Here is a 60,948-nt window from a genome sequence, read left to right as displayed (position 1 = left end):
CTTTAAAAGCTGAAAATAAAGCTTGTGCTCCTCTGGTGATTTTAATACAGGAAATGTCCATATATAGATCACATATGCAGCAGGAAATGATATAACATTGTTTCTATGAGGAATTTGTTATGTAGAAAAGAAGGATGTTACCAAAACAACACAATGAACATGACCTTGAAGTTCTTCAAAATACACACTGCTGCAGTATGGATTTTCTGACACCATGCCTACCAGTAAAATGTTCAGTTTTTATTACTTTAGTTCCTGAGCTTTTGTAAAATGTGACCTGTGTCTTTAATCTTCAAAAAATAATCAGAGTAAAACTGTAGGAACAATCAGATAATGGGTGAAAACCAAAAGGTTACACTTTCACAAAGCACTGGCCAAAATATAATCAAAGATACTCATAGTTTAACAAAAAAAATTCATAGTTTAACAAAGTGGACAGTGTAGAAAGACAAATGCATCCAGTGCATTATTCACTACAGTGCAAACACAAACAAAAGACTTTACAACAAACAACACGTCTCCTTCATTGCAAGGCATTGCACAGTTCAAATTGGCTTCAGAGGTGCAAAAACAACAACATAGATAAAATATGACATATTGAAAAAGTTAATTTTAAGGTTGCCAAAACAAGGTGAAATCAAAACAGACAGTTTTGCCTTCAGCAGTAAAAGAAAAATAAAAGAGTGCCACCTACTGGTATTAAAGCACACAGGTTTTTAGAAGGCACATTGTATTTTATAACAGCATTTATTTGTACACTGCCATTCTAAAGGCTAAATTAATTACTCTTTTGTCAAAAATGTCTGTAATAATACCTATACAGCATCCAACATATTACCTGAGCTAAAAATATAATCATCAGTGTGTCATATACAGTAGTAAGAAAGGAGAAAAAAAAACAACTGAGCAATGTAAAAGTATGCAATCATAAGAAAGTATCCAAGACTGAAGTTTACATATAATCCAAACATTTTTGGTCATTGTTTATGTTCATTATCGTATCTCCATATACAGTTTTCTTTAATATAAAATATTCTTCATTTTTAACAAATAAATACCAGAAAAAAGAGATTTAAATCAAGAAAGCTACAAGGTCTTAAACAAGAGCATGACAGGTATTAAAAAAATAAATACAGCACAATGTGTTAAGGCGTTCCCTTTACAAATGTCTGCTCAGGTTCTTGCTGAGAGTGAAGAGAGAGAAGCAGAAGACCTGATGAGTTTCTCTGGCCTACGCATTGTGGTACCCGTTTTTGCGAAAACCTTTTTTGGGTTCTATGTTCTCATAAATAGAGAGCGCAGCTGTGTTTTGGTAGATTAGATCCACATTAGTTCCAGTTCTTGATCTGATGATGTCCATAGCACACTGGTTTAGGAACACATACTGATCCTGCAGGGACACCAAATACAAACATTTGCTTTGATCATTTCCAACAACATGTACAATGAGACAAAACCACAGTGCATGTGACTGTGTCCTACCTCTGTCTGCACCATAAGTGGCCGATGCATGCGCAGGTCATGGACGATGCCATACACGTCCACAGTATTCTCCCTTTCAATCTGGAAGATCAGACGATCAATGGCTATAAAGGTGCCAGTGCGCCCCACGCCAGCACTGAATGTGGACAAGGTAGACACACAGACAAGGATATCAGATGCAGTTTTTTTTATCATTTCTGCAACAGTTACAATGGATTTAAGGCAGAAGTGTGTGTGTGTGTGTGTGTCTGCCTGTGTGCGTTCAATTGGACCTGCAGTGGACCACAGTAGGAGAGTTTCTGGAGTATTGGTCCATGTGCTCTCTGACCAGATGTCTAAAGCTGATGAGGAGCTCGGTGGTTTCTGGTACCCCGTGATCCGGCCAGGCTGTGAAGTGGAAGTGACGCACTGAACGGGTCTCTGCTGTTTTCACCTGGACAACAAAGGACACGCAAACTCAAAACAGATAATTTAAGTTAAATAGGCACTGATAGGTGATGACTTTTACCAACGCACCATGTGGGTTTTTGACCCTCTGGAAAGGGTGTTTTTCTTGGCACATGCAACGTGACGGCACTTACATTTTTAATGTCGAAGTCCCTGATGGTCCAGTCTTCAAGTGGTATTTCAGAGGCTGTTGTCACAGTGATGTTTTCAAAGTGCTTGGTGCCAGAACTCCAGTACTGCTCACATTTTACCTGAGGGAAGACAGTTAGTCGTCGTTGAGGTCCATGTGAATTAACATGCATGTTGCTCCTATCTGCAGGTTGTGGCATGTGCTTGTGTACTCACTCGTCCCTGCTCATTACAACGTGTCAGCATGACCAGGGTCTGTACATTCTTCTCCCATATCATCCTCCAGAACTCGTTGACTGTGGTGGGCAAAGGACCCTGAGCTGCGATAAACTCCTTCCTGGAGTTGTAACCCTGCAGAATGACACATCAGACAAGCCACGGAAAACAAACATGCATCCTGTTCAGTTTTCTCTGAGACTCTCAGTTGTTCATAACAATATGGATGATTGTGGAATAGTTTAAATATCTTGGCATTAAACAAGAGAATGGGCAGTTATGTTGCTCAGTAGCTGGTTTACTGATAGTGAAGCAATGACTGAAGCAGAGAGCTGCCTCATCGAGTGTCAGTACGCACCGGCATGTAGTTAGCATTGATGTAGTCATCATATGGACTTCCATGGATAATAGAGAGTTTCACCCTAGAAGAGTCATCTAGGAGGCGAGAACAGAGGGTAAATGGAAAGGAAAACTGATATGTGTAAACTGTTATGGCTGCACTGATGCTCACACATCCTGCAATGTGAAAGAACTGAAATTAACAGAATTATTGTGTGTTTTGTGCGGACAAACAGTGTGTTTGTCCGCACTGTTATTGCACTGTAAAAAGTATGATGACTTTGATTTAATGTCCAAAGGAAAATGGGATAATGGTAGTAGATGCACTCTGATAGGCGATGATATGGTTTGGTGTGAAGAATGAGGAGTGTTACTGTTGAAAGCAGCAGAGGTGGATCTGTTAAGGTGACTCACAGGGAAGTACGTTGTTGTAGCGGTTCTTGGGCTTGTTCTCCAAAGTCAGAGCACTTGTTTTCGACTGGCCTGTGCCAACAACCTTCAGGTCCTTTAAAAGAAAGGGGAAATCATGTCCAAAATCAGGTGGATGCACAATCCCTCAGAAAGCAACAGTATCAGCAAGGATGCACAGATGAAAATTAAATTTTCATCTCCAGTTATTAATATCTTTTGTGGTTATTTTGGCCAATGTCTGTAATGATAATGATTCTCCATTTTTCCATTTTGAAAATGTCTCTGAAAAACTGCTTCATTTGTACCAGTCCTGATTTATTTCTAAACATCAAACCAATAAAGTGTATGACATATGAAGATCGCTTATTTATTTTAGCATCACACTGTCAAATATACTTGTTGTTGCATTTTCATTTCTATCACAACTGAATCACAAAAGTTATTTAAAATGCACGTGTAGTTAGATTTTAACACTGAACTTTAAGTAGTGATGAGTAGTTGTCACATTTATCATACTGTCAAAATGATTAAATGGCATGATTAAAGCTATCTCAAATAAACTGCGTAGTACATTTCCCAATGGCGACTAAATGTTTTTGAATGGACAAATGTATATATCAGGAGCCCCTGAAAATTTTGTTTATGTTTCACCTCAAACTCTTCAGCGAAGCCACAGTTGGAGTCTGCTTTCTGCTTCTTGTAATAAGCCTCGTAGTCCTCTATCCTCACAGGCACACTTCTGCTCAAATAGATACCAGAGTTACAACGAGAAATAAGTTTTGTTAAGAAAACCACTCCAGTACAGTTCAGTCTAAAATATTTGATAATCTGACCATACTTTATAATTAATAGGATTTACACTTACACTTTGGCTCTGGAAAAAGAAAGAGGAAAAAGAAACATTGACTAAGAGCTATAATCATTGTTGTCCATTTACTTTAAATTTAGAATCACATGGTAAAAATGAAAACCTTACCTCATGGAATGAATCTGGATGTCTGATGTTTCTTTCTTGGATAACCTACAGTATATAAATAGTGAATTTAGAGTCTTGTCACACCAGACACACTGACTTAATAGCAATTCGTATCAACAATGACAGTGACAAACCTTTTCCAGTAGATAATGAAGCCAATGAGGATGATGAAGAGAACGCAGAAAATTCCCAGTGTTGCTCCGATGGCAATGGAAATGACAGCTGAGATGTTGCCAAATATTACAACAGAAAGAACACGAAAGAGGCCCATGAGCTTTTTACTCAAACACACACACACACACACACACATATGGCTCTGAATAACGGTACCTGGGTTTTGTGGAAGTTCAATCACAGCGTAGAATTTTGTTATTGTGACCAGTGAAAGTTGACCATTCACAAGGCCTTCCTGCACAGTCATACTGGTGAACAACACAATGGCACATCTGCAAGAGAAGAGATTTAAAATGATTTTATTCATATACACATATCTTACACTTACTGTTGTAATCACTATTATTTATTTATTTTTATTTGTTTATTTATTTTCTTACTTTTTTGCTTAAAAAGATAGTTATTCAATACTCGAAAAGTTACTAAATTGTAAACAGTGTCATTTGTGTTCTTACTGGTATTTTCCAGTGGCTTCCAGAGGACCATTAAGGTAGCCCCCCCATGTAGATCCACTGCCTACGTCTATGCTGAGATAGATGATTGTATTGCGTGACTGCAGGCTGGTCTGAGTGACTGTTGCCAAGTATACAGGAGTAGCCTTTGCCTTCCACTGATCATAAGTTTTATTCAAGTACTGTGCCAAAGTAGAAGAGTCACCTGAAAGGGATGGAATTGACGAAAACAGTAAGCGGCTTTTGACAAGAAAGCTCTTGTCGTGAGTCTTAATCGTATGAAACAAACGGAGGAAACAGTAAGAAATACTTAGACTAGTCATGAGGACCTGCTGGTTACAGGTCATGCACAACAAATGGTCACTTCAGCATGAAGTGTTATGTCAAATGTGACGTGAGTATAAATCCCCCTGACATTTGGAGAAGAAAAAGTAACCCACCAGGGGCGTTGTTTGTCACCAGCACCCCAACATGTGTAACTGGCCCATTGGTGCCATTCAGCAGCTCTCTGTCAACCTGAATGGAGAACTTGTTGTATTCCTTACTAGTCACCACCAACAGTGACTCATAGTTGGGTGGAATGGGTGGAGCTATTGGGGTTAGAGAAAAGATCACATAAAAGTCATTTTAAAAAGCTGCAAAGAAAATACAGCAAATTTTGAGCTTGCTACCTTAACCAGCCTATCCTGATTCTACTTGTAGAGGAGATACTGTCAACTACAGATCAGTCAAGGAAAGTCCAACACATCCGTGAATGAAATGGTATGTGTCTGAAATTATTAGATGTAAAACATCTAATATATATACACACACACACACACACACACACATATATATATATAAGGGTTCTCATTAGCAACATACATATAAAAGTTTTCTGCATGTATCTCAAACAAACAATAAGGAAAACAGAAAATGCTACTAGCATTTGCCTTCTACTGTTATCCTGTCCTGTGTCCTACCTGTAATGCCTGTCCAACAGTCAAGAGATACAGGAGTGCTGGGCTGGCCACAGCTCCGTGTCTGCACAGTCAGCCTGTATGCAGTAAAATGATGAAGGTTGGACACAGTACGATTGCAGCAGGTGTTGTTTTCGATCTTGCTGTTGTTTACAGCGATCAGGAAGTCAGAGTGTTGGCCACTGGGTTTGGTCCAGGATAGGATGATTTTTGCATCTGGTGTGTTTGGGCCTTCACATTTTAAGTTATTCACCGGACTTGCATCTGCAGCATCAAATAGAAACAAATGTCAGGAGAAATGCACTCTGATAGGTAATAACCGATAATTCATGAATAAAACAGTCTATGACATTAAAGTATATGATTTTATTTTTATATTGACCAAAAATATATATACTGCATCATTCATGTTGTGCAATTTCCTTTCCATTACTTGAAAAAACTGTGCAACTGTCAGCAACATAGGCTCTAAGTGTACAAAGAATTCATTTTAATGAATCAGTCCTTATTTGACAACATCTTAAAACTAGCATGCAACACTCTTTTAAACTGCAGTCGCACCTAAAATAAGCTTGCTTTTCACCACTTTCATACATGCACAGTCGAAAGACAAAATCATTTGAAACCATCTGAAGGAAATAAGAAATGCATCGAGCAGTCGTGATCATACTTGTGCAGCTGGAATTCGATGTTGTAGCACCCTGTGTTCCATCAGAGGTTACTGTGGTGACATTGAAGCTATAGCGGCTCCCAGGATCCAGGTTATAGATTATGTCCTCGGTTCCCTTTGTTAGAATACTGAGGGGCCCGTTTTTACTTTGCCAGGTCAAATTGTAATAATAGCTTTCCTTGTAGTCAGCAGGGTTTTCCCATGTGACTGTGATGTTGTCCTCTCTTGCTGCATGTGCCACAACAGACGGCACACTCAATGGTCCTGATTTGTTAGGAAGATAGTTGAGAAATTGAATGTTACTCAGGATTTTACAGATGATAGAGGAGACTGCTTGTACTCGCACATTGTTGGGGTACAAAAATAAAACCCTTACTTGTAGTAACCAACCACTTGTAAACCTTCTCACTCTCAAAATCCATGACTCCAATTGTTGAAACGGAGATATTGTAGGACGTCCCAGAGAGCAGCGAGTCAAAAGTGTGACTGGTGTCAGTGGTAGAGTTATATCCAAGTCCCTGGGATGGCGTGTTAGTCAATCTGTAGTGGAACGATGCTCCGGTCATCAGAGGAGCTTCGTCCCACCTAATTTTAATAGAACTTGTTGTCCTTGTCAGAACTTCAATAACCCCGGGAGGGTTAGGGACTGTGGAGGGGTGGAAATGAAGCATGTTAACTTCAGTAAGCAGAGTTATTCTTTCATTCATCAACCCAAAACATTTTTTATGATATTATTGTCCTTTCACACATGAGTGCTGTCATGCAAGGACCTGTGTAACGCTAGAGTGCATTGTGCATCAAGTCCTTGAAAGCACCATCAAGATTTTGAGCATCAGCTGTGCTCACAACAGCAGGACTACATGATGACACACTGACTTCAAAAAATAGAGTCCAAGTAAATGTCGCTGTTTTTCCCAATGTCAAGTAAATTTTTTTATGTATATTTTAAAACTTGGCTGTATTCTCCAACAATACAAAACAAAAACTTCAACAATAATGTACAGAATTTTTTATAAAGTTTAACAAATTTATCATACTTACAAGTTGCATTGGTGATTAATTTAGATGATGCACTGAAGGGTCCACTGTATGTGGTTACCGTGACAGTGTAAAGCATCCCTGCAGATAGGCTTTCAAACAGGAAGTAGGTACTGGTAGAGTTCAGCTCTTGCTCAAGCGAGGAAGAGTTGTTATTAAGAACAACCTTATAGTTTTCCACTTTCCCAGGAGGTTTGGTCCATGAGACCAGCATTGAGCTATTGGAACCCTGGCTGGAGAGACTGGGTTGCACTGTCTCAGGCTCTGATAATAAGCAGAGAAAGAAAGATTAAAGCTGATCAACAACCGTTACAATGTCAAGTAAAAACAGAGAAATGACGGGTGGCAATCTTACTTGTGTATTGCGAGGTACAGTTTGCTTCCCCTTCGATACCATTCGCTGCCCTGACAAAAACACAGAAGCTGCAGCTGGTCCCAGGGCTGAGCTCTGAGATCTGTGCGACTTCGTTTGACACCGACGTGTTTTGGAAGCCACAGCTTGTAGTCTGAACCCGATATGTATATCCATCCTTATATTCCAGTGGTTTTGTCCAAGTTAGATTTACAGTGGTTGTGTTACGGGTTTCAGCATGTAAACTGGTAACACTATAAGGTCCTAGAAGAAGAAGGTGTTACTTTTGAAAAGAGCAACATCTTCTTTCATATTCTGTTCAATAAGCTGCTTTTCCCTTAGTACAAAGGTTGCAAAGATGGATTAAAAAAGTAAAAGAAAAAGGTGCAGAGACAGTAATTTTGATAGGACATATACATACGTGTAAAGAAGGAGACTGTCACAGGGGCTGCCTGAGTGCCATCTGCTGTCTCTGTCGTGACAGTGAAGCTGTAGTTGCTCCCAGATAAAAGTCCAGTGATTGTGCCGTTTAAAACTTTTTCACGAAGAACAAGGGAGCCATTGACAAACTGCACCACATATGAGTAGAAAGGTTTGCTCTCCGGCTGTTGCCACACCAAGGTCACAGCATTTGTGGTGATTTCTGCCTCCCTCAGCTCAGTTACAGAATATGGTCCTGAGAAAATAAATCAGATGAGAGACAGTGGATATACAAAATAAGTATGTTTTCATGTGTCCGATTCTGAGCAAAATAATATAAATAGCATCTGTGGTTCATCACACAGCAATGAGGGGTTAACGGTTCAAATAAGCAAATAAGTATTTGGGAGCCAATATGCTGTCCTAATCATTTGCTGAATATGTCACTTGGTGCTTCTGAATGACCTAGATATGATAAAACTCACCCATCTAGCTCATAAAACAGTTGAGTAATATCACTGCAAATGTCAGGATCTGTCTGATTTGATGATGATTAATATAACAAACTATTCTAATATGATAAAATAGTTCAAAAATATAACTAAACTAAGTACCTGTTATACTACTAAATGGCAAAAAAAAAGGATACTAGAAAAAGAAAGAAAACCAAACTCAAACATCACATTTGTAAAAAGGTGAAACTCACACTGACTGAACTGACTAAAAACTGGAAAAAGTCAGACATTAGTACAACAAAAACTATTAAAAAAAAAAACCCTAATGTGCAGCTGTAATAACCCTGATGTGGTCAGGTGTGTGGTCTTAATCACACTCACTGGTATAGCTTTGTGCTGTCACTGCTGTGCTTGTATAGTTCCTCACGCCTACAGTAACAACAGAGATGTTGTAGAGGCTTCCAGACTGGAGATTGTCAAACAAGGACCAGTTGTTTTTAATCAGAAAGGAGCAACTGATGTTGGACAAGCTGAAGCTGTAAAGATTTTGATCCATGTCCTCTGGACGCGGCCAGGTAAAGTTGATGGACTTCACAGTCTGTGACATCACTGTGATGGGACCAGGAGGGTTGGGAACTGCAGGGGGAGAAGGATTACGGTTTTCTTTAGCGCTTGATTGAAATAAGAATTTATAAAATAAATTACTCAAAATACTGTGCAGGTTTATAAGTCACAATGTCAACTGAAACTCACAAGTTGCATTGCAAATCATTGAACTGTTGCTCTCAAAAGGCCCACTTTTGGTGACCACCTCAACACAGTAAAGCACTCCTGGTTTCAGGTGCTGAAATACTGTATTTACAGTAGTGTTACTCAGATTCTTGTTTGCCACCAACTGTCCGTCTCTGTACAGCCAGACAGTGTAGGCGGCCACCCGCCCAATTGCGGGGTCCCAGCTCACTGACATGTTAGTTGTGTCTCCTATGGCTGTGATGTTAGACACTACTTCAGGCCCTGGAGGAAAAAAAAAAGATTTAAATTTAATGTAATATACATTTAGAAAATCTTTAGTCTTAGATCTGTATAATGAACACATATTAAGTTAACACGTTTGTTGTGTTCTAAAAGGTTTTATGATGAACTTGAGACTTTTATTTGACACTTGCAATTTAACCTGTGTTAGAAACTGGAGGTGTGGAGTTTGAAGTATGTGGATATTTAACAAGCAGGGCAGTTGAGGTTCAACACATTTCAAAAACTTTGAAGACATACTTGTGTGAGTTTTTTTGGTTTCCTCTGTGGATTTGACTCCTTCTACAACTGTAAACACATACAAAGTGTACAGTTCTCCAGGGTTCAGACCAAAGAAGGTATAAGACTCTGTTGCTGTTTGATTTCTCTGAACCTCTATGGTGTCCTGGAATGCCTGCACCAGGTAGGAGTAGGAAGTCTTATAATCACTCTGTTGGCTCCACGTCAATTGGATGGCTGTTGTGTTCGAAGTCGTTGTGAGGTTGGTGACTGCTTTAGGCACTGCAGCAAATGGAGAAGAGGGTTATTTAAAACCAAAACAAGAAAACTCCAGAGAAAACAGTATTTTACATTTTTGTGGTTTACTTAATCATTTTGAGTATTTAGGAAATTAAAGATTTGAAGCAGTATAGAAACCATTAAGGCTCCTGCAGTTCAGCTGCGTTTACATCTAAGGTCTTACTTGTGTAACTGAATGTATGTTTGTCCTCGGATTCAGCTCCTGGTGCTGCTATTGTCCTGACACTGATGTTATATCTAGTTCCTGGCTCCAGGTCAGGTACATTAGCGCTGTTGGCTGTTGTGTTAACAGTTATTTCTGAAGCGTTGTAGGTAGTTGCCTTAACCAAGTAGGAATAATTCTGCTGGACTCCCAGTGGGTCTGACCAATTCACTTGGACTGAGGTGGTGGAGAAAGGGCTGGCTACAAGGTTCAACACAGGATTGGGCACTAGAGATATGACAGACAACGTGGAATTAAAAAGTAATTAATTAAAAAGTCACATACTGTTTGATGGATTTATAACATATGTAATATGCATTATTCTTAGGTGCTGGAAAGATGAAACAATGGGTTGTTTTACAAATATTCCAAGTGCAAAATGAATTTAGAGACATTTATCTGTTCTTTGGTGTCTCTCTCCCATACTCACAGGTGAAAGCAGACGTTTGGACGGCCGTGCTCCTTAAATTTTGTGGTCCAACCGTTTCTATGGTTATTTTGTAGGAAGTTCCAGAGGAGAGTTGGGACAGCTCGGTGTTATTGACTGTGGAGCTTTTATTTTGCAATGAGCCATCCACAGGCTGGTAGTTGATGTGGTAGCTGAAGTCTGTAGCACCTTCCATCAAGACTGGAATTGCCCACCCCAGGGGGAGTGAAGAGTTTGTCTTATCGCCGATGATTATGGAACCAGGAGGTGTGGGTTCTGAGAGGCGTGAATAACAGTTAGAGGTACTTAATATTTTTCTACAATTGCGTTGCTTAAAAAAACAAAACAAAATAAAGACTGAGGCTTAAATATACTATGTTTATTTGCAAAACATTATCTATATAAGGAAAACTCAAATATAAACAAAGCATTATGAAAACAACAGTAAAAGCCACTGAACTTACTAGTTGCAAATGAAAATGGCTCAGACTTGTCACTGAGGGGTCCAGCTTTAGCGGTCACAGTGATGACATAAATTCTCCCCGGATATAAATTCGGAAAGAGGGCTGTGGTGGCGACTGTTTCAGTGATATTAAAATACATCAGAGGTGAGTTTGAGATGTTCACCTCATACCTATCAGCCTTCCCTTGAGACAAAGTCCAGCTGATGTTTAGGTTATCAGTTCCTCGACTGATAATCACAATGTTCACAGGCTTTTCAGGCCCTGTACAAAAAGAAATAAGAAAAAAGAAGTACAAGGTGGATGTAAAGCTTTCAAGCATTGTGTAGCAGAATGTGTATGAATAGTAAGGTATCCACCAGGTGTCCTCCACAGACTTCCTGATGATATGAACCAAATTTTAAATGCTCACTTACTTGTGTATTGCTGTACAGTGGAGCTCTGTCCTTCAGTAATGTCGTCATCTGCCACAGCAGTAACATTTATTGTGTACTGGACACCAGCAGTCAGGTTACTGATGGTCACAGATGGTTGAAACACACTGTTAGTCCCACTGACACTTCCACCTGTCCACTGTACTCTATAGAAGGAGCTGTGTCCATCTGGTGCAGTCCAGTTCACAGAGACCGAGGATGTGCTGACGTTAGTGACAGTGAGATTTCTGACAACTTCAGGCTCTGTGAGTGCCGAAAAAATGCATGAGGACAAAATAAGGATTTATCATGAAACATTAAAATTGAGAGTTTTTCATGAAAAGAGGGAAATGTTGGAAATCCACACAAACAAGCTTAAAAAGCCTGCACAAAAATAAGCAGATGTTGAATAAAGACAGTGTAACTTACTTGTGGTTGAGGTGAATGTGAAAGGGCGTCCTTCTGTCTGATTGTCTCCAGCAACCGCAGTGACTGTGACTGTGTACTTAGTACCAGAGATCAGCTGTGACAGCTCAGCAAAGGTTTGCTCTGTGTATCTACTCATCAGAGCTCCACCATTGTGCCACTCCAACCTGTACATGAACACCTGACCAGGAGGTGAGGTCCAGTCCAGAGAGATGGAGGAGGTGGTTTGGGACACAGTAGGTTCCCCAATTATACCTGGTTCTAAAGAGAGGAGAGGAGAGGAGAGGAGAGGAGAGGAGAGGAGAGGAGAGGAGAGGAGAGGAGAGGAGAGGAGAGGACCAAGTAGGGTGTGAGAGGACATGGGAGTTAAATCTGAAATATTAAATCTGGTTCTCACTTTCATAATCCTCATAAAAAAAAAAACAAAGCTCTTCCATCATTGTCTTTTGTGCTGTTCTTATTTCCCCCTCAGCTATGGGTGAGATTAAAAAAAGCAACTACAGCAAGAAAATTGAAAAAGGAAACTAGACACTGCAAGATAAATACACTTTAAACACCTAAATATTTTAAGAATGAAGCAGTAAAACACAAAAGAGGGTAGAAGCACCACGATCATCAAATCTCATATTCATCATCTTACTTGTATAATGAAAAGTCTCTGCTGTGTCACTTTCTGTTTTGTTATCTCCAGCTACTGCTATGACAGTAACAGTGTACTTGACTCCAGCAGTCAGCTCAGTGACATTTATTTTTCTTTCACTGACATTGACCATCCAATTAGTTGTTCCATTAGTCCACTGTACTCTATAAAATGAGCGCTCTCCATTTGGTTCGGTCCACATCACATATATAGAGGATGTTGTGAATTCAGAGACAGTGAGGTTCCAGACTACTTCAGGCTCTGTAAAGGAGAATGTGTTAAATCCACAGGTGACCAAACCACTTCATCGGACTTCTGTTATAACAGAGAATCAGCAGCTTGACATAGACATTGACTTTCCAGTGTACAGTGAACACTGAGCCAAGCCACCATGTGTACACAACTCATTTCAGCTGCTGTATCCATGACGTCATTCTCTCAAAACTGGACTGACAAAAACCCAAACCTTTGCTTCACTGCTCAACTGCTCACTTCAACAGCATCACTGTAGCTGATCCTCAAAACTGCAGTCACACCAACCAACAACTGTCTGACCTGTGAGGACACAACCCTCAGATACCTGAACTTCTCCTGTCAGAGGACTTGTTAATCTACACCTGGACTTTTCTCATATTAGCCTTTGAATTTCATCCTGCTTGTGATCACTGCAGAGTCGTCTCCACCAGGTGTCCTCTACAGACTTCCTGATGATATGAACCAAATTTTATATGCTCGCTTACTTGTGTATCGCTGCACAGTGGAGCTCTGTCCATCAGTAACGCCGTCATATGCCACAGCAGTAACAGTTATTGTGTACTGGACACCAGCAGTCAGGTTACTGATGGTCACAGGTGTTTGAGACACAGTGTTAGTCCCACTGACATTTCCACCTGTCCACTGTACTCTATAGAAGGAGCTGTTTCCTTCTGGTGCAGTCCAGTTCACAGAGACCGAGGATGTGTTGACGTCAGTGACAGTGAGATTTCTGACTAGTTTAGGCTCTGTGAGTGCAGGATAAATACACCATGAGGGAGAGGAAGGAAAAAAAATTTAGAGCCAATGAAAAAAATACAAACTGTAACAAATACAAAACCTACAACTGACTGTGTTTCATGACAGGAGATCACAGATTGTCCGTCCAAAAAAGCTATCAACAACAACAAGGTGTAATTCAAATTTTAAAAACTTTCATAATCCTCATAAAAAAAAAAAAAAAAAAAACTCTTCCATCATTGTTTTTTGTGATGTTCTAGTTTCCCCCTCAGCTATGGGTGAGATAAAAAAAAAAGCAACTACAGCAAGAAAATTAAAAAAGGAAACTAGACACTGCAAGATAAATACACTTTAAACACCTAAATATTTTAACCCTGTGAGCCCGTACGTATCATATATGATACCCACATTTCTGGGACTCATTGCATCACCATCAAGCATAAACTTTGCATTTAACCCTTTTAGATGAACTCTTATGCTCGTATACTGACTCCTGGTAGACACTCCTCACTTTTCTAAATGTTTTGACATGTGTGATACAAACAAAAAATATACTTAGAATTTTTTTTTTTAATTTTTTTTTTTTACATTTTGTCAAAGGGACAAATAAAGAGTTCATATTTGAAAAATTAGAATTTTCTGACCATTCTTTCATAGTTCAGGTCTCACAGGGTTAAAAATGAAGCAGTAAAACACAAAAGAGGGTAGAAGCACCACGATCATCAAATCTCATATTCATCATCTTACTTGTATAATGAAAAGTCTCTGCTGTGTCACTTTCTGTTTTGTTATCTCCAGCTACTGCTATGACAGTAACAGTGTACTTGACTCCAGCAGTCAGCTCAGTGACATTTATTTTTCTTTCACTGACATTGACCATCCAATTAGTTGTTCCATTAGTCCACTGTACTCTATAAAAGGAGCGCTCTCCATTTGGTTCGGTCCACATCACATATATAGAGGATGTTGTGAATTCAGAGACAGTGAGGTTCCAGACTACTTCAGGCTCTGTAAGGGAAAATGTGTTAAATCCACAGGTGACCAAACCACTTCATCTGACTTCTGTTATAACAGAGAATCAGCAGCTTGACATAGACACTGACTTTCCAGTGTACAGTGAACACTGAGCCAAGCCACCATGTGTACACAACTCATCTCAGCTGCTGTATCCATTACGTCGTTCTCTCAAAACTGGACTGACAAAAACCCAAACCTTTGCTTCACTGCTCAACTGCTCACTTCAAAAGCATCACTGTAGCTGATCCTCAAAACTGCAGTCACACCAACCAACAACTGTCTGACCTGTGAGGACACAACCCTCAGATACCTGAACGTCTCCTGTCAGAGGACTTGTTAATCTACATCTGGACTTTTCTCATATTAGCCTTTGAATTTCATCTTGCTTGTGATCACTGCAGAGTCGTCTCCACCAGGTGTCCTCCACAGACTTCCTGATGATATGAACCAAATTTTATATGCTCGCTTACTTGTGTATCGCTGCACAGTGGAGCTCTGTCCATCAGTAACGCCGTCATATGCCACAGCAGTAACAGTTATTGTGTACTGGACACCAGCAGTCAGGTTACTGATGGTCACAGGTGTTTGAGACACAGTGTTAGTCCCACTGACATTACCACCTGTCCACTGTACTCTATAGAAGGAGCTGTTTCCTTCTGGTGCAGTCCAGTTCACAGAGACCGAGGATGTGTTGACGTCAGTGACAGTGAGATTTCTGACTAGTTTAGGCTCTGTGAGTGCAGGATAAATACACCATGAGGGAGAGGAATGAAAAAAAATTTAGAGCCAATGAAAAAAATACAAACTGTAAAAAGTCCAAAACCTACAACTGACTGTGTTTCATGACAGCAGATCACAGATTGTCCGTCCAAAAAATCTATCAACAACAACAAGGTGTAATTGAAATTTTAAAAAAAAAATCTTTACTTGTGACTGAGGTGAATGTGTAAGGACGTCCTTCTGTCTGATTGTCTCCAGCAACCGCAGTGACTGTGACTGTGTAATTAGTACCAGAGATGAGCTCTGACAGCTCAGCAAAGGTTTGCTCTGTGTATCTACTCATCAGAGCTCCACCATTGTGCCACTCCAACCTGTACATGAACACCTGACCAGGAGGTGAGGTCCAGTTCAGAGAGATGGAGGAGGTGGTTTGGGACACAGTAGGTTCCCCAATTATACCTGGTTCTAAAGAGAGGAGAGGAGAGGATATGAGAGGACAGGACAGGAGAGGACAGGAGAGGAGAGGAGAGGAGAGGAGAGGACAGGACCAAGTAGGGTGTGAGAGGACATGGGAGTTAAATCTAATATATTAAATCTGGTTCTCACTTTCATAATCCTCATTAAAAAAAACCCAAAACTCTTCCATCATTGTCTTTTGTATTGTTCTTGTTTCCCCCTCAGCTATGGGTGAGATTAAAAAAAGCAACTACAGAAAGATAATTAAAAAAGGAAACTAGACACTGCAAGATAAATACACTTTAAACACCTAAATATTTTTAAAATGAAGCAGTAAAACACAAAAGAGGGTAGAAGCACCACGATCATCAAATCTCATATTCATCATCTTACTTGTATAATGAAAAGTCTCTGCTGTGTCACTTTCTGTTTTGTTATCTCCAGCTACTGCTATGACAGTAACAGTGTACTTGACTCCAGCAGTCAGCTCAGTGACATTTATTTTTGTGTCACTGACATTGACCATCCAATTAGTTGTTCCATTAGTCCACTGTACTCTATAAAAGGAGCGCTCGCCATTTGGTTTGGTCCAGATTACATATATAGAGGATGTTGTGAATTCAGAGACAGTGAGGTTCCAGACTACTTCAGGCTCTGTAAGGGAAAATGTGTTAAATCCACAGGTGACCAAACCACTTCATCGGACTTCTGTTATAACAGAGAATCAGCAGCTTGACATAGACACTGACTTTCCAGTGTACAGTGAACACTGAGCCAAGCCACCATGTGTATACAACTCATCTCAGCTGCTGTATCCATGACGTCATTCTCTCAAAACTGGACTGACAAAAACCCAAACCTTTGCTTCACTGCTCAACTGCTCACTTCAACAGCATCACTGTAGCTGATGCTCAAAACTGCAGTCACACCAACCACCAACTGTCTGACCTCCTGTGAGGACACAACCCTCAGATACCTGAACTTCTCCTGTCAGAGGACTTGTTAATCTACATCTGGACTTTTCTCATATTAGCCTTTGAATTTCATCTTGCTTGTGATCACTGCAGAGTCGTCTCCACCAGGTGTCCTCCACAGACTTCCTGATGATATGAACCAAATTTTATATGCTCGCTTACTTGTGTATCGCTGCACAGTGGAGCTCTGTCCATCAGTAACGCCGTCATATGCCACAGCAGTAACAGTTATTGTGTACTGGACACCAGCAGTCAGGTTACTGATGGTCACAGGTGTTTGAGACACAGTGTTAGTCCCACTGACATTACCACTCGTCCACTGTACTCTATAGAAGGAGCTGTTTCCTTCTGGTGCAGTCCAGTTCACAGAGACCGAGGATGTGTTGACGTCAGTGACAGTGAGATTTCTGACTAGTTTAGGCTCTGTGAGTGCAGGATAAATACACCATGAGGGAGAGGAATGAAAAAAAATTTAGAGCCAATGAAAAAAATACAAACTGTAAAAAGTCCAAAACCTACAACTGACTGTGTTTCATGACAGCAGATCACAGATTGTCCGTCCAAAAAAATCTATCAACAACAACAAGGTGTAATTGAAATTTAAAAAAAAAAATCTTTACTTGTGACTGAGGTGAATGTGTAAGGACGTCCTTCTGTCTGATTGTCTCCAGCAACCGCAGTGACTGTGACTGTGTAATTAGTACCAGAGATGAGCTCTGACAGCTCAGCAAAGGTTTGCTCTGTGTATCTACTCATCAGAGCTCCACCATTGTGCCACTCCAACCTGTACATGAACACCTGACCAGGAGGTGAGGTCCAGCTCAGAGAGATGGAGGAGGTGGTTTGGTACATAGTAGGTTCCCTAATTATACCTGGTTCTAAAGAGAGGAGAGGAGAGGAGAGGAGAGGACAGGACAGGAGAGGACAGGAGAGGAGAGGAGAGGACAGGAGAGGACCAAGTAGGGTGTGAGAGGACATGGGAGTTAAAACTAATATATTAAATCTGGTTCTCACTTTCATAATCCTCATAAAAAAAAAAACTCTTGCATCATTGTCTTTTGTGATGTTCTAGTTTCCCCCTCAGCTATGGGTGAGATTAAAAAAAGCAACTACAGCAAGAAAATTGAAAAAGGAAACTAGACACTGCAAGATAAATACACTTTAAACACCTAAATATTTTAAGAATGAAGCAGTAAAACACAAAAGAGGGTAGAAGCACCACGATCATCAAATCTCATATTCATCATCTTACTTGTATAATGAAAAGTCTCTGCTGTGTCACTTTCTGTTTTGTTATCTCCAGCTACTGCTATGACAGTAACAGTGTACTTGACTCCAGCAGTCAGCTCAGTGACATTTATTTTTCTTTCACTGACATTGACCATCCAATTAGTTGTTCCATTAGTCCACTGTACTCTATAAAATGAGCGCTCTCCATTTGGTTCGGTCCACATCACATATATAGAGGATGTTGTGAATTCAGAGACAGTGAGGTTCCAGACTACTTCAGGCTCTGTAAAGGAAAATGTGTTAAATCCACAGGTGACCAAACCACTTCATCTGAACCTTCTGTTATAACAGAGAATCAGCAGCTTGACATAGACACTGACTTTCCAGTGTACAGTGAACACTGACCCAAGCCACCATGTGTACACAACTCATCTCAGCTGCTGTATCCATGATGTCATTCTCTCAAAACTGGACTGACAAAAACCCAAACCTTTGCTTCACTGTTCAACTGCTCACTTCAACAGCATCACTGTGGCTGATCCTCAAAACTGCAGTCACACCAACCAACAACTGTCTGACCTCCTGTGAGGACACAACCCTCAGATACCTGAACTTCTCCTATCAAAGGACTTGTTAATCTACACCTGGACTTTTCTCATATTAGCCTCTGAATTTCATCCTGCTTGTGATCATTGCAGAGTCGTCTCCACCAGGTGTCCTCCACAGACTTCCTGATGATATGAACCAAATTAAATATGCTCGCTTACTTGTGTATCGCTGCACAGTGGAGCTCTGTCCATCAGTAACGCCGTCATATGCCACAGCAGTAACAGTTATTGTGTACTGGACACCAGCAGTCAGGTTACTGATGGTCACAGGTGTTTGAGACACAGTGTTAGTCCCACTGACATTACCACCTGTCCACTGTACTCTATAGAAGGAGCTGTTTCCTTCTGGTGCAGTCCAGTTCACAGAGACAGAGGATGTGTTGACGTCAGTGACAGTGAGATTTCTGACTAGTTTAGGCTCTGTGAGTGCAGGATAGGTACACCATGAGGGAGAGGAAGGAAAAAAAATTTAGAGCCAATGAAAAAAATACAAACTGTAAAAAGTCCAAAACCTACAACTGACTGTGTTTCATGACAGGAGATCACAGATTGTCCGTCCAAAAAAGCTATCAACAACAACAAGGTGTAATTCAAATTTTAAAAACTTTCATAATCCTCATAAAAAAAAAATAAAAAAAAAACTCTTCCATCATTGTTTTTTGTGATGTTCTAGTTTCCCCCTCAGCTATGGGTGAGATAAAAAAAAAGCAACTACAGCAAGAAAATTAAAAAAAGGAAACTAGACACTGCAAGATAAATACACTTTAAACACCTAAATATTTTAAAAATGAAGCAGTAAAACACAAAAGAGGGTAGAAGCACCACGATCATCAAATCTCATATTCATCATCTTACTTGTATAATGAAAAGTCTCTGCTGTGTCACTTTCTGTTTTGTTATCTCCAGCTACTGCTATGACAGTAACAGTGTACTTGACTCCAGCAGTCAGCTCAGTGACATTTATTTTTGTGTCACTGACATTGACCATCCAATTAGTTGTTCCATTAGTCCACTGTACTCTATAAAAGGAGCGCTCTCCATTTGGTTCGGTCCACATCACATATATAGAGGATGTTGTGAATTCAGAGACAGTGAGGTTCCAGACTACTTCAGGCTCTGTAAGGGAAAATGTGTTAAATCCACAGGTGACCAAACCACTTCATCTGACTTCTGTTATAACAGAGAATCAGCAGCTTGACATAGACACTGACTTTCCAGTGTACAGTGAACACTGACCCAAGCCACCATGTGTACACAACTCATCTCAGCTGCTGTATCCATGACGTCGTTCTCTCAAAACTGGACTGACAAAAACCCAAACCTTTGCTTCACTGCTCAACTGCTCACTTCAAAAGCATCACTGTAGCTGATCCTCAAAACTGCAGTCACACCAACCAACAACTGTCTGACCTGTGAGGACACAACCCTCAGATACCTGAACGTCTCCTGTCAGAGGACTTGTTAATCTACATCTGGACTTGAATTTCATCCTGTTTGTCATCATTGCAGAGTCGTCTCCACCAGGTGTCCTCCACAGACTTCCTGATGATATGAACCAAATTTTATATGCTCACTTACTTGTGTATCGCTGCACAGTGGAGCTCTGTCCATCAGTAACGCCGTCATATGCCACAGCAGTAACATTTATTGTGTACTGGACACCAGCAGTCAGGTTACTGATGGTCACAGGTGTTTGAGACACAGTGTTAGTCCCACTGACATTTCCACCTGTCCACTGTACTCTATAGAAGGAGCTGTTTCCTTCTGGTGCAGTCCAGTTCACAGAGACCGAGGATGTGTTGACGTCAGTGACAGTGAGATTTCTGACTAGTTTAGGCTCTGTGAGTGCAGGATAAATACACCATGAGGGAGAGGAAGGAAAAAAAATTTAGAGCCAATGAAAAAAATACAAACTGTAAAAAGTCCAAAACCTACAACTGACTATGTTTCATGACAGGAGATCACAGATTGTCCGTCCAAAAAATCTATCAACAACAACAAGGTGTAATTCAAATTTTAAAAACTTTCATAATCCTCATAAAAAAAAAAACAAAAAAAAAACTCTTCCATCATTGTTTTTTGTGATGTTCTAGTTTCCCCCTCAGCTATGGGTGAGATAAAAAAAAAGCAACTACAGCAAGAAAATTAAAAAAGGAAACTAGACACTGCAAGATAAATACACTTTAAACACCTAAATATTTTAAAAATGAAGCAGTAAAACACAAAAGAGGGTAGAAGCACCACGATCATCAAATCTCATATTCATCATCTTACTTGTATAATGAAAAGTCTCTGCTGTGTCACTTTCTGTTTTGTTATCTCCAGCTACTGCTATGACAGTAACAGTGTACTTGACTCCAGCAGTCAGCTCAGTGACATTTATTTTTCTTTCACTGACATTGACCATCCAATTAGTTGTTCCATTAGTCCACTGTACTCTATAAAAGGAGCGCTCTCCATTTGGTTCGGTCCACATCACATATATAGAGGATGTTGTGAATTCAGAGACAGTGAGGTTCCAGACTACTTCAGGCTCTGTAAGGGAAAATGTGTTAACTCCACATGTGACCAAACCACTTCATCTGACTTCTGTTATAACAGAGAATCAGCAGCTTGACATAGACACTGACTTTCCAGTGTACAGTGAACACTGAGCCAAGCCACCATGTGCACACAACTCATCTCAGCTGCTGTATCCATGACGTCGTTCTCTCAAAACTGGACTGACAAAAACCCAAACCTTTGCTTCACTGCTCAACTGCTCACTTCAAAAGCATCACTGTAGCTGATCCTCAAAACTGCAGTCACACCAACCATCAACTGTCTGACCTCCTGTGAGGACACAACCCTCAGATACCTGAACTTCTCCTGTCAGAGGACTTGTTAATCTACATCTGGACTTGAATTTCATCCTGTTTGTCATCATTGCAGAGTCGTCTCCACCAGGTGTCCTCCACAGACTTCCTGATGATATGAACCAAATTTTATATGCTCACTTACTTGTGTATCGATGCACAGTGGAGCTCTGTCCATCAGTAACGCCGTCATATGCCACAGCAGTAACAGTTATTGTGTACTGGACACCAGCAGTCAGGTTACTGATGGTCACAGATGTTTCAGACACAGTGTTAGTCCCACTGACATTTCCACTCGTCCACTGTACTCTATAGAAGGAGCTGTTTCCTTCTGGTGCAGTCCAGTTCAAAGCGACAGAGGATGTGCTGACATCAATGACAGAGAGATTTCTGACTAGTTTAGGCTCTGTGAGTGCAGGATAAATACACGATGAGGGAGAGGAGGGAAAAAAAAAAGAAATTTAGAGCCAATGAAATAAAATACAAACTGTAACAAGTCCAAAACCTACAACTGACTGTGTTTCATGACAGGAGATCACAGCTGCCCATCCAAAAAAGCTATCAACAACAACAAAATTAAAAAAAGAAATCTTTACTTGTGACTGAGGTGAATGTGTAAGGGTGTCCTTCTGTCTTTCTTGTCCTTCAGAGGATCAAGTAGGGTGTGAGAGGACATGGGAGTTAAATCTAATATATTAAATCTAGTTCTCAGTTTTATAGTCCTCATTAAAAAAAAAACTCTTCCATCATTGTCTTTTGTATTGTTCTTGTTACCCCCTCAGCTATGGGTGAGATTAAAAAAAGCAACTACAGAAAGATAATTAAAAAAGGAAACTAGACACTGCAAGATAAATACACTTTAAACACCTAAATATTTTAAAAATGAAGCAGTAAAACACAAAAGAGGGTAGAAGCACCACGATCATCAAATCTCATATTCATCATCTTACTTGTATAATGAAAAGTCTCTGCTGTGTCACTTTCTGTTTTGTTATCTCCAGCTACTGCTATGACAGTAACAGTGTACTTGACTCCAGCAGTCAGCTCAGTGACATTTATTTTTCTTTCACTGACATTGACCATCCAATTAGTTGTTCCATTAGTCCACTGTACTCTATAAAAGGAGCGCTCTCCATTTGGTTCGGTCCACATCACATATATAGAGGATGTTGTGAATTCAGACACAGTGAGGTTCCAGACTACTTCAGGCTCTGTAAAGGAGAATGTGTTAAATCCACAGGTGACCAAACCACTTCATCTGACTTCTGTTATAACAGAGAATCAGCAGCTTGACATAGACACTGACTTTCCAGTGTACAGTGAACACTGAGCCAAGCCACCACGTGCACAAAACTCATCTCAGCTGCTGTATCCATGACGTCATTCTCTCAAAACTGGACTGACAAAAACCCAAACCTTTGCTTCACTGCTCAACTGCTCACTTCAACATCGTCACTGTAGCTGATGCTCAAAACTGCAGTCACACCAACCAACAACTGTCTGACCTCCTGTGAGGACACAACCCTCAGATACCTGAACTTCTCCTGTCAGAGGACTTGTTAATCTACATCTGGACTTGAATTTCATCCTGTTTGTCATCATTGCAGAGTCGTCTCCACCAGGTGTCCTCCACAGACTTCCTGATGATATGAACCAAATTTTATATGCTCACTTACTTGTGTATCGATGCACAGTGGAGCTCTGTCCATCAGTAATGCCGTCATATGCCACAGCAGTAACAGTTATTGTGTACTGGACACCAGCAGTCAGGTTACTGATGGTCACAGATGTTTCAGACACAGTGTTAGTCCCACTGGCACTTCCACTCGTCCACTGTACTCTATAGAAGGAGCTGTTTCCTTCTGGTGCAGTCCAGTTCAAAGCGACAGAGGATGTGCTGACATCAATGACAGAGAGATTTCTGACTAGTTTAGGCTCTGTGAGTGCAGGATAAATACACGATGAGGGAGAGGAGGGGAAAAAAAAAGAAATTTAGAGCCAATGAAATAAAATACAAACTGTAACAAGTCCAAAACCTACAACTGACTATGTTTCATGACAGGAGATCACAGCTGCCCATCCAAAAAAGCTATCAACAACAACAAAATTAAAAAAAGAAATCTTTACTTGTGACTGAGGTGAATGTGTAAGGGTGTCCTTCTGTCTTTCTTGTCCTTCAGAGGATCAAGTAGGGTGTGAGAGGACATGGGAGTTAAATCTAATATATTAAATCTAGTTCTCAGTTTTATAGTCCTCATTTAAAAAAAACTCTTCCATCATTGTCTTTTGTATTGTTCTTGTTACCCCCTCAGCTATGGGTGAGATTAAAAAAAGCAACTACAGCAAGATAATTAAAAAAGGAAACTAGACACTGCAAGATAAATACACTTTAGACACCTAAATATTTTAAGAATGAAGCAGTAAAACACAAAAGAGGGTAGAAGCACCACGATCATCAAATCTCATATTCATCATCTTACTTGTATAATGAAAAGTCTCTGCTGTGTCACTTTCTGTTTTGTTATCTCCAGCTACTGCTATGACAGTAACAGTGTACTTGACTCCAGCAGTCAGCTCAGTGACATTTATTTTTCTTTCACTGACATTGACCATCCAATTAGTTGTTCCATTAGTCCACTGTACTCTATAAAAGGAGCGCTCTCCATTTGGTTCGGTCCACATCACATATATAGAGGATGTTGTGAATTCAGAGACAGTGAGGTTCCAGACTACTTCAGGCTCTGTAAAGGAGAATGTGTTAAATCCACAGGTGACCAAACCACTTCATCTGACTTCTGTTATAACAGAGAATCAGCAGCTTGACATAGACACTGACTTTCCAGTGTACAGTGAACACTGAGCCAAGCCACCACGTGCACAAAACTCATCTCAGCTGCTGTATCCATGACGTCATTCTCTCAAAACTGGACTGACAAAAACCCAAACCTTTGCTTCACTGCTCAACTGCTCACTTCAACAGCATCACTGTAGCTGATCCTCAAAACTGCAGTCACACCAACCAACAACTGTCTGACCTGTGAGGACACAACCCTCAGATACCTGAACTTCTCCTGTCAGAGGACTTGTTAATCTACATCTGGACTTGAATTTCATCCTGTTTGTCATCATTGCAGAGTCGTCTCCACCAGGTGTCCTCCACAGACTTCCTGATGATATGAACCAAATTTTATATGCTCACTTACTTGTGTATCGCTGCACAGTGGAGCTCTGTCCATCAGTAACGCCGTCATATGCCACAGCAGTAACAGTTATTGTGTACTGGACACCAGCAGTCAGGTTACTGATGGTCACAGATGTTTCAGACACAGTGTTAGTCCCACTGACATTTCCACTCGTCCACTGTACTCTATAGGAGGAGCTGTTTCCTTCTGGTGCAGTCCAGTTCAAAGCGACAGAGGATGTGCTGACATCAGTGACAGAGAGATTTCTGACTTTTTTAGGCTCTGTGAGTGCAGGATAAATACACCATGAGGGAGAGGAGGGAAAAAAAAAGAAATTTAGAACCAATGAAATAAAATACAAACTGTAACAAGTCCAAAACCTACAACTGACTGTGTTTCATGAGAGGAGATCACAGCTGCCCATCCAAAAAAGCTATCAACAACAACAAAATTAAAAAAAGAAATCTTTACTTGTGACTGAGGTGAATGTGTAAGGGTGTCCTTCTGTCTTTCTTGTCCTTCAGAGGATCAAGTTGGGTGTGAGAGGACATGGGAGTTAAATCTAATATATTAAATCTAGTTCTCAGTTTTATAGTCCTCATTAAAAAAATTAAAAAAAACAAAACTCTTCCATCACTGTCTTTTGTATTGTTCTTGTTTCCCCCTCAGCTATGGGTGAGATTAAAAAAAAAGCAACTACAGAAAGATAATTAAAAAAGGAAACTAGACACTGCAAGATAAATACACTTTAAACACCTAAATATTTTAAAAATGAAGCAGTAAAACACAAAAGAGGGTAAAAGCACCACGATCATCAAATCTCATATTCATCATCTTACTTGTATAATGAAAAGTCTCTGCTGTGTCACTTTCTGTTTTGTTATCTCCAGCTACTGCTATGACAGTAACAGTGTACTTGACTCCAGCAGTCAGCTCAGTGACATTTATTTTTCTTTCACTGACATTGACCATCCAATTAGTTGTTCCATTAGTCCACTGTACTCTATAAAAGGAGCGCTCTCCATTTGGTTCGGTCCACATTACATATATAGAGGATGTTGTGAATTCAGAGACAGTGAGGTTCCAGACTACTTCAGGCTCTGTAAAGGAAAATGTGTTAAATCCACAGGTGACCAAACCACTTCATCTGACTTCTGTTATAACAGAGAATCAGCAGCTTGACATAGACACTGACTTTCCAGTGTAAAGTGAACACTGAGCCAAGCCACCATGTGTACACAACTCATGTCAGCTGCTGTATCCATGATGTCATTCTCTCAAAACTGGACTGACAAAAACCCAAACCTTTGCTTCACTGCTCAACTGCTCACTTCAACAGCATCACTGTAGCTGATCCTCAAAACTGCAGTCACACCAACCACCAACTGTCTGACCTCCTGTGAGGACACAACCCTCAGATACCTGAACTTCTCCTATAAGAGGACTTGTTAATCTACACCTGGACTTTTCTCATATTAGCCTTTGAATTTCATCCTGCTTGTGATCATTGCAGAGTCGCCTCCACCAGGTGTCCTCCACAGACTTCCTGATGATATGAACCAAATTTTATATGCTCACTTACTTGTGTATCGCTGCACAGTGGAGCTCTGTCCATCAGTAACGCCGTCATCTGCCACAGCAGTAACAGTTATTGTGTACTGGACACCAGCAGTCAGGTTACTGATGGTCACAGATTTTTGAGTCACAGTGTTAGTCCCACTGACATTTCCACCTGTCCACTGTACTCTATAGGAGGAGCTGTTTCCTTCTGGTGCAGTCCAGTTCAAAGTGACAGAGGACGTGCTGGCATCAGTGACAGTGAGATTTCTGACTACTTCAGGCTCTGTGAGTGAGAAAGAGGTTTGTGGGTTAAGGATTTCAATCATGTTTTAGGTTCTCATCACTCTTCATCAGTATAAGACATCATCTGTGTATTGGATATTTGGTTTATGCTTACCAAGTACACTCTGATTACAGTCATTAAAATAAACATGTTGAATCTGTAGCTAAGCTGTCAGTACTATGCTGTCTAAAGTCATTGTCTTATAAATTGTTTTGCTGACAGATTAAGGTCTGGAATTTGAGGGATTCAACAAAGTAAACAGACTTACTCATTGTGACAATTGTACAGCAGTTCGAACAATTAATGAAGATTTCATATATAGCTCCAGGAGTCAGACCAGTTAGCAAAGTTTCTCCTGCGACATCAACTGTCGTGGATAAGGTGCAGTTTTGTTCAGAATCAAGGCTGATGTTTGTTGTTGTTATTCTCAGTTTTGACAACAATGTTTCATTGCTGTAACATTTCCTTTCTAAGAGACAGAAGAACAACAAGAAAAAAGAACAAGAAGAAGAAGAAAAACAAAACCGAGAAATTTTTTAATGAAGTAATTTTACAAAGCAGGCTTATATCACAAACAAAATACAGTGTTGTATGAGAACTTACATATCAAGTGTAACTCTTTAAACAAAATAAAGAGACGTTTAGTATGTACTTACCACCGCATGCTGCATGGCAGTTCTGTGGAGAGTAGCACAGAGAAAAGATAATTGAACCATTTTGGACCAGCAGAGGTCAGCATTGAGTTTTGAACAGCTCAAAGCATCAACCAGAAACTCAAGCACCTGTTCAATGTCAATTGAATAGGTAGTGTTTCCTCAGTGTCTTAAGCACCAGTCTTTTGTTACCCTGAGTCACACATGCTGGGAACTGTTGTCCTTCCAGTGAAACAAAACACAATGCATCCGACTGGAGGAGAAACCCCAAACTCTGAGTTCCACATCAGCTCTGGACATAGATTGTGACCAAGCCTGGTCTTTGATCTTATTTTCTTTATGGCTGCCACACAAAAAAAGAGTCCAGTGCAAGCTATTTGTATTTTTTATTCTTAATTTTATACTTATTTAGTTTTTCTGTAAATTTAATTTCTTAATAAGACATTCTAAATGATGTTTCAAAGCCTTTCCACACTCCCAGGAATTAAATTCTGGTGGACAAAATAAATACTGAGCTCTTTCTGCAGTTGGGTATTAATCTTTAATGTAAGAGTGACAAAGTAAAAGTATCAAACGCTTGGTTAGATGCCTTTTTAATTTTACACTGGTCAAATATTTACAAATTTAAATCAGAAAACTTTTCTAACTTTTTCATTTTAGAAATCTATTTTGTCTATTTTTGGCACAGATATTAATATCCAACCTTTGTTCCTTCTTTTTTTTCTGGTCCAAACACATTTAGACATACAGGCTGTAAAACAATCCCAGGGCCCACATTTTTAATAGGAAAATATGAACTCCCACCCAGTTTTTAAAACCCACAAATTCACGTAATTCATGTGGCTCCACCATAGAGAGGAAAAAAAAACTGGAACGGTTTTTGGTTTATTCATCAAAAAAACTTCCTTTTCAATTGTGCAAACAAACACAAAAGCCCAGGATTATGGGGTAAGGTCCTATTTCAGCTGATGAAAAGATCCCGTTTGTGTGTCAGTTAGTACAAACAAGGAAGTAGACCATGGTAATACCCATCTATTGGTAAACATTGTGTGGCCTCAGGTCATTTTACAAGAGGGAAAGTACTGTTGAGTGTAAACAACAATATCACACACTTATCTATTCGAACATTTGACCTCATGTTCATACAACTCAAACTCTGTATTTCTGCACTGGACATCATCTGTATCCTGGTATCAGGACTGAACACGCAGCTTTGAGTCCACATTACTTATTAGCCAAAACTTAAACAGCACAGAGTCACTCACTGACATTGGCTTTCTTTCTGTTTACCACACAGCTAAACATTAAACACATGGCATCATCGCTCAAACCTGCATCATTCTCTGCCCCACAGATAGGGTCAATCATTAACTCCCACCAATGAGAGAACAGACTATTCATTATAGTTTATTATGTATTAATATGCAAACAATCTGGTGTATTTTTTTTTTCCAAATGTTCAGAACCATACTTGCTATGTAAATCTTGTTCCACATGCTTTTGGAAAGGCTGTTGTTAATCATGGTAATGCTAATGAAGCAAGTTTGAATTGGAAATTTTGTATGAAATTGAGCCAACTACATAATGGGACAGATCTAACAACTAAAACATTGTCAGACCAGGAAACTGAGAAAGACAAGTAGCATTCTGTATTGACTACATTGCCGCTTCCACCAACCCGTCCCTGGAGACCAGCGTCGTCTCCTTTATCTTTCCTTTTCTGTTCACAGCAGAAACCTTCTCCTTCCTCCCACTCTTCTGAGACTCTGTTCTTCTACAAGGGTAGAACTGGTGTAGGGTTTTGCATAGTGTATGAGAAGGTCAGTACAATAGCTGTGTAATGACAAACATTTTCACCACCGCCATTATGATACATAGTTGAATGAAACATAATTTTTATGTGTGTTTTATCTTTTTACAGGAATCAGTATTTGATCCTTGAGAGATGTGAAGGTTTCCTTGAAGCTTCAACATTAACCAACCAACCATTACATCAAATTATCATGTGGGTACATTAACAAGAGGAACAGTCTGTATGGGGAAGTGTACATCTGTATGTCCATACTTCTGCTGTTTGTGCGACGTGTTGGCACGACTAAGCTTTACACTAACGCCCTATCAGAGACAGTGTAAACGGGCGTTCGATAATTTCTCACTATCTATAATTTTTTTCACACATTTTAATTTTACACCATCATACATGTTTTTTAAGTGATGAAAGAGCATTCACCACAGTGGTACTGATCCCCACTCTCTGGGGCTGGGTCTGAGACAGCAGGTTAAAAAATTATTAAGCACAATAGTTAAGCTAGTCTAAGAAATCACTCAAAACCAAAACCCTTATTTCTACTCTCTTTTTGTACATAAAAATTAGTTCTCAAAATATATTTCTATCTATAACTTTTGTTTGATTCTTGAAAGCTAAACATGTAATGCATTGAATACATTCAGTACAAAAAATGAAATCATTTGTTTTCATTGTGTAAATTCAAAGATTGAATAAAATGCTATCAAACCCCACCCTTGTCACTGTCCAACTTTTAAATGAAACAGTTTTGCCGAACAAATAATATTAATGATGGCTGCATTTGATTTAGGTGTAACAGAAAGCCAGGTTAATGACTTTGTATGCACAATACCAGAGGAACTAAAAAACTGAAATGGACTGCATGACTACACTAGTGATATTTGTTACTTCAGTGCTTTTCTTGCCATGACGTGTAGAGATATCATGGAAACGTGGTCTACATTTATGGCTCTGTCAGCTTGTTTTGGATTCTTCTGTCGCCAAATCACAGAAAAGTTTTGATCCACTTTAGATTAAATTTGACGGGGAGGATATTTTTACAATACTACCACTGGGAGTCACCAAAGACTCTCACATAGGGACTGTATTCTCCTTTTTTGACATGTCCAGATTAATCAGATTAAGTTAAAGAAAAAAAATTTTTGTTATAAATATTAAGATTAGCATCATGGTGCTGACAATGAGTATAACTTGCTGACTATCACTGACTTATTGTATTTGGCACCATACTGGATCAGACAGTTTTTCCTCTTGGAAGCCAATTTACTGCACAACACCTTTACCTTTGAATCTCAGCTTTTAAACCAACATGGATGAGAAATCATTTAAGTGCTCAGTGAATTGAGCATCTACAAGTTCATGATGCTGATGAAGATCATGTGATCTCATCAGAAGCTACTAAATGGACCTTGAGGTAAGACTGCTCTCTCAACTGCCGTTTCAAAAGTCAAGAACTGCAACAATAGATATGTTTAGAAGTTGGTAGGTGTATATATCCTGACTTCTGTTTAAAATATTGACGAAATATGTTTTAATTTATTGGTACAGTACATAAACTCAGTAAACACAGCAAAATTGCTCAATGTCTGTGTCTGGAGAGAATTCTAGTGAATTAAACCTCTTCCAGCTCGACAAGAATATGATAAAGGTCACATACCAGTATGTGAAAGCTGCATCTTAACACCATGACAATCTCATGTTTTCATACAAATATTCATGTTAAACTGACCTCTAGGGATGTGACTTCTCTGAGCCATGACTCCCAAATGTTTTATTTTCCTTGGCCCTCTTCCTAAGAATCACTTATTTTCTCCTGACTAAATAAACAAAACAATGTCTAAAGCCATTACGCCTTGGCACTGGCTCGGAGAGCAGTAACCAAGTCCCAGAGTCCCTTTTTGGAAATACTGCCTTAGAAATACTGAAGTTCAAATAACGGACATAATTTTTCTTGTGAATCCTCTTCTCCATCCGTCTGTACCTCTCCCTCCCAGCTTTCAACCCTCAGTTCTAATCTCAGGCTCATGATGGTTGTTATTCTTTGTTCTCTCTCCCTCGAATCTGTTAAATATGTTGTGTTTGTGTAAATTCATAAATGGCCTATTGAAAGCACTAAAAGAAGCTGGTTGCTAGTACACACAGCTCAAAAACTTAAGATTCACAGTTCTTAGAAGTTCTCTGGTGTTTCTTCTTGAAGCCATTAGACTTTCACTTAAGAAGCAATATGAAATATGCGTTGTGAAACATATGTGCCTGGGGACTCAGCCAACGACCCTCTTGCCCTGTATATCGTATCTGTGCCCTTTGACTGGGCCTGTCTGCAGGAGGAGGAGGAAATGGCTGTACTGGCCACTATATAAACATTACATCAACCCTAAAGTCAGCCAGCCTGCCACTCTCTGATTCCCTCTCATTCCTGACAGTCTGCCTTTGCTGCGCACCTCCTGATAACGCCCCAGTTCCTTCCTCCATAATAACACTCAGACCCAAAAACAATCAAAAAATCACCTTAAAAGCTGTTTGCTCAGGGATCAGCCTACTTAACCTTACCTTCTCATAATCTGATAACTTCTGAACAAAAGCAGGCGGAAAATAAATGGCACAATACTTCATTTCGGCTTCTTGAATTACACAAAGTTGCATAAGGTTGAGGGGTTTGGTAGTGGTGCCCTTGTTGACTTGCTGATCGGAGAAAATTGATTCCTCTACAGCTATAAATTCTGCAAAATCATGTTATCTGACTCAAACCAAAATGTGTGTGTGTGTGTGTGTCTTGATGATTAGCAACACAAAACACCCAATGTTTGTGAGGAAGAAACTGAGAAAGGCATAATGTTGTTGATGGAAGTCTCGTTTCCTTTATTGATTTTTCCTTTACTTCTCCCATTTGACCTTTATGCTCTTTTGTTGTAGCTTTTTCCAGTCATCTTAAATGTCAGTGTCAATGACTCTTCACTTTAGTCTTCTATGGTTATTTTCTTCCCCTGAAGCATTTGTGTGTTGACATCTCCTGCCCTTGACTTGATTTTCTTGTTGTAGATAGGGCATGAGAGACGATTTTTGTCATTTAGACAGGGTCAAGTGCAAGTCCATGGTTGCAAATATCAGTGAGGGAGGATATGAGTGTAGATTTGTGATACTGGTATTTGGGAGCCTTGGACATTTTCACAAATGGGGTGCCAGTATCAACTGCAACTGGCAGGCTTACTTTAAAAAGAACAAATTACTACACACACATTTATGGCTGTATTATTGTTACTAGTTCGTCGTGTTTGGTGTCAGTTCCCAGTGTAGTTCACCAGACTTCAACCTGACTGGAGGTCTAATTAGCCAGAATATTTGAAAACATCTTATGTGGGTGTGACCATTTGGATATGTATATGTTTTGTATTTTTCTTTGTGTTTAATAGATCATAGCTAAATATGCTAAATACATCACAAAAAATATGAAATAACATCAAAACACCACCAGTATCATGGGTGGTGAGATTTGTTAAAGTTCTCACTTTCTTCTGTCTCTATTACACTAGCAGCTTGTTCTCTATTTAAAGTACATTGTCTCAGTAGTTTCTCATGGGTGACCTTCTCATTGTGTCTGTTCTAACGTAAGTTCATGGCACTTCCTGAACCCACCTAGAGACCCCTGATAACACATCTGGAACAACACAAAGGGCTTTAAAGTTAAGCACTATGCTGTACTTCATACTTCCAGTTCATTAAGGTTAAATAAAGGAAGACAAGAGCCACACGACATTGGCTACAAAACCAACCCTTGCCTCACTTAAACTGTTGTAGGGCAATTAAAACCATCTGTGACCATGAGTATTGATGTTGCCAAAACCCCACCTGACAGACTGTACTGGTCCTGCCTTTGTAGTGGGCCATACACAATACTCTCACATCACTCTGCACTTTTTTTTTCATTATTAAGGAACATGTTTTTCTAACTTTCTCTTTAAAACACCTGCAATAAGCCTGAATCAGGTGCATCTCTTATTTAAGTCAGTCAGAGGGTTTACTATCATAGTCTGCACTTTATATTAACTAAAAACTAAACATTACCAGAATTGGTAACGTATTAAAGTTGATTAAAGCTTATTCTGCCAAAGAAGACAGACAAGAGGCTGTTCACCTAAATTACAAAAAAGAAAAAAAAATCTGCCTCTAAAGCATCAGTGCTTCTTTTCCATTAGATTTCCTATATTTGTTAATACTGTGATACATGAGTCAAACTGCATTTCCTTAATGATCTGGAAGAATATTTAGAATCAACAAGCATAATGATGTTTTAATAAACCTACACTGGAGTTTTGTTTTTTTTTTATTGCTGATACTAATATATTTTATCAAGCCTATTGATCAATTGAATATATAATCTGAAATTAATGTACATTTTAACCCACTTCATGGGATCCTCTGGAAAAGTTTAGTTAGTATAGTTATATAGGTCTTTTCATTTTTTGTCATTTACGTCACCTTGCCACTGAAGGGGTGGTAAGGAGCTATATTTTAATAAAAAAATTTACTTCTTTCTTGGTGTTCATATTATGTATTAACTGCAAGCACTGATAGATTGAGTGCAACAACATAACTACATAATTTAGTATGATAACAAAATACAGTAGGTGCAGAAAATTTTAATTCTTTTGTTTTTTTACTATGGTTCCTGTAAGTTGGACCATATGAATTGCTGATTTCTTTTTCTACAATTTCTACACGCCAATGATCCCTTTTAGGTGGTTTGTGATTATAAATTGTCTATTCCATATAGTGCAGCATTGAGTGCAATAAGCATTTCTGTGAGAATACAAATGGCGCAATGCTCCGCGAGAGAAATTCAATATAGGTGTCCTTCTGTGGAATGCTATAGGAACATGAATCATAAAACAATGCCGAAAGCCGTGTCTAAAAATATCCACTGCCTCCAAAAACTCCCTGCGCATGACAGCTTAAGCTGTGAGTCTGTTTGTCTCCAGGTATCAGCCTCCCACACCACAGTCCTGCTGCTATCATGGGCCACATCAGAAGCTATGGAAATGAGTGACGTAGTATTTACAGTCCCCAGCACTGTACTGTGCTGTTCAGAGTGCTGAACAGCTGGCTGCAGATACCCATCTGAGTACAATGCACTTGCCATTAGAGCTTCCTCCTAATGCTGCTGGCCATCCAACAGGAGGAAGATGTGCATGAATGCATGAATACTCTCACCCACAGGTTTTGGACACAGAGGGCTGGGCCATTACACTGATCATAGAGGTGTGATCAGTGTGATGTTTAAAACGTGTTAATGTGGAGCGTGGGGTGTAACGTGTGAATGTGTGGTCATCTGTGGAGAAGTAAGAACAGAGAAAGTGTAGTGTAGATTTTGTATAATCAAAGAAAATGTCTCTCTCTCTCTCTCTCTCTCTCTCTCTCTCTCTCTCTCTCTCTCTCTCCTTAGGTAACCACAATATAATAAATTTAAGTAAATTAAACAAGGGTTTAGTTAGAATTACTAAGGAAATCAGAGTAACAAATACTCAGAATTTTTGTGCTGAAAGTGCTTATATAATTCATTTGAAATTACTAAAAAATATTAAGTACAGTCAACTTAAAAATATGTCTAGATTTAGATGAATGTATTGCTTGCAACCACTGCAACCATGAATTATATAATGAATTTAAGTAAATTAAACATGGGTTTAGTTAGAATTGAGTAAATTCAACGAAACATTTTTTTCAGTGTAGCCATCTGTAAATTACACTCATTTTGTACCAATGGGGCATTTAAAATCCTGCTTGAAGCTCTGTAGCTCAATTTGGAAAGGCAGTATGACTGAGTGATAGAGAGACGAGCAAAAAAAGAGAAAAATAATATTTTTTTCATCGCCTCTAAAACCTTGCCTGGCCATGATTCAGCCAGAGGCCACTGATAAAATGATAGCTATCTCCTGACAATAAGGCCTTTGAGGCTGAAAGAGGAGCCTGTGTCTCATTTACATGGACTGGGGAACTGTGACTCTTTGTAATTCATTTTGTACATGCTGAACTTCCAGCCACAGCCCTGGTCGAAGGCAGCGTGTTTGGGGATGTTAATTTGAAACCGGACTGTCTTGATATAGTTGAAGGGGTGGAGGGTATGTGAGGGGAGGATTCCACAAAGGAGTACTTGATTTGTGACTTTTGCACTTTAGACCAATGATGGGATGCAAGACAAGGAGGCTTATGCTTTCCGATTTAGATACAGTGAGGAGAACACATTTTTGGAGAGAGATACTTGTCTTCAGACGGGCATCAGACGTCATCGAGCAACCACACGTCATACACATTTAATAGTGGCACAAGACACAAGAACGGCAGCTAGCCGTACAGTGTTCATCACACAGAGGCCATAGCCACAGACGGGGCCCAGTTCTTTTAAGTGTTAGAAAACGTCACATTTCCTTGTTCCAAGATGTGTCCCACTGATAGCCACGTCACCATGCTCTCATTTCTACAGGCTGTGAGGAGGCCGCAGACAGAGAAAGAGACAGAAACAGACACAGTGGATGGGAACAGAGAAAGGCTCCATACCATGATAAACTCATGCAAAGTGTTGTACTTTTCCTGGGTCATTAATGGGTGAGTGTTAAGTTGAGACTTTGCACGCACTTTCTCTGGACAAGCCATGCTTTATTTCTAAGCCTATTTTTAATCCCATTTCAAACTCATTTGCAGTGTTGAGTTCGACGGCCTGACAAAACAGCATAAAAAGCTCCTTGATAAAAGAAAAAGATACGCAGTATAGCAGCTACTCAGTGTTTTTATAGACTTTATAGTTTGGTTCAATTTAGTGTTCTACATTAATTTAAAAAGAAACCTTTATATGTCAAACTTTAATGGTCCCCACAGGGACATTAGGCTGTCAGAAATAAAAAATATATATACAATATTGAGAAATACTCAAAACGTAATCAATTAATTTCTAGACAAATGAATTGAACCAGTGAATCTGTTAAACATAATGTAAATAATTGCGTGGTTCCCTGATGCACTGAAGACCACATCAGATGGTTTTGTCTTAAAGTCCCTACACACCCTTTCGCCCGTCCATACAGGTTTTTTCAATTACTTTGCCAAACTAGACCTCTTCAGAGACACTGTTGGTTCATGGGGTTTGATGATCTCACATTATTCATATCACAGCTCCAGCCAATTACAGCCTGAGCAGAGGTGTAAGTATCACGAATAAGTGAAAACATCAGCGTGAGGGTGTGTAGGGCCTTTAAGTTTTATCCTATCCTCAGTACTCTCTATCGTTCAGTCCGCCTGTCATAGCATCATCAGGTGTAGAACTGAGGATGATGAACAGACGACTGACAAACGTCACGGTGTAGATAAGCACATCAGTCTCTGACGATTAAGCATATAAGGTAAAAAATCTTTTAAAGAGAAACTGAAATGTGAACAAAGACACAAACTAAAGGAAACCAAAACCAAACACCTCACCAGATATAGTCAGATTAGTCAGGTAGTGAGCTTTTAGACTTAAATGCGTAGTGATGTGGACTGTTAATGTTTTTAACTGTAGAAATGCTACAGTGGATAGATGGGAAATGTCAGTATGCAAAAAAATGTAATTTCAGGGAAGCATTACATTTCCCCTTTTTATACTTCAACTTCCTTTGCTCTTTCAGCCAAGCTCTGTTTCCAGATTTAAATGTGTTTAACCTCACTGAAACTAAACATCTGATGCATCCTGAAGACTCCTGAGAATAATCCATCCATAGTCCATATCATGTATAGATGGATACTCTGATATTCAGTGTCAATTATTATGAAATTATAATCTACAACTCATCCTCTCTGACTTGTTTCAGTGACTTAAGAGGGAAGAAAGGCGTAACATTCCACCACAAGTGTTGAAAGCTCAACAACTTCTCATCAATGTGTGACAGATGCTCAGATATAGTGATCTATGTGAACATGAGAGACGCGAGGTGAAGCTGCTAGAAAAGAGACAACATGGGTGATAGGAACGAGGAATCAACAGAAGAATTTGAAAAAAAAAAACCAATTATGTCTTGTCCCTCTTGACCTTGGATGTTTTGTGTTCTTCTGTATGTCCATCATCAACACCAACATCTTCCTACAAAAAGATCCTATCTGAAAATGCGAGAGGCATTTTCAGATAGGAATTTATTTGAATTTCTATTCTAATAAACTCTTTCAAAATTGAGTATGCATGCAGTTTTGAAGTTTCCTCATTCTAAACGCGTTTTTCTGTGAAGAAGAAAAAACAGTTTGGTCTAGGACAAAAAACCTGTATGTGGTAAATTATTCTTTGACACAAGGTACATTTAAAATAACTTCCAAAAACAGATAAACAAAATTTATATTTTTATATATATATACACACAATATCCTGTAGTGCTAATTTCAGGCATCCAAAAACTGCAAATGAGACAACCAGTTCTCTAATCTCTTATTTCATCAGAGGGCAAGGTGTTTAAAGTATAGCAGGTTTAGCAGCAGAATGCAGAAAGTCCTGACTGCCGTGCGTCTGACTTTGAGACCATAGAGACCACAACTCTCTATGATCTAAAATCTAAAGGGAAAGAACACTGGAACACTGGATACTTTTTCTTGCCTTAACAAATGTAGTTTGTTATATCAGCCATCATCAGCCTGTAGACAGTATTAAAACCAACTGTGATGGTTAACAAACTCAAACAATTTGCATGTGTGGCCTGTGTTCTGCTCAACATCCATATACTTCATCAAAGTCCACTAAAATAATGGACCGTTTTATGTTTAAGAACTAATCAGACAAAATAATCAAGGTCTGTGTCTTCGAGGTCAAGAATGAACTTTTCAGCCCAATAAATAAAGGGATTGTAGTTTACAACTATTGCTTGTGCATTTTGTAGTTTCCTTTTACCCACAGCAGAACAAACCAATACAGTGGAAAAACAAAGAGGGAGGTTGATGTCTTCAATCAAGAAAACGCTTCTAAACAACTGTAGGAACAGAGACACCTGACAACTTGAATTTTCTCCAGTTTTTACATTTTAGTTCAACTAAACTCAACTATGAGCGTTTTCTAAACTGATGCAACTACGGTCACATTCTGGTTAAGGTGTGTTAAATATAGTGGTTGTCATTTTTGGAAGCCATTGTTGGCTGCTGGTATGAGAGGTTATAGGAATGAGGCGTCTGGTGTAAAAGTCACACATTTCACATTTTGAACACATAAATATATCCACCCAAACACCCTCATCACACCACTTTTACCACTTCTGTCTTTGCTTTACAGTCATGACAGTGAGTGGTCCCCCTGAATTTGTCCCACAGAGGGGTTTAGTCTTTTTTTCTTTTTTTTTTTACAGCAAGTGGTGACAGTCTCCTCAATATTGATGCCACCATTCACTAAAGAGGTTGCACATAATGAACTGACCAGTTTATTAGGTACAACTAAGTCAGTGCGTGTGATTCCCTGGTGTGAAGAGTCGGGGCTGCAGGACTGACACTGAGCTGCTCCTCATTCCATTCCTGACCCCTTTGTGTTGGCCACACACATCCTCACATGCCATTCTCAACCTCTCTCAACCTTTCTCTCTGTCTCTCTCTCTCCAGAAAGACAAGTGGGACCAGGACAGGTGGGTCTGTGGCTGCTGGGTGCCTCAGTCTATCAGTTATGTAAGCTTTGCTCAGTGGATGTATTTTCACACACTGGATATACTGACCTGTGGAATCCTGAAATATAATTAACCCAGAGATTCCAGATGTAAAGCATCTCATTAGAATATTTTCCTAATAATTACAAAGGAATGAAGTTCTGAAAAATGTGCAAAATGTATGCATTTTTTTCCCCACGTTGCTAGAGTCGATATATTCTCTCCACGTCTTCCAATAAATAGCCCACTATTGTTAAACCAACTGAAGGTCGGCGTATTAATTACTTGCTGACATAAATTTGAATCCAATTAAAACTCTCAAAGGACCATTATTCATCTTGCAGTAAGTCACGCCATTCTCTATCTGTCACCAGGGTGAAACTGCATTGAAATTGATGATATATATATATGTGTGTCCTGTCCTCACAAGTCTGAGCGGTGCTGACAGAGCACAGAGAGGTGAATTATCTCTGAGCCGAGCAGCTACCTGCGCAACAGGTGCAGTCACACCCGTGCCACAAAAACTGCCCTTCACCATCCAAACAAAGCGCACTGTTGTCGTCTTCTTCTATGAACTAAGACAAAAAGCCACGCACATATAATAGCGCTTGGTTTGAATGCTGATGAATGAAGGCTTTCCTACCTTGAGGAGGGCGATGAAGACCAGAAGAGAGACGCTGAAGCGCAGCAGTGGCTCCATGATGCCTCACGCTTCGGAAAGATTTCAGTGCCTCCTTTTTCTACCCGCTGAGAGTTTTCATGTCCAAACTTTATTCTCGCTTTGAAAAAAAAAAAAAGGACAAAATCTTGACTGTATTTCTCACCCCTAACGCGCTCCGTTAAACTGTCGCCACATAAGGAGAACTCAAAAAGTAAGAGGGGGAAACTTTTTTTTTCTTGCGCTCTTAACGGGGAGGAGCGGCGGCCCAGGCGCGTCACTGACTGGGAAGGGAAGTTTAGTGAAGTCTGCCACTCCTCTCTTCATCAGTTCACCAGCCCTGCTTCTGTATCACCGCCACCGATGTGTCACAGCGTCAGCCCGACCTACACACAGCCTGATCTGGAATCTGCACAAGCGGGGGTGGGGGTGATTGGTGGGAGGCGGGGGGCTGACCGGTCCGGTCATGCAAAGAAAAAAAAAAAAAAAGTCATCCCACATTCTTGCCACTTGGCCACGAAGTGTAAAGGAATGCATCCGTGGGGTCCTTTTACTAACACCACACAAAGCCCAGCTGCCAATGCAAATGTTTTTAGGAAACTTCCCTGAAGTTACTGGCTGAGTTTTCCTGCTACAAACAAGGGACGGCAGTGAGTTCACTTGGGCAGGGGCGCAGAGAGGAATTATGAGCTCCGAGCATGAGAGGCAGAGGGACCAACGGGTGCCTCAGGGCTCCTCCTGTGATGCCCAGAGACACTTCTGCCACACTGACAAGAAAAACATGTGAAAAGCTATTGGAAGGAATTTCCAAACAAATATGTGACACCTTCAAACTGCTTGTTTCTCTGTTCAACAGTCCAAACTTCAGACATATTCAAGTAACACTGAAATTCAAAGAAAAAAATAAACCTATTTGACAACCTAAAACAAGAGCAGGTTTCCCAATTTTTGCCAGGTAAAGTAAAAGTAAAGTAACATAATTACTCATTGAATGAGTAATATATAATGCGTAATTGATTACAGTTTACAGTTAACTTGAAAACACAGCTTCTGCCTTCATAACAAGGAAATGTTTGGCAAACTCACTGTCACGACTATGGGAGGCAAGGACTAGGACCCAAATGCACGACCTCTCAGACGTAGTTAAAAAAGGTAATAATTTTAATTCTAACAAAGCATCAACAGAAAATCACTCACAAAGGAGGAAGGCAAACCAACTGGACAAAGTAACAAACAAGAATCACCCATGAAGGGGAAAAAGGCACGAGAACAAAAATGCAAAACGTGAACACAGAATCACTCTTTGAGAGGAGGAAGACTGAACAAGGAGCAAAACAAAATCAGAAACAAAGTAACAAATAATACATGACCTGACTAGGGAAACACGATGACTTGAAAAGACATGAGAGCATGAGACTCAACGTATGACAATGGCATGAGACAAAAACGAACTGACACTGGACAAGGGGAAACGCAGACTATATATACACAACAGGTAAGGGGAAACAGGTGGAAACAATTAGGGCGGGGAAAACAATTACAAAAGCGGGAAACAAGGCAAAGACAGGAAGTAAAACGAGACATGATACACAAGAAATATACTTTCCAAAATAAAACTAAACTGAAAATGTCCAAAAGTTCACAAAAGAGTTCAAAACAAAACCAAAGAGTTCCAAAAACAGCCCCCTTAGGGGCCAGTCATGACACTCACAGCATAGTTCCACCCAGCTACAACATGAACAGAGAGCCATTCAGCTGCAGTATGTGGAAGTCTGTCTATATTTATATTTAGCATGAATTATAATAATTGAGTGTGGCTTTGGACCGGCCTGAGATCGGAGGTTCGTGGGTTCGATCCCTCGACCAAGCGCGAAAAAATGGATACGGTGGTGGTGAAGGAGACGTGCCTCCCCTGCCTCTGCGGCCATGGCTGTGGTGCCCCTGAGCAAGGCACCGATCCACCCCAGCTCCCCAGGCACCTCACTAGGCAGCCGCCCTGCCCCAGGGTCTCTAGTGCATGTGCATGCTTGTGTGTTGTCGTTCACTTGGTGTTGGTAAAATGCAGAGAGTAATTTCCCCAGGAGGGATCAACAAAGTAATTAAAATTACATTTAAAAAAAAATTATCCCTACATTAGAGCAGCAGCCTGAGAACATCTTCAGGTTTGTCATATCTGTCCACTGGGGATGATCTTTTTTATTCAGCTGCTGTGGACTTACTGAATTTTATTGCCACTAATGTTCAATTGCCGTAATCTGTTTTTTTGTGTGTGTGTGTCAGTGGTTTTATATATTTTATCAAAAAAAAACGTGTTTTAAAATTAGAATAATGTGACAAAAGTAATATTAGCTCTTAGCTAATCAGCAATGAGCACTGGCACACATTTTAGTCCAGGCATGCACATCCACTCCAAAGAAACACAGCAGATAAGACAACAGCGTAAACAGCGGGAAAATAATAATAAATAGAGTTATTTTAGTCAGAGGTCAGGCTGATAGAGGTGGTTAAGATTCAGAGTGCTGAAGGAATAAAAAGGACGCTGAAGGGCGAATCTGCTCTGTCATGTTCATACACGTCTTCTCTCTTCATTAAAAAAATAAAATAAGTGTGCATTGCCAGGGCTAGTCATGTTAAGTTTATTTTTAGAACATTTTTATCAGCTTTGTCATTGAGCACTGTACAGGAAATAGCAAATAACAGACAATTCTTGTGCATGGACAGTTGTGAAAACAGCAGGCAGTCTGCCTTGTGATACTATGAAGAAGAAAAAACTAATTTAAGAAACTGACAATGACATTATATTGTTAAAAAGGAATACTTAAAAATTAAGCATTTATCAGGAACACATATATTTAAATTGAATTTATGGACTAAATGCTCCAAGACCTTCTTTCACCCACTACCCTGTTTTTACTCCTTCTCTTCATCTCCCACGCAAAACCCCTCTTTGCCCTGATAGCAGCCCTGTCCAGTCATCACAGCCTTGTCTATCAGCTTTTGTTTGTTTTTTTGATTTGCCTGTTTGTTGGTTTAAGTCAGCGTACAAGTGTGTGTTCTAGCTTTAAATATGCTCACAGCACCCGACCCAACCCCCCCCCCTCCCCACCCACACCACCACCACTGCAGCACTGTGCAAGCCCCAAGTGCTACAACAAGAAAGTGATTAACGTAATGTTCATTACTTGAGCTTCTGACGCTCGGGTCACGCCTCCCAGCTTCACATCAGCATTCGCATTTAGAAGCTACATTTGAATTCCTGACACAATATTCAAATAGTCTCTGCATGACAAGATATGGAGCTACACTGGGAAGATTAAAGGGTAAGTTCATAATTTTTCAAGTCTAGTCTTTAAACAGTCAGCAGGTGCCCACATGAACACACTGAAGCTGGTTGTACTTGTTGTAGTCAGTCCTCTCGCTGGAAAATCCCCTCCTCATGTTCTCCCAACGGAAGTGATGGTGACAAGGTCGGGAAAAGTACAAGCAGAGGACTGGATTTACCCCATTATTATTATTTTGAGTTTTGATACAGTCTCTGTTATATGCAAGTTAACACACAATCACCTTTCTAATATGGGGGGGGGTTGAGCGCTCAATATTCAAAAGAATCAAAAGGATTTTGGGTGAAACATTACTTTAACTTTCACAAAATGGAAAGATACAATACTTCAAAGTAGCAGGGAGTCTCACCTAGCTCTGATGTGCTCATGCAGCATCAACACCTCTTTATACTTAACGTGTTGCATTGCTAAAGATGTGCCATGTTGAGTGGGTGATTTTTCTGACCTTTAAATAGCACACAGGATACCAAAGCTGCCATCGCTTTGTGACAGACAGGTTCATAATGGCTGTTAAAAGAGGCCTGCTGATGATGGCTAATGGAGATAGAAATGATATGAAGTGGTCACCATGACCCACCATTCCCAAGGAAATGTTATGTAATCCTCTCGGGATTGTTGCAGCTTGTTTGTCGATTTTTTTTTCTTTTCTCTGCAGGCCTGCTCTGTCCATGGGTGCTTTTTGTAGCTGTATACAATATAAAGTATATGTGTTCTTTTCTGTGTTTGTCTAATGTTTGTCTCCTGCCATCTAGATCAAGAGTCAAGAAGTTTAACGTGTGAGATGATGCTGATAGTGCACAGGCAGAGGGGCTGGGAAGGAATGCTACGTTATCTTCATGAATTTATAAACATACACACATCATTTAAACCTAAACAATCACCACCTGACTAAACTGAAGATACAGTGTGGTGTGACTCATACAGCACCAGCACCATGACATCGTCAGTATCAACACATAATGTCCCTGATGCTTTACAACATGCAAAATGCTTGCATGTCGTGGAACGATGCAAGTTTTCTTTCACAGTGCACAGGCTACGGCATTTCTGGTCTGTTCTAGTTCTTAAATCTTCTTCACAACTTCCACTTTACACCACTGCTCTTTTTTTATTTTGTCTCAACATTTGCCCACACGCTCAATCTATTAAAAGCTGGATGACACATCAATCATGAAATTTTCCTTCTGTCCACAGAGAGTGGCAGAATTTGTTTTGCCAAGATTTTGTGAAAGCAAACATCTGCTATTCACGTGATTTGCCTTTGTTGACCTGTTGAACATGGGCAGAAATAAACCCAGATCTCTACTCTCCATTACACTGCACTGTCATGCTGTGGCCACTCACCCTCCCACAGAACTCTGCAAAATGTCAATGGTCTCTCTCTCGTTCTTATTTGGCTTTTCATTGTCTCATCTGTTCCCATACTGATCAATGCACTATTGCATTTAGATATTCATGAGATTCTTTCAATTCACGTAAAGGTCCTGAATTAAAGAAGCTTTACAGTTATGAAATAACACTTGTTAATACATTATTTTCTGAGTTCTGTGCCATTTTCCCCAGCTGACATGTTTAAACATTAGTACAAACCACTAGTTAACCACTTTAACTGAACTAGAAATCAACAACTGTACTTAGCACATATATATCTGTACAAGGTGAGGTGTAATTCTGTACTTCAGCTTTGAACAGAATTGAACAGTAACAACTTCCCGGTAGATCTGATAACAGGTCTGATACACAGGTTGTGGTATAATATCACGCCACAGTGACACTGCAAAGTGTGGTGTCTTCTGGTATTTTCATCATGATCCATTTTAACTTTGCAGGAAGCTTTCTGAGCGTAACTGATGCTTAGTTAATATAATAGTTTTAGGATCCCCAAACTAAAATAAGAGACATTTAAATAAAGCAGCATGTTTCGCTTGTAACTGACGGAGAAATGACTGGATCGATTTTGGAAGCGATTCCATTCAGTTTATTCACCCAAAAGAATTATTCTTTTGAAGGAATTGTTTGCAAACGATACATGACTGCTGAGAGTTAGATGAGAAGATTGATACCAGTCTCATATTTGTCAGCTAAATATGAAGCTACAGCCAACACCTGGTTAGTGAAGCTCAGCAAAAACACTGGAAACAGTGAGCCCGGCTCCTCCTCATATAACTCTTGGCAAGCAAGAAAAATAAACATATTCTTCCCAAAATACTGAATTATCCCTTTAGGGTTCATTATGAAGCTGACTATTCAGATGCATTTGTCATGGTTGCCATTTGTGGTGTATTGCATTCACCACAGTGCACTATGGGAAGAGCAAACATGAACACAACATAAATTGTGTTATTTACTCACGTAATGCAAACTAAATGCAAGTCACTGTTGATTTTGTTCTTGTATTTGACACTCCTGAGTCTCCAGTATTGGTCAGCCCAAAATAAAAAATGTGTGACAAGATATAATGCAAAGCAGGCACCGTCATTTTATTTCTACAAAGAGACAAGGTCTAAGTTTTATGTAAAGTGTGATTTCAGGAGATTTACACAGTAAACGTCACAGTGTCACTGTATGGGACTGTGTCTATTTATAAACACTGTTAATGTGTCTGAACAGACTCACTGTTTGTCAGAGGTTTTTCATATTCACTTCCATGGAAGTTGCCGCCGTGGCCATTTTGCCACATTAGATTCTGTATTGCAAAGATCAAAGAACAAACAGGGGGGGAAGACGAAGACAGAAACCAAAAATTGGCCCAGTTACATTAGACGGTGTCTATATGATGACTGACTGTACACTTTGATTACACATCTTCTCAGTGTAGCTGGAAAGAGCTTCAAACAACAGAGCAAGCAGACAAAACCTGACCCAGTTCAAGTTCAAACATCAGTCTGAAAAGGTGGTCCTTTGAAAGTCTGCTCTCATTGAAAGAAGTCATAAGCAGGAAAGAAACCAAAGCATTTCAAGTTCCAGACCAAATAATGAAGACAATGGAGGAATTTCCTAATTAAGCCAAAATATATGTACACTGGCCATAAGCCACAAACTCAAACTCCTTGAGTGTTTATTACCGCGAGTGTTTATCTCAAGGTGTTTATTAGAGACTTCAAAAGAGGGCCTCAGCTGAAGAATGTAAATAGACATTGCAAATAAAAATTTAAAAAAAAAACAAAAAAACTTTGAAGCCATATCTCTCACATACCCTTACCCTTTTCTGGCCCCACAGGCACTTTTGTACTATTTTTTAATAATAGTGAATCAGGAGGTCAATAAGTAGTAAATGAGAAAGAAGTAAGTCAAGTTTTCCTCTCTGAGTCATCTATCCCATATAAAGGTGTTGAAACAATTTCTCACCTTAACATCAGATACACAAACAGTATTTTCTTGACTTTTTTACTCACAGTTTGGTGATGACTGGGAGGATGTTTTTAAGTGGTCCCAGACCAAGTGAACTCTTTTCTTTTCTCAGCCTTCGCTGTGATAAAATGATAATTCTCTGAAACAAATGATCACAGCCCCAGTGTTTGAAGTTCGCTCCCACTATCCGCTGCCAACTGAGATAATTTTTCTCTTTGGTTCCAAGGAAAACGCCCAAGGAAATACCCAATGAATTTTCTTTCTCCTTGTATACTACATGCCAGAATGCTGGGATTCAATTAGAAGTCTTTGTGGTTTTTGGTAACAGCATGTGTGGAAACCTTTCACCATTTGTTGAATTATTGAAATATAATCTCAAGAGAACTGTGAAGGAGAAGTAGTGTGAAGTGGGACTGACAAATAGTTTCCACCACAGCTGACTGTGATGGACTGAGACTCCCATCAATTAAGCAAATATGCTGTAATTCATACACTACATGATTTCTTTTTAGTATAGTAGAAAAAAATTACCACAAAGACGCACATTTAAACTAGTGAAATTAAATACTGAGACAATAACTTCTTGTTGAAAAACATTTGTCCGCTAAATATGACATTTTTTTTTGTCTTTTTCTACGTTATGTTGTTGGAGACAGTGGCACAACTGCAAATTAACCCCAAAAAACGGCAGCCGACGTTAACACCACAACTTTCGCCTCTGAATGGCTTTAAGCATCAGCCAGAGAGGGAGCTGGGGGCAGCACTCTGGTTATGTTTTAATCAAGAGGTCATGACCCAGTCTGACAGGATCCATACAGTGGGTTTTATGGAGAGATGTGATGGAGCTTCCATAGAGACCGGACTGCTGGGTGCAGAATTCTTGTCATGGTCAGTCCCCGATTTATATTTTATTCCCCTGTGTGCAGACTAAGAAAACGGACCCAACTCAACGTTACAACTCAGATATTAACACAATCATGTCACCTGGAGCAGTGAAAAGTGTTAGATAAATGACTGAACAGTCAGCTAAAAGTCCTATAGTAATGACTTCAATAGTATTTGTAATTTGAACTAGTTATCTAAAAGTATTGAACAGTTGAGAGTAGCCTAAACGTTATTGTAAGAAAACATTACTGCTTTGTAAAAAATAACAGGTTGGTAACTGTTGATCTACAGTACAGTACTATCCATGTCCAGTACTGTTGCTCCTGCCCCATCAGTGACCCCACCACTCCCCCTCATATAGCTGTAAGCCTACTTCTGCACTTCCCCCACCACCACCCACCCTCTCTCTTTCTGTCTCCTTCTTGCTCTCACAAGCTAAATACGCATACTCTAACTCTTAATTCTACAGAGCTACAGAAACATGAATCACACCCCCTCTGTTTGACTGTACACTGTCACAGTAAAGAGCATTTCCCTTTACAATTGTGTGTACTTTTGGGCAAAACAAAAAGTTTCTCATGATTCTTGTGCAACGAAAAAAAAAAAAGATCCCAGTAACTATCAAAGCAGGATATTCCTACTGTAACTCTGCTCTCAATCTCTCCATCTGCATGACTCTCATTTCTTTGTTTATGTTGGGTAAATGGTCATAATTGCCGTTATGACCCATGAACATGTTTGTTTAAGTCTTTGCTGTCAGTGCTTGTTGGTTAATTTGAGCACTGGAGTAAACAGGGACCAATCTAGCATTTGAAACTGTCCAATCTGAAGTCTCCTTTGAAGAGATCGCACACTGTTGAAAAGAGGTTACAAATAGCAGTGGCGTGGCGGGGTCACTGTCACAGAGCCCTGCAGCGAGGGCGGAGATGCAATGGAAAGTCATTATTTCTGCACATTCCATGAAAGACTCTATTAAAGACATCTGATTTCTCAGTGTTTTCTGCCTCCCTGATTAGTCTCAGATTGACTCTCGCTCTTCTTTCTCTGTCACAGACACACACACACACACACAACTGAGCAGAAAGTCACCACATAAAATAAATCCAGCACTTTTAGTATCCTGTGTACGCTAGAGACATGGAAAGCACACACAAGCTTACACTCATTCTTTCACAGATAAACACAAACTCATGCAACCACCTTTTGTTAAGCTTTTAATGTAAATGGCACAATAGTATTAGATCAGACAACCGCTGATGTTTTATTTTCTTCCCTTCACAGCCACCATGGTCTAGTATGTAATTACAAATTGCATAATACAGTAAGTAAGTATCACCCACTACAGCGATGTTCACATCTCTAGTCCACACGTGACAGAGACTTGTGAAAGTATTTTACATATTGGCACAGGAAATATCATTATAGTTCAAGTATGCAAAAACTTTAAACACTTAGCTTTATCAACAAAGTACAGAGAAAGGTCTCCTTAGTTTTTAACAGTAACATTTTAAAGAAAGGGACACAAAATCCTGAGTGGTGAGTCCATAGAGATGATTAAATCAGGAAGTAATGATTAGCTTACAAGTGCCAGAGTAAATGAATCAAGGACTACATACAGTAATCGATTCTTATTATTTTGTACCAAACTGACCGGCAGCTTCTAGTGGGAATGAGATGCATCATTACTTATTCAGGAACTGCTTGTTAGCTATTCATTAAAAGAGTACTTCAGCAATTCAGTATTGCGCTTCCATGAAGTTACTTAAAAATAAAACAAAGAAGAAGCAAACCTCCGTTTTTTACGTTACCCATAACGCAACCTGTTTGTTAGATCTCTCCGTCTGAGAAAACCCACATTTTTCAAACTCTGTACCCCAATTTTAATAGTCTCTTATTTTAGAAGGTTCCATTCAGTGTAACTGGACCATGCAACTGTTTCTCAGGCTCAGTAGTTCTTCTCATGACCATGTGTATATCAGTACAGTTCCTCTTTACTTAGTTCCTAATTTGTCCCTTTTTAACTGGTAAATGCACAGGTATCTGTGTACATAACTATGTTATGTACACAAATACCTGTGTACATAACTGTGTTACCATTTTATCAGTGACATACCGTAGAATAGCAGTTTCCTGTTGAGTGTGACACTTGATTTGTATTTTTGCTTGAACCTGCTTTTTTATTTCATTTAGCATTCCAGGAAATAGTGCTTGCATTCAGATCTAATACTATCACTGTGTGCCTACAGGAAACAAGGTGACTGCGGCAGCCTGCGGTCATCAGATGAACACTTTACAGCTCCCTGATTCACCCCAATGCAAATGCGCAGCAAGATTAGCCGCCTGTCTGTGTTAGACTGTGTTTTATGGCTCCAGAGAGACAGGCTGGGAGCTGCCGTCTTCATCTGGATGTGACACGATGAGTCACAGTCAAATCTGAGAATGGCATCGGTTTGGTAACAGACAGGAAGGCTTTGAGACTAACTGACTTGTTAAAACTCACCACATTAAATATCACTTCAGAGGCATGTATTAATGAGCCAGACTCAGCTGGCTACGAGTCATTCATGAAGATACCAGCAGTGAGCCATTAGGACCACTAGATGCCTCCATTTGTTATCAGAGGAATGCTGCTCCTCCATTGTCTCATTGATAAACACACACAGACAAATATATAGAGAGATCTATATGCGTGTATGTGTGCGTGTGTGTATGTGTATGTATCTCATTTACTCAAATATTTATACTTCATTTTGCCTCCCCATACCAAATTAACCCTAATTCAAATATCACATTACAGCAAAATGGACTTGCTGTAAAACAATTCAGCGTCAACGTGTCTGGCAGTGAGAGAAAATGAGGAACTGATGTAACAGTTTGATGTTTTCAGTATAGCTGTTAGGGAACCAGACAGCTCAAGGCCACTGGATATCTGCCTCTTTCACTGTATCATTAATTAGGTTGGATGGTGCTCTGACACTCATCGTTTATACTGTGTGACAATGACCTTGTGTGTGTGTGTGTTTGTGTGCAGAGGTGAGATCATTTTGAAAAGGGGATGAGGAGGAGAAGATAAGGAAGGACAGAGGAGTTCATTTAGTTGATTGGAGCGAGGTGGGGAAGGCGAGGATGTGTGGGAGAGATATATGGGCAGAGAGGAGAGGACTCTGAAGTGGGTCATAAATAGTGAAGAAAGAAAGACGAGAGAGAGAGAGAGCACATCCAGTAAGATTAGATGTAGTTCAGCAATTGGCTTTAATGCTAATGGTCAAAATTATAAAACTATAAGACAACTTAAAAAATCAAGAGGATTAATGATGTTGTTATAGTACAGTAAGTTTTTTTTTTTCTTCAGTAGGAATCAGTTAGTCATGTACACATCCACAGAAACCACAGCTGGATATGTGTTGGAACCAAAACACCAACTTGGATGCAACAGAAAAATACCCACACACTGGAATCAGAGTTCCGGTGAGCTTTTATTAGGCATTTTTCAACCCAACACAGGTCTTTCTCAGGAAAAAAAAACAACAAAATAGGTCACTAATAAAAGCTGAGTGGAATAGTTTTGGGACATTTGCTTATTTCCTTGTTTTGTTTTGTTTTTTTCTTGTTTGTTTTTTTTGCTGAATTGAGACTATCAACACCACTCTCATGTCCTTATGTTAACAGCTGAATGCTGGAGACAAGGAAACAGTCTGGCTGAGTTCAACATTGAGAAAATCCATCTTCCAGCACCCTTAAAGCTCAATAACTAACATATCATTATATCTTGTTTGTTTTATCTGTACAAAATCCTTGAGCAAGGCTAACCGTGTCCTGTATCCCACAGTTTGTGCTACGCTAAGCTAACCAGCTGCTGGCATTAGCTTCATATTTACCATATGGACACGAGGGTGGTAGCCTATCAGTGTTCTCATCTAATTCTTGGCAAGACAAGGATAAGGATATTTACTCAGTCTGAATCTTTCTCAATCTCTGGTCATCCAAGGTTCCCTGATAATCTGCCACTTGGTGCAGTCTGTTCAGAGCTAAATAACACTTAAGTTTACTTTGAGTTACTTGCAGTAACAAATCCACAGAAAACACCAGGCAGCTTTGCTTTTGCTGCCTGAAACTGTAGGTTTTATTCAGCCTTGCCACTCTCTTTAGCTTCATTTTGACACAGCAGACGGCAAAAAAATTTCTAAAAACCCACTGTATGCAACCTGCACGGCAAGACTGGCTCGTGAATGAAGAGGATAATTTCACAAACTAAAAAGTCAAATATTTTTTGGTGGGGACCAAAAACAGAGCTAAAAGGCAGCTAAATATTGCATTTATACTTATCACGTGGACACAAACACAGCTCCAAATGTGTGATTTCGTTGCTGAATGTGTAAATAGACCCCGGTTTGCGAACAAGTTAGCCATATTAACTTAAAAAGTGATGAAATGTCTGTGTCACATTTATGTTGTTTCCAATGGCCCCAAATGGCCAAAAAGAAATTTCTCTCAGTATTAAATTATTTTTTTTTAAAGATTTGTGTTTTTCTTTTTCATTATTGTGTACTGTGTGCTAATGTTCGCTACAGTATAGTATATATTGTGAAGTGTGATAATGTGCATACCATGTGTTGTCTTTTTTCTCACCACCAGAATTATTATAAACCACTGTAAGCCTTACACAACCTGCTTTGAAAATGCAATATTGTCATGCTAATAAGGCAAATTTGAATTTGAAAAAAAAAAAAAAGTGACGTAGTGTTTGTGCTCCCCCAGTATTTATGTTGATCAGATAGTGGCTGTTTTCTGCTGGTCAGTTCAGAGAGCTGACAGGGAAAGGCTGCCATATGGCAAGACAGGAAGGAGGGAGAAAAAGAGCACAACACACTAAAGGGGGGAGAGACAAGAAATGACAGGAGGTTGTAAGGAGAGAGGGAGAGTGAGAGATAGAGAGGAGCCGAGTGGGAGGGGGTAGAGCGTAGGAAGCTAGAGGGAGAGCGCGAGAGGATAAGCAAGATCAGCGAGAACATGGGGATGACAAAAACGATGGAGACCGGAAAAAGAATATGAACCTGGGTGATGACGAGTTGCGAAGGTGGGGGGTGTGGGGGTGGCGGTGGGGGGCGGGGGGGCTATGGGGAGGGTGATGGAGATGAGTGACAAACGGAGAGAGAGGTGGGTGGCAGAGCCTACAGCTTGGAAGCAGAGGAGGTGACAGTGGGGGGTGTTCACTGCTCAGTGATGTGTTATGATCCCCCCCCCAACATACACACACACACACACACACACACATATACATATACACACACAAACGTGTTTTCATCACTTACAAGGACATTGGTTCAACTTGCATCATTTATTCATGGAGACTTACCTTTTAAGATTAAGCTGGAAATATTCTACATATTTTGCATGTAAAGACCCAAACCGACAAGGCGTTGGTCTGTCTCTTAATGCTCTTCAGCATCCTTATCCAGTGTGTGTGGTTCCTGGTGAAGAAATAAATCTTTAAAAACTTGTATTAAACATATTCTTTCATTTTTGAAAAAGGCTAAATAATTTCCTACAACAGATGGGTACTGTAATTTGGGTGACTGAAAATGTCACCCAGTGCAGCATTGTGGCTCATCTGTGCTTATTTAAATAGATTTAAGGCAACAATCAAGGTCTATGAAATAGAAGAATAAGGTATATCAGCCTTTTGGCGACACAGTGATTGTTAGTGGTACGTTTGTTGCTGGTATTGGAATTTTTCTAGGGTTTTATTGACAATAATTATATTATGGAATATCACCAGCCTCGTCCTTTAACCATATAACTTAATTGTTTACCTTGTGAGAACCATCTTTTGGAACTGAGTCCCCATAATGTGACTATATGAACAGATTTATGTCCCCACAATGTGATTAATACATACACATACACACACAGAGTCTCTCTCTCTCTGGCTCTCTCTCTCTCTCTCTCTCTCTCTCTCTCTCTCTCTCCAGCTCCCTTGCCCGCTCTCCCTCATTCTGGCTCTGTTGCCAAGGCTACCGTACAGCCTCTTGCTGCATATACCTAGACGAAGCTGCCGCCTGTGGAGCTCTTTCTCCTCCAGGATACAAACAAAAGAAAACCCATCAGACTTTTATACCTCTATCTCTCTTCCACACACAGACACACACGCACACACACCCACATTCGTAGATTCTGCCTTTCCTAACCTCACACACATCCTTTGCCTCTCTCCGTCTCTCACTGTCGGTCTGTCTCCTTCCTCCATGCAAACACACTCATTCTTCTCCCAGACTGAGGAACAGTAAAGGGATTGGCGTGGTTCTTGGTGTTTGGCTCCTGGTCTTTGGCTCAGAGGGAGCGGAGCAGCAGATGGCAATGTGAAGACGGGCTCAGCCAGGTAAGAGGACTTATCCTAACCAGACTTAAGGCTCTGGGTGAGTGAGTGCTCCAGCCCTCCTCTCTTCCCTCTGTCTCTCCCTCTTTCCCCTCCGTGGCTGTGCGACATGAGGTGAATACCAATTTCTAAGCAAAGCACAGTTCATATGGCTGCTGCGCTTTCCTGGCTGTAAAAAGGTAGGGATGTGTGATGTAGGCTCAGTATGTGTGTGTGTGCGTGTGTGTGTGTGTGTGTGTGTGTGGTTTTTTCATATTATTAAAACTGATAATTTGCCAACAGGTTGGTTCATTGATGCTGTTATTAACTGTGTAATCCCTCTCTCATCTATTATTATTCAAAGCTCGATTTCCTCTGTGTTGTATCATGTCTGTGTGACAATGTGGGAGTTACCAGAGAGAGATGCAACAGTCCACCTCCCTGGGTGATTCATTACTAATCCATCCAGCTCTGCACTGTGTGGTCGCTCTAGCTCACCGTAGCCATGTACGTGATATGAATGGTGTTTTGTCTTAGTATGAATGACTGCCAGAGAATAACGTTCCTGCACTGATGTTTTGATGCAGTGCAATCATGTAACACAATCCTTTGTCACGGGGAATCCAGATTTATCTTCAGCAGCCTGTGAATCAATTCGCTATGCAGCATATTTCAATTATTTACACAGTGTAGCTCAGGCTGAATTGTAAGTTTATATGTGTGTTAATGAGATTTCTCTTTGAAATGTCCCTGGAGCTGCTGCAAGAGATTGTAGGAGTGTATGTAAACAATAGAGCTGACTGATTATCTGTCTTTGTGATATATACAGGAGGAAGGTGCAGGCTCGCTGGGTATTTAATTTTAAGGTCATTTTGAGCTTATTTGTGTATTCATATCAAGATTTTATCTGTGCAAGTGTGTTTGTGTGTGTGGGAGAGAAAGGTTGATGAGGCAGGTCTTGGTCCTCGTGACTTTATCTCACGTTACCATCTCATCATCACTTTCAGTGAAGAGCTTCCTCTTACCTCGTCTCCCTGCCACACAAGCACTTCAACAACACGCTGTGTACTTCACTCATCGTGTGCTTTGGTTCACCTGGAAACAGGAAATGCTGCTATAGTATAACAGAGATTTTACTGTCATGATGTGGACATGTCAGACAAAGCAAAACAAATGCTGAACATTAAAAAAAGGAAAAGCAGATTTGGACACATTATCTTTCCAGATGGAGACACTGGAAGCATCAGGAATATCCATCAAAACGTGAGCCAGCTGTTACCAAAAAAGCAAAACACGAGACCACGTTAATTCCCCCTGTTCCTGACTGCAGGAAAGAGCTTTACACAACTGTCACAGTATACAGCCTTTCCCAGTCCTGTGGTTCTCCTGGGACAGAGGCCACATCAGGGTTATTGTATGGCAGCGTTTAAACTCAGCTGGATGTTGGATGCTTTGAATGGACGCAGATCAATGGAAACACTACGCACATACTCTATTTGAAGACTGAGGGGGTGGTGCTTGTAAAGACCCAAAGACAGTAAACCTTCAGTGAGGAACGAGGCTGAATCAGCTGTCAGGTTTGACTTATTTGCCACGAATCCATTTGGCCTGGCCGTAAATGCTTCAGAAAAACGTTGTGTTAATTGATGCTCACTGATCATTAGACTTGCATTGCATGTTGTCATTGTAAGCTGCTTTCATTATGTATGAGCTAAAAACAGCACAGCCATCATCACTGAGCTGCATTTCAAATTTTAGTGAAAATCCTGGAGTATCCATAAATACCAAATATGTCATGTGTGTGGGAAAAATTGTATAAAAAAATTTGTATAAAATGATGCACACGACGAAACAGTTCCATTAAATGGGGTGATGTGGCCACAAAGAGCGTCCGTTCAATGTTTTTGTCAGCGTTAACATTTTAAAGCTTCAATGAAGAGCTGGAACAAGCTGCACATGTGTGAAACTGTCACACAGTGACAGTGTGAAATTAGGCAGTTTTATCAAGCTCAAAAAACAGTTTACTCAGGTTTATTTAAAGAGATCTTGTCCTCAGTATTTTTGCAGACTTATTTGGATGTTTATGGGGGTGTAACATTTCTTATTCCGATTCCAGTATTTTTACCCTTTGTATATAAATTGTGGCTTTAAATAAAAAATAATTTAGTACTGAACCATTAGTGTTTCTGGCAGTGAGATAAAGCTTTGTGGTGGGACATGAAGTACAGACAATGTAACTGAAAGGTTAACAGTTGAAAATACATACATGCATACATTTAAAGAGTTTTGGTGCCTAATCAAATTTTTCTGATGGTGAGGGGACTCAGGAGCTCTGTATTTTTAAATCCCAGCTATAGTCCTAGTTAAATGTACCAGAGAGTCTGCCAACAAGCACTCAGCAGCAAAAGGAAGTGACTGAAAAACAAAGATATTTACCTCAAAGGGTAAAAGCAAAGAGTGGCAGAATTTTTTAGACAAATGTGAATATTGTCACTGTTCTCCCAGTGCAGATGTATGTTTGTGTTTTTCATTTTTCATACAGTGAGTCTGCCAAAGTGTGTGTGTGTTTGCACGCTACAGTATGTTGGTTGCCACAGTTACCAAAACGCCAACCTCATTGCGTCATTGCTTTAGACAACCTTCACAAAAAAAAAAACAGCCGCTTTCCCTCCCATTCATGCCTCCATCCACTCACCTACCTGTCCATCTATTGTTTAAAAACGGAAGTATGCTGAACTTTCCCAGTTTCTCTTATACAACACTATCTATGCATGTGTGTGTGTGTTTGTGTGTACGTGTATACTTTATATGTGTGCGTGTACGTTGTATGTATGCACATTGCCATGGCTACGGGCCTGGCGTCATCACTTCAAAACCACCTTCGCAGCAAGTAAAGAGAGAGAAAAGAACTCAAAGCAGCTCCCCTCTGGTCAACACCTGCACACACACATAAACACACACACACACACACACACTACCGGTGTGGTCTCATATTCCGCTGAGCTCACCCCATTCGTTCAACAGGGTCCAGTGGCACAGAAGGAAAGGAGGGGAGACCAGAGAAAGAGAGGGAAGAGAGAGGAGAGGAGAAGAGAGCAGAGAAGGCTTGACTTCATGCATACTGATTCGACTGGAGCAATCTGAATGTATTTCTGAGGGCGTCTGCTTAGTCTGGCTAGAATCATCCCTGCTTCTTAGGGAGGGAGAGAGAGGAAGAGAAAGATAGAGAGGGGAAGAAATATTGACAGTTTACTGTGTCACCTTACACCACCATCCTCCGCTCATGAAAGCACAGCTGGGAGCTGACAAGGGTGCTACTCTGATCCATCTTTAGATGAAACTGCATTACTAACCCTGTCTCAGCGTGACCAGTGAGTCACAAGGTCTCTCCACTGTAGCATTTTGGGGGGGAGGGCAAATTTGGGAATGTGTTTCAGTCACCTGTAACTCCTGTTTTCTTTCTGAACACATGAGATGCATTGTTTCTGTTTGGCTCTTCTCCTCCGTCCTTCAGATTCGACTCTGCCGCACAATGGCTGACAACGGCTGGTTGCTACAGGATACAGGATTTAACTTGATCATGTGATCTGACTCTCTTGCCAGTTCCCTGCCATCTATCAAAGGTAAGTCATGTGACTGAATGTTTAGGGCGTTTTTTTCTTTCTTTTTTTTTTTTAACATTCCAACCAAAATGTAAAAAAAAATCACTTTCTTGTGCAACGTTGGTCGGTAGTCATTGATGAAAACAAATTTAGCCATCAGCAGCACATTCAGACAAAAGTGATATGTGCGCAAACAGTACACCACCACTCTCACAAGCCCCCGCATTCACACATCCGCACAAACCACGTGGCGGTAATCAGCCAAATGTACAAAACACCTTTATTAATGGTTGAAGGACAAAAGAGCGGGGCGGAAAAGGGCTTTGAATACACTGCTGACTGATACAGAGAGGTTCTGTGTGTGTGTGTGTGTGTGTGTGTGTGTGTGTGTGTGTGTGTGTGTGTGTGTGTGTGTGTGTGTGTGTGTGTGTGTGTGTGTGTGTGTGTGTGTGTGTGTGTGTGTAGGTGTGTGTGTGTTGTCAGTAGATGATAATGCTCAGGACGGATGAGAGGGATGAGAGCCACTCTGTTGCCAAGGCGACGGACAGGGCTGTAAACACGCTACCCCTGACTCATCTCTCCACAATAGAGCCTCACTCTCCCATACACACACACATACTCTCTCTCTCAAACATGCACACACATACACAAACACATTCACATTCACACAACAGAGTCCAATCTGAGTGAGACAAGAGGATCCGGAGATGAGAGCCACTCCAAGCCGCTTAGCTATACATCTGAATAGGCCTGTGGAATAAACACAACCCTTTCTGTCATATACACACTCATTTAAAAACACACAATCACACACACACACACACACACACAACCTGACACAGCTGGCACATCATTGAACTGGAAATCAATATGTAGTTTTGTGGAGGTTTCTCATGTGCATGTGTATTAGTAAAGCAACAAAGACAAAAAGCATTCAATATGATCACTTACCAAGAAGCATGTCTGCACGCTGTTCACAACATTGTGTCTTATAATCTAACACCATCTCAAACCCCTTGAAACCATCTTTTTTGGGGGGTGGGGGCGTTCTTGAAGATCACTCTTCATCTTTCACTATTTTGTTAGATTTTTAGGTAGACGTACTAGGCAAAGGCATAATAATGTCAACAAACAGAATCAGAATCAGCTGCCAAAGCCTTGTGATCACAAAGGGAAGACGTGTCAAGTACCTTTAACACAAGGGGGCCTCATTTAACAGGGGGATCATGACCCGCCGGCTGAGCAGCTCCACCCGTTCCCACACAGAGGACTCCATCTTCCTAAGGCCCGACGAGGACCCCGTCTGGCTGGATGAGCCCACAAAGACTGAGAAAATAGGTGACGGAGCCCCTAAAAAAGATGGACTCCCAGAATGCAAAGACGGACCCGTGGGGGGCCAGAGCCCACAGGGAGAGGAAGTGTTTATGCACAAGGTGTACGCACTGGTGATTGAGATCCACTGCTGGGCCGCACTGTTTGTCATCTCCCAAGTCACGGTATGTGAATGGACACTGGTTGCAACCAGAAAAATGAAGTTAAAAGTGGACAAAATTTGTACATGTCCGCTTTAAATTAGGGTATGTTTTTTTTTCCTGTACAAGCTTTTGCTTGCAGCTCAGCATGTAATGTAGACTGGACTGAAAAATCCACAGTCGTGTAATTGCAACATTAGCAATTCAAATGATAGCTTCACACTTGAGCACTAGATATTCTCTCAACTTGACCCTTATTTTTACACGCAGATTTTCTTTTCATGTGCATCATGACATTTTCATATTCTCCAAAGTGTTTTATTCAGGGTTGGAAAATAGTTTTTGGGGTTTTTTTTGGTTTTTTTTTGGTTAACATTGGACAACTTATTAGTATTCATATGCTCTTCCCGTCATCGTCTCTGTTGACTTCATGTTTGATTCATTCAAGAAAAAAAGAACAGGTGCAACATTACCATATGTAAAAAAAAAAAAAAAAGGAAAGAAATAAAAGAAAAGAAAAGGAGCCTCATAAATGGAGCCATGATTATGACACCAGACTGGATGTGGTCAATTTACATATTTTTTATGCCTGTGCAATGGGCCATCTTCTTTTCTTCTCTGTTCGCTTTTCACCTGAGAGCAGCCACGGCGCTTCCTGATTGCCAGTGCATGAATGACTGGAGTTGTGACAATCTGCCTTCTCTCCCTCTCTGCTCCCAGGGGTACTGGGTGTTTTTTGTGATGGAAGGAAACGGACCACTCTCCTCCATCTACAAAGCTGTGCAGGTCATCGACTTCTACCTTGGCTTCATCTTACCCTGCCACCCGATCTTTGGAATGGACGTAAGTGTCAGACCTGGATGTAACCTGTGTGAGCTGATTCAGTGTGTTTCGGATTGGATACCTTAAAGAAACAAATCTGGAAGTTGTGATGTATCTAGTGTTGCCTGAGTCAGTCTGCCTTTTCCTCTCTCTGTCTCTGTCTCTGTACTGGCCAGTCCATGGTGCTGATGAGGGAGGTGGTAAACACCAAACAGCACAACTGGATCGTCCAGGGCACTGCAGGCATCGGTGTGGCCATCTGTGTTATCATGGTAAAACACACCATTCATTTCCCTTCCAAAACTCTTTTTTTAAATGCTAAAATTTTATTCTAGAATCACGACAGTCTAGAAACGAGACTGAAACGAGACTGACTGGATCATTAATTTTAACTGAAATATAGATGCACATTGGAAGAGAAAAAGTGCTTACATTCTCCTGTTCATCACCTCAGGTCGTCCATATGGTGTGTAAGTGGCGTTATGGCACCGGCTTGTGGTCATCAGGAACAGTATCGAGGGACATTGGTGATCGGCGTCAGTCAGTGAGTCGCCAGCCCTCCTTCACCCTGTCAGAGTGGACAGACGCTCAGGAGGATCTGCTGGACCTGGACCCTGTGCCACAGACGCCGGTCTTTGACATGGGCACTGACACCAGGACGGAGGGAGACGCCGCCACCCTCACTGTCACACCTGTGGGGCTTCAGGAGAGGTGAGAATAACGCTTGCGTTTATATCTGCATCTGTATCTATAGATCTTCTGCATTCGTGCATTTTAAATCCATATTTTCACATGACAGATGGGTAAACACATACTGTACAGTCTACATGCATTCATCTCATTCTGTATGTATCGCACAGGAGGGGCTCCAACGTTTCCCTGACCTTGGACATGTGTACACCAGGCTGCACTGAGCCCTATGGCTACGGAGCCCAGCTCTCGCCGAGAGACCAGTCGGCCCAAGAGTACCTCAGACAGGGAACACACATCCTGACCCCTGCCAGGCTACACACACGGGCCATGGATGACCAGAGCCTCCAGGCTGAGTTTTATGTGAGCGCAGCAGCAGCAGCAACAGCTCACCCGCCCACACACTTTAGATTAACAGAGATGAACAGAGACTCACCGGAAAAGACGTGCTCTGACACACACATAGACGCGGGAACAAATGCATGCACGCACACACAAATACCCAGCAGAAAACTCTGCACACACCCATAAGCTTTTCCACTGTCTGTTAGTGGGCGAAGGAAGGAGAGATACAGGCATATTTCCATACGAAAACCTACAGAGGATCCGTCTGCTAGGCAGAGAGATGTGCGTTAAAGATCATACACATTTTGCCCATGGCCTTTCAATTACATACAATTTGACAGCAACACTTTAGTGTGAAGGGCAACGAATGATTTAATGTCTTGGATATTATTTCATAATGTTTTGTTGCCTTGTAGAAGGCGAGACTAGGACTTCCTTTCCATTTCTGCAAGGGCTGATTGTTGTTGCACCCATTGTTCTGTGTCCATCGGCAGGAAACTCCCATGAACTTTGTAGACCCTAAGGAGTACAACTACCCAGGGCTGGTGAGAAAGAATCGCTACAAAACCATCTTACCCAGTGAGTACAGCTGCAGTTTGAGTTAGAACAATCACTAAAAAGAGATCATGAAGTCATTAATATTGTAAGAAGCTTTTTTATGCTGCTTCTCTTTAATAATTTTACATTCTCATCTACTATTTAGCTTGGATGTGTGTGGGAAAGGTCTGTTTCTGTGCACAAGATTATTGATACACTGAGACACAGCACACACAAAAAGATACGACCCAATCTGAGCTGCAATATGTATAACAAT

General features: G+C 40.4%; 3 protein-coding genes across 5 annotated transcripts in view; 1 reads left to right on the top strand and 2 right to left on the bottom strand.

Annotated features, from left to right (window-relative positions):
• Positions 1-219: 219 nt before the first annotated feature.
• ptprja (protein tyrosine phosphatase receptor type Ja) lies at positions 220-22,920 on the bottom strand. Of its 3 annotated transcripts, XM_041037895.1 has the most exons (41): positions 22,444-22,920; positions 21,639-21,899; positions 20,913-21,173; positions 20,217-20,477; positions 19,494-19,754; positions 18,798-19,058; positions 18,053-18,313; positions 16,963-17,223; positions 15,578-15,835; positions 15,121-15,381; positions 14,381-14,641; positions 13,381-13,641; positions 12,641-12,901; positions 12,004-12,261; positions 11,578-11,838; positions 11,165-11,425; positions 10,704-10,976; positions 10,235-10,501; positions 9,793-10,053; positions 9,274-9,534; positions 8,902-9,156; positions 8,067-8,321; positions 7,649-7,909; positions 7,297-7,557; positions 6,632-6,901; positions 6,256-6,519; positions 5,589-5,849; positions 5,067-5,216; positions 4,630-4,831; positions 4,331-4,446; positions 4,135-4,222; positions 4,001-4,045; positions 3,890-3,898; positions 3,676-3,763; positions 3,028-3,118; positions 2,633-2,709; positions 2,275-2,409; positions 2,064-2,180; positions 1,755-1,915; positions 1,483-1,618; positions 220-1,390 (listed from the first exon to the last, which is right to left on the bottom strand). In XM_041037895.1, exons 1-41 carry the CDS (start codon positions 22,643-22,645, stop codon positions 1,232-1,234), a joined length of 8,574 nt encoding a protein of 2,857 aa, XP_040893829.1. In that variant the 5' UTR covers positions 22,646-22,920; the 3' UTR covers positions 220-1,231. The 3 variants fall into 3 exon arrangements, with proteins under 3 accessions (XP_040893829.1, XP_040893830.1, XP_040893831.1); XM_041037896.1 differs by lacking the exon at positions 12,641-12,901; XM_041037897.1 differs by lacking the exons at positions 12,641-12,901; positions 13,381-13,641; positions 14,381-14,641.
• A 3-nt stretch (positions 22,921-22,923) lies between these two features.
• On the bottom strand, positions 22,924-39,459 carry LOC121181944 (receptor-type tyrosine-protein phosphatase eta). The gene is made up of 8 exons (XM_041038174.1): positions 39,257-39,459; positions 27,175-27,196; positions 26,787-26,987; positions 26,258-26,518; positions 24,697-24,957; positions 23,974-24,234; positions 23,170-23,430; positions 22,924-22,967 (listed from the first exon to the last, which is right to left on the bottom strand). Exons 1-8 carry the CDS (start codon positions 39,311-39,313, stop codon positions 22,924-22,926), a joined length of 1,368 nt encoding a protein of 455 aa, XP_040894108.1. The 5' UTR covers positions 39,314-39,459.
• Positions 39,460-58,031: 18,572 nt separating this feature from the next.
• LOC121182272 (tyrosine-protein phosphatase non-receptor type 5-like) overlaps positions 58,032-60,948 on the top strand; it is a 6,417-nt gene continuing 3,500 nt past the window's right edge. The window contains 6 exon segments of the mRNA XM_041038692.1: positions 58,032-58,301; positions 58,998-59,120; positions 59,276-59,371; positions 59,554-59,810; positions 59,960-60,152; positions 60,629-60,713. Of these exon segments, the coding sequence (XP_040894626.1) occupies positions 58,032-58,301; positions 58,998-59,120; positions 59,276-59,371; positions 59,554-59,810; positions 59,960-60,152; positions 60,629-60,713 (1,024 nt within the window).

Source organism: Toxotes jaculatrix, chromosome 5 (genome assembly GCF_017976425.1).
Source record: "Toxotes jaculatrix isolate fToxJac2 chromosome 5, fToxJac2.pri, whole genome shotgun sequence".
Taxonomy (NCBI): Eukaryota; Metazoa; Chordata; class Actinopteri; family Toxotidae; genus Toxotes; species Toxotes jaculatrix.
Note: the sequence above shows the minus strand (reverse complement) of the source record. Positions and strands in the feature narration are given on the sequence as shown.

What these genes read in the sequence shown, in the direction of transcription:
- ptprja (XM_041037895.1), bottom strand. Translation starts at nt 22,645, where the DNA reads ATGTGGACCGAACCAAATGGAGAGCGCTCCTTTTATAGAGTACAGTGG. An exon ending in CACTGTACAGCAATACACAA is followed by an intron (nt 11,426 to 11,577) that starts GTAAGTGAGCAT and finishes CTTTTTGTACAG; the next exon opens with GGCCTGAAAAGCCTGTGAAC. An exon ending in AATGATTTGCAATGCAACTT is followed by an intron (nt 9,157 to 9,273) that starts GTGAGTTTCAGT and finishes CTCCCCCTGCAG; the next exon opens with TTCCCAACCCTCCTGGTCCC.
- LOC121181944 (XM_041038174.1), bottom strand. Translation starts at nt 39,313, where the DNA reads ATGGAGCCACTGCTGCGCTTCAGCGTCTCTCTTCTGGTCTTCATCGCC. An exon ending in CTGTACAATTGTCACAATGA is followed by an intron (nt 26,519 to 26,786) that starts GTAAGTCTGTTT and finishes TCTCACTCACAG; the next exon opens with AGCCTGAAGTAGTCAGAAAT. An exon ending in CACTGTGCATCGATACACAA is followed by an intron (nt 22,968 to 23,169) that starts GTAAGTGAGCAT and finishes GTGTGACTGCAG; the next exon opens with TTTTGAGCATCAGCTACAGT.